Here is a 59,013-nt window from a genome sequence, read left to right on the forward strand (position 1 = left end):
TCAGGTGATCCACCTGCCTCGGCCTCCCAAAGTGCTGGGATTACAGGCATGAGCCACCGCCCCCGCCGAACATTTGTATTTCTTAACAGATACAAACATGGAAACAAGAGAGGACCCCTGAGATGATAGGAATAAAAATATTCCTTCCTAAGTAGCCAGCTACTTGAAACTGTGACTGAAGGGGGAAATCCCAGTATGTGGACTGCTTATACCTTTGAGAGCAGAAACTTAATTTCATCTATTCATTACAGGCAACTCAAACTTGGAAATAACATGACACTTTTGAGATTCATATTTTATTTACAAGTAAATGAACACTGTCCCTGTAAACTCTAATTTGGGATACGAAGAACAATATAAAGAAGTAGTTGCTGGTGCCACAGTGACGTGTGAAGAAGTCTATGCCACTGTTTCTTTAAACAATGATTTTGTTATTAAAAAAAAAACCCACCTACACGATTTCTTCATGTTGCATATGTAAAATAATTAAAAATAAAAGTGACTTTTCAAAACTCTACAGTCTCTGATCAAATGTGTGAGGTGGCCAGGATGTCACTTTCACTCAGTGACAGCCCCTACTCTTCAAGAGCCAACAGCCTCTGGGCAAAAGACTTAGTACTCATCAAGAGTATCTGCTCGAGGAATGGAAAGACCTCGGTCCTTCAGGGCCTGCACTTTCAACTTCTCTGCTTCCAGCTTGGTCTGCTGTTCCACCCTTTGCTCTTCTAGAATTTCTTCAATGGATACTTGCTGGAGGGGTGTGTCACTCTCCTTTTCCAAGTCCTACAAAAGAGACAGGTTTGAAAACTTCACCTGAAGACCAAGAATAGAAAGCATAGATCTCAAGGCAAATGCATTCCTCTATCAGGCTTGGATTATTTTTCGTAACTGTGACAGGACTGAAATATCTTTCTCCTAGGGACCAATAAGTTTTTCAAAGAAATGCCTGACACTACTATAGGATACATACTTACAATGAATGTGGTTAATAGTGATCAGTATTGTTTTTTTTTTTTTTTTTTTCCAAGATGGAGCCTCTCTGTCACCCAGGCTGAAGTGCAGTGGCGCAATCTGGGCTCACTGCAACCTCTGCCTCCTGGGTTCAAGCGATTATCCTGCCTCAGCCTCCTGAGTAGCTGTGATTACAGGCATGTGCCACCACGCCCAGCTAATTTTTGTATTTTAAGTAGAGACAGGGTTTCACCACGTTGGTTAGGCTGGTCTGGAAACCTGACCTCAGGATCTGCCTGCCTTGGCCTCTCAAAGTGCTGGGATTATAGGCAGTGATAAGTATTTGTATAATAGAGCTTTATGTGATCCAAAATCCCACATTAGTCAGGATTAATTTTCTATTAGCCCAGGATTAATTTCCTTTAAAAAAAATTAGAGCTGCTTATAGATAGCTATCTCCCCCACTGTAGGGAATCCAAGAGGGAGGTTATTGAGGCAACGTGGCCTTAGACTTTTTTATTTTTAATTATTTTAAGGATGGGTGGAGTGGCTCACAGTTGTAATCCCAGCACTTTGGGAGGCTGAGGTGGGAGGATCACTTGGGCCTAGGAGTTCGAGACCAGCCTGGGCAACACAGTGAGACCCTAACTCCACCAAAAAAAAAAAAAAAAAAAAAAAGCTGGTGTGGTGGTGTTCATCTACAGTTCCAGCTACTCAGGAGGCTGAGGTGGAAGGACTGCTTGAGCCTGGGAGGTTGAAGGTCAAGGCTGCAGTGAGCCATGAACATGTCACTGTACTCCAGCCTCGGCAACAGAGCAAGACCATCTCAAAAAAAGTAAAAAGACAAAAATAAAAGGGAACCTCTTGCCTTCACCTCCTAAGTAGCTGGGGCTACAGGTGTGCGCCACTGTACCAGCTCTGTAGTCTCTAAACTATATCAAGACTCTTTTTCCCTTTATGGCAACAAGTCTTCTAGGGAGAACCTCGGCAGACCATTTAGGTTACTAAGCCAATTTGGTCCCAATATTTTTCTCCACTATTTAAAAAATTGCTGCTTCGGTTGGGCGTGGTGGCTCATGCTTGTAATCCCAGCACATTGGGAGGCCGAGGTGGGCGGATCACTTGAGGCCAGGAGTTCGAGACCAGCCTGGCAAAACCCTGTCTCTACTAAAAATACAAAAAAAATTAGCCGGGCGTGGTGGCAGGTGCCTGTAATCCCAGCTACTGGGAGGCTGAGGCAGAAGAATCACTTGAACCTGGGAGGCGGAGGTTGCAGTGAGCAGAGATCACGCCATTGCACTCCAGCCTGAGTGACAAGAGCAAAACTCCATCTCAAAAACAAAAACAAAATTGTTGCCTAATAAAAAATTCCTTATTTAAAAAATACATGCTCATTGTAGATAATATGGAAAATAGACAAACAAGGAAAATTTAAAAATTATCCATAATTCCAGTATGGAGGATTAACATTTTGATAATATCCCTACAATTTTTCTACATATATACTGACTTAAAAAAAAAAAACAACCCAGCCAGGCGTGGTGGCTCGCACTTGTAATCCCAGCTACTCGGGAAGCTGAGGCACGAGAATCACTTGAATCCAGGAGGCAGAGGTTGCAGTGAGCCAAGATCACACCACTGCACTCTAGCCTGGGCAACAGAGTGAGACTCTGTCTCAAAAGGAAAAAAAAAATAAAATAAAAAAATAAAAAACTAGCTGGGCGTGGTGACATGTACCTATAGTCCCAGCTACTCAGGAGGCTGAGTGGGGAGGATCACTTGAGCCCAGGAGTTTGAGGCTGCAGTGAGCCGTGATCACACCACTGCAGTCAGCCTAGATAACAAAGTGAGACCCTGCCTCAAAAACAAACCCCTCCCAAAAACCCACAATGCAAATGTTGACTGTAATTCGTTTTCTTTTCACTTAAATGTGGCATAGTATGCTTAATATTTTTATTTTTGAATGCTTTATAAACATTTTTCATTAATTTATTTTTAAAGATATAGAAGACTTCATGAATTTGTGTGTCATCCTTATGCAGGGGCCATGCTAATCTTCTCCGTGTTGTTCCAATTTTAGTATATGTGCTGCCAATGCGAGCACATTTTTCATTTTTTTAGAGACAGGATCTTGCTCTGTTGCCCAGGGTGGAGTGCAGTGGCATGATCATAGCTCACCATGATCTGAAACTCTTGGGCTGAAGTGATCCTCCTGCCTCAGCCTCCTAAGTAGCTGGAACTACAGGCATGTGCCACCACATCTGGCTAAATCTTTTTTCTTTTTGTAGAGATGGGGTCTTGCTATGTTGCCCAGGCTGGTCTCAAACTTCTGGCCTCAAGCATCCTCTTGCCTTGGCCGCCCAAAGTGTGAGCCACTGTGCCTGGCCCTTATAAACATTTGCTAACCAATGTCATAATGCAGAAGAACCTTGCTAAAAAAGTATCTCACTATCCACAGATTCAGTTTATTGTCCTTATAATGAATGTACAGGTATTATCTGGTGTTTTTGTAAGATGGAAAGCCTATAGAAATAGGAATACAAAGTATTCCTGTTTCTTATCCTCCTCTATGACTTTCAGTGATAAAGTTTGGAACGGTATTGACACACAACTTCTCCAGATGCTCTGGCCTGCATACTATTACCACATGCTGCCAAGGTTTCAGAACCCACAGCCAGTGGCATTATCAGACAGAGAGAGGACTCTCACCACAGAAGTTACAATGAAAGCCACACAGATTACATAAGCAAGCCCTGCTCTGGGTCCAAAGTTAACAGCACTCAGCAAAGTATATATTACCACCTGCCCTCCCAACCCATGAGTAGCAGCTAAAGAGAGGCCAGGCCAGGTGTGGTGGCTCACGCCTGTAATCCCAGCACTTTGGGAGGCCGAGGCGGGCGGATCACGAGGTCAGGAGATCGAGACCATCCTGGGTAACATGGTGAAACCCTGTCTCTACTAAAAATACAAAAAATTAGCCAGACGTGGTGGCGGGCACCTGTAGTCCCAGCTACTCAGGAGGCTGCGGCAGGAGAATGGCGTGAACCCGGGAGGCGGAGCTTGCAGTGAGCTGAGATTGTGCCACTGCACTCCAGCCTGGGTGACAGAGCCAGACTCCGTCTCAACAAAAAAAAAAAAAAAAAAAGAGGACAGTGTTCTCAGCCTAATGCACTGCCTCTTTGGCTTTTCAGACTTGCTGAGCAATTCATGCTGCTGTTGCTGCTTCTTCCCAACAGTCTTATTACTTAATGCTGTGTCATCATCATCGTCCTTGAGGCAGAATTCAGGGATTTCTTAACCAATATAGTGTTTATAGAAACTGATTTCTATGTATGAATTCCTCTGGGGTTGGTACATAATTTCTCCTGACTGCTGATTCATATAACCATGCAGGCATTCCTGGAACCATGTTTCTCTAGTGGTACCCCTGTAAAATTTCTGCAGCATCCAAACCATAACATATTTTTTTTAAAAAGGGAAATTTTCCTCACAAAAGGGATCCAAGGAAACAACGGAACTCCAAGAACAAACACGTTCACTTCTTTCTCTGCATAAACACACACATCTACTTAGATGTAACTTTGTGCCAATGTAACCAGTATAAAAAGCATGTCTGCTACATTTACTACTATAAAACAGAAGCATATCTGTGACTATTTTTTGAGACAGGGTCTTGCTCTGTTACCCAGGTTGGAGTGCAGTGGTACAATCATGGCTCACTGTAGCCTCGACCTCCCTGAGCTCAGGTGAATCTCCCACCTCAGCCTCCCAAGTAGCTGGGACTGGTGATGTGCACCATCACCCATGGCTAATTTTTGTATTTTTTTGTAAAGACAGGGTTTGGCCACGTTGCCCAGGCTGGTCTCTTGGGGCTTAAGCGATCTGCCTGCCTTGGTCTCCCAAAGTACTGGGATTACAGATGACAGCCACTGCACCCACCCCAATATTTTAAGTCTTTTCCTCTGATATGTTGCCTCTTCAAAATTAAATTCAGAAAAGTATTTTTAAAAATCATCTATAACCCCCACCATGCAGAGATGGGTCAGCTCCCCTATATACTGGCAGTATCAAGCATAGTGGCATGTACCTATAGTCCCAGCTACCTGGGAGGCTGAGACAGGAGGATTGCCTAAGCTAGGAGTTTGAATCTAGCCTGGACAACATAGTGAGACCCCATCTCTGGAAGAGAAAAAATACTGGCAGACTACTTTACAGTCATTTAGTATCTCCCCATGGGTACCATGGGTACTAGGTGCTTTCAGACTTTTTTTTTTTTTTTGAGACAGAGTCTTGCTCTGTCGCCCAGGCTGGAGTGCAGTGGCACGATCTTGGTTCACTGCAAGCTCCGCCTCCCGGGTTCACACCATTCTCCTACCTCAGCCTCCTGGTAGCTGGGATTACAGGCGCCCGCCACCACTCCTGGCTAACTTTTTTGTATTTTAGTAGGGACAGGGTTTCACTGTGTTAGCCAGGATGGTCTTGATCTCCTGACCTTGTGATCCGCCTGTCTCAGCCTCCCAAAGTGCTGGGATTACAGGCGTGAACCACCGCGCCTGGCCTTGTTTCAGCCTTTATGTGACACAAGAAGATAACAATTTCTGCTGCTTGGCTGGGCGCGGTGGCTCATGCCTGTAACCCCAGCACACTGGGAGGCCGAGGCGGGTAGATCGCCTGAGGTCAGGAGTTCGAGACCAGCCTAGCCAACATAGCGAAACCCTGTCTCTACTAAAAATACAAAAATTAGCTGGGCGTGGTTGCGGGCACCTGTAATCCCAGCTACTTGGGAGGCTGAGGCAGGAGAATCGCTTGAACCTGGGAGGCGGAGGCTGAAGTGAGCTGAGATCATGCCATTGCACTCCAGCCTGGCCAACAGGAGCAAAACTCTGTCTCAAAAAAAAAAACACAAAAACCCGAAAAACAAAAAACAATTTCTGCTGCTTAAACATGCAAGAAATGATACACTGAACTAAAAGTACAAACTACAAAAATATTTTATAAGAAAAAGATATTTCATATATTTCACAGCAGCACTTGGGCAGCATTGATAGTATGGATTAGTCATTTCTAGCTATTTCCAATATGAGGTCTCTGAACCAACCCAACCCTGGCAGAATTATCTCCTTGCTTTCTCAAATGGCTGTTAAAAATGGCTACAAACCAAACCACTCTAAAGATTTCTGCAAATTGATTTAAGACATGGCTAGGTATTTAGAAAACAGTATTAAAAACTTTAAAAATTAAGCAAACACCAAAGTTTTTGGTAAGAAAAAAAGAAGACAGTGCTGGCTCAACCCTTAATTTCAACTACTCTTGAAGAGATTTTTATTTTTATTTTCCTTGCAAGCCCAGTATCAGAAATAGCAAGATGAAATCAAAGGTTTTAAATAAGATACTTAAAAAAATATCTGAGTACTTCTAGTAGGGGGGTGTGTGTGTGTATGTCTGCACACACAAAAACCTACAGCAACAACACCACCTCAGAAAATCTGATTTAACCTTTCACCTGCCAGCTGGTCTTTCTGGCACAGATACCAAAATACCCTCTCCCTGGCTGTGAGCTAAGGATCCAAGTAAGACTGAACTCCATTCTCGGGATAGGTAACGGAAAAGCTTTTCCTATAGCTACTCTTTCCCTTTCCTCCTTTACTAATATGGATATCACATTGTACTGTACATGCAATATGTGCTTCCCTCAGATACTGTGCTTCCCTCAGATACTGTGCATTAGCTTTATGCCATGAAAAACTACTTGTAACCAATTGTTTAAATGGCTGCAAAATATTCCAACGTATATAAGTCATGCCTTCCCCAGCATATATAAATCAAGCCTTGTCAATTTTCTGCTATTAAACAAACATATTAATGAACATATTTGCTATAGAATAGTATTTTTTTATGGTATCAGGTAAAAACATACTTTGCTGCCAGTGGGATCAAAAATCTTTAAAATGCCAAAAGGCACCGAAACAAAGTTAAGTATTCTCTGTAGCTTCCCTAAACTAATTTGGTAGTTGCCTGTGAGAAGCCAGATAAAATGTGGAAAATATTTTTATTCTCTTTTGAAAAGACAAAAAAGGAAGTCTAACTAGCATGAATATGAAGATCTACAGCAGCTTAATAGTTTTCACTTACTATTTCTCCTAGTAGGACCACATTTTCTCCTCTGACCACAAAAATCCCTCGAGGAATATCACCGTATTTTTTGCCCACATGAATACGCTCCACAGTCTGATGTAGCACTAAGTTTGCTATAAGTGTATAGGGAAAAAACAAAGATATTTAGTTTAAACTATTGGGTAAAGGCCCGTAACTCAATAATCAGTTATTTTGAATAGAAAAGATTTAGGTAAACATGATTTCCAAGCTTTCTAATTATTTTATTTATTTTTTGAGACTGAGTCTCGCTCTGTCACCCAGGCCAGACTGCAGTGGCGCGATCTCAGCTCACTGCAACCTCTGCCTCCCGGTTCAAGCAATTCTCCTGCCTCAGACTCCGGAGTAGCTGGGACTACAGGCACCTGCCACCACTCCCAGCTAATTCTTGTATTTTTAGTAGAGACAGGGATCACCATATTGGCCAGGCTGGTCTTGAACTCCTGACCTTGTGATCCGCCTGCCTCAGCCTTCCAAAGTGCTGGGATTACAGGGTGGGCCACAGTGCCGGGCCCCCAAGCTTTCTAATTCTGGGGAAGGCTAAAATTTCAAATAATCTTCTCCTATTTCATTGAGTAAGACATACCAGTTAGGAGACATCTGGGATTATGTTGGGCTAATACCTGAATGATAGCAGAAATAAGAGAAATAAATTCCTTTATCAGTTAATTGCTAATACCGAAAAAAACCACAGGAAAATATAAATGAATAAGTAACTTGGAAAACTTGGGCCTAAACAACCAGAGATCAAAACTTTGTTTTCTGGAAAGAAGCAGCTTTTCTTTTTGTGTGGGTGTGTATGTGATGATCTGCTGAAGATTCAACTTTGTTTTAGTAATTAGGATTCATTTAACCCAATGTAGGTATCCATGGGTTATGATACAGCAAAAACCTATTTTTCACCTTGACAGATAACTATATTTGTGATCTAAAAGTCAACTTAATATTCACTACCTTTCCCTCCAAGTACTCTGATGAATCTGACTTAAGAATCAGGACTCCAATTTGTTAACAATAATTGTTTTTCCTCTTTCAATTAGTACTACTTGTCCTATTTGAAGTAAAGGAGAAATCTATGTTCATATCTTCCATAATCCTTGTGTTTTAATTACGTTTCTTCTTCATGCTCAAATCCAGTGATTTCGCAGATATCCAATAAACATTAGCATGAACATGAAGTTCCTTGAAACAGAAGGAAACATAATCTTTTAACTTAAGAAAAATGCAGGCTGCAAAACAAAGACAAGAGGCCTTTTATTCCAATGTATCCCTACATGTAAAGTACTAAGCTTAACGTTGGGGTCCTTAAAATACAGGAAATGCCTTCTACCCAATTTTCATTGGCTAGGGAGGGATTACCTTCACTTTTGGAACTGCTCTGAAGTCATTATATCCTGCCAGCCTTGAGCCGGGCACAATGGCTCACGCCTGTAATCCCAGCACTATGGGAGCGAACACAGCCTTCCAGCTGTCCCTACCGATGGCACCAGACATGTGAGTGAAGCTCCTTCAAACCAGCCGACTCACCTTCTAGACACCAAGGGACTATCCTAAAGCCATGAGGAGCAGAACAACTGCCCAGCTCAGCTGGGTGGGTGGATCACCTAAGGTCAGGAGTTCGAAACCAGCCTGGCCAACATGGCGAAACCCCATCTCTACTAAAAATACAAAAATTAGCTGGGTGTGGTGGCTGGAGGCTATAATCCCAGCTACTTGGGAGGCTGAGGCACAAGAATCGCTTGAACCCAGGAGGCGGAGGTTGCAGTGAGCTGAGATTGTGCCACTGCACTCCAGCCTGGGCGACTGAGTGTGAGTCCGCCAAAACAAAACAAAACAAAACAAAACAAAACAAAACAACACAAAACAAGCCTCTTCGGCGGACTGAGTTTATTTCTATCATTTGGCTCCCCCTACTGGGGATTCTAGTGAAAGCCAGTTTTAGAAACGAGCTTGGAAATATATATATATAAGCTTTGAACCACCTAATCTGAATGTATAGAAAACAATGATGTACTCACTAAAATCAGTCCTACTATGTCACACATGTGAAAAAGTTGCAGATAAATTTCAATATTAAATAACAAAAAATGCAATGGCAGCTGTTATTATCCAGAGTATAAGAGATGTCCATAAATTAATACATACCAAATTGATCAATGCTTCTTAAAAAGCCTATAAGTGTCCTTCCATCTCGGAGCAGAACCAAGTGCTTTTCTGGGGAGAGAGGAAAAAATCTTTTAAATGAAAACTGACAAGTTCAGCGAGTATTTAGGATAATAATTAACAGTTCAAGCTGTACCACTTCCTCGGCCAATGCATTTAACGTGAAGTTCAAGTTCATTGGAAAACTGAAGAAAGCTGCTGATTTAGATAACATCAGTAGTGAAAAGAATCAGAGCAGTGTGGCAGAGTGGGAAAAGGACAGGGCGTGGCACCAGGAAGCCTGACTAGCTGGCTCTAGACCCTTATGTTGGTTTTTTTTTTTTTTTTTGAGACAGAGTCTCACTCTGTCACCCAGGCTGCAGTGCAGTGCAGTGTAGTGCAGTGGCACAATCTCGGCTTACTACAACTTCTGCCTCCCAGGTTCAAAAGTGATCCTCCTGCCTCAGCCTCCTTAGTAGCTGGGACTACAGGAATTCGCCACAATGCCTGGCTAATTTTCGTATTTTTAGCAGAGATGGGGTATCACCATGTTGGCCAGGCTGGTCTTGAACTCCTGACTTCAGATGATCCATCCACCTCGGCCTCCCAAAGTGCTGGGATTACAGGCATGAGCCATGGTGCCTAGCCAAAGACCCTTATGTTTGACACTTAAACCATCTCAGTGTCACATCAGTTTTTTTATCTGTAAATTGACAAATTTAGTCTAGATGACTCTTATCTTATTTGTAGAATTATTTTGTTCTCAAAAGACGAGATTCTATCTCACATTTTGTTTGTAACCAGGGAATGCTTTAAATAAAAACACAATGCTTCAGGCATTTAAAATGAAGACTAATAATAAGCCAGAGCAGAAATTCAATGTTTACTGAGAGGGCATGTGCTGTTCTGGGGTTTAGATATATAGTAGAGAATGAGACTTAGAAAGTCACCAACCTTATGAATTTATATTCATGTTGGAGGAGGACAAATAAATAAGAAAATAACCTATTGTGATTAGGACAATGGAATAATAAACTAGCAAGGCAGTATGATGAAGGGAGAGAAGTGGTTGCAGAAGGAAGAGTGGCAAGGGAAAGCCTCTCTGAAGAGGTGACTTTGAGCTGACACTGAAGAATGAAAATAAGCCAGTTACTAGCACACCCAGCAAAATTTCTTTCATTCCATGCCTAAAGTACTTTCTAGATGCAGAACAGAGGAAAAAGACAGTGACTCTGCCCTGAAGGAATTAATACTCTTCCTTGTGCTATAAATAAGTACTACAGAAAGCAAATCTTAATTATATGAGAGTACAGAGAGAGAAGCTGTATTTCTGAAGGAGGTATCAGAGTTGGACCTTAAAAGGTAGATAATTTTAGGGCACGGGAAGAGTGATAGGAAGGGGGCGGAGGGAGAAGGAAATCTGTAAATTAAAGAGGAGGAAAAAAGGGCTATACATCCATGTTTAGCTAAAAGCTGAGGGTGTGAAGGGAAAGAACAGTAGATAAAGTCAGAAAAGTACTGGGGGCAGGCTGCATCTGGATTTGACTTCATAGGGAACAAGAAAACTAAGTGATGGAGTCTGTTAACTGAGTTTGTATAAGTGGGTATGTGTGACAGGGTGGTATGCTGAAGATGTGAGGTAAAGATGTAGGAGTTTTATGAGACATCACAAAACTATTTGCCAAGAGTTGGGAATAAAAGCAGCAAGCTCAGGGTGAAGGTTATTAGCTCTTTGTGATTCTAAAGTGCTATCAGGACACTTACATAGAAACATACGCAGATAGTTGGAAACAATAAGACTGGAAAACCAAAGACATCAAGATTAGAGAAAGCAATTTTGGATAAATCTACAAAGAGGTGATATAAAATTACTAAAGTACAGGAGATCTACTAAAGATTAAAAGAAGTAGGCCACATGTAATCCAAGTGACCATCTATTTTGGAGAACAATAAGAGCCAGAGAGGTAAGAAAATCACCAAGTACCAGCTGTTAGAGAAATCAAGAGAAGAGAATTACAGAATCTGGTGGGGAGAGTATCACAGTGCTGCAAAGGGGAGAGAACACAGAAGACCTTAGACGAATAACTTTGAAGAATGCAGCTTGAGTAATGTGTTCAGGATAAAAATTAGATTGCAGGAGTAAGTAGTCTATTGAAGGTGATCAAGAAACAGACAAAATGAAAATGACTCGAGGTTTGGGGATAAAGATATGGAAAAAAGGGATGGGAATATGATGAAGAAAACGGAGAAAATATTTGAGATGGATAGACAGTAACACATATGAGGGGAAGAACGCAGGGGTTGGGGAGACAGAGGATATGAAAAAAGGATTACAACGAAAAAAGGTTCCAGAAGCAGTGAGAGGAGACAGTAATAACAGACAGACAAAAAGGGAGGAATCCTTCCTACGCAAATTAGAGGACGGGTGAAAATACAGAAAGACAGGGAGGAAACTGTGTTCGGGTTGGGGAGCAAATGGTGCATATCAAATGGCTTCAAAGTTTTCATAAACTAGGGGGTCTGGAATCTACAAAGAGGTAGGGGTTAGAGGCCCAAAGAGCAAAACTGATTTTTAGTAAAATGGCAGGATGTGTTAGAGGATATATAAGGAGAGATGAGGGCAAAAGAGCATCCTCAAGCAACTAAACATCCTGTTACACATAACAGGTTCATATAGATGTTAATATATATTTAGTCCAATTACACTACATTTCCCTTACATAGCGCAATAAGTAATTTGGGTTTAAAAAAATGATCTGTCAGCCGGAGGTGGTGGCTCACGCCTGTAATCCCAGCACTCTGGGAGGCCGAGGTGGGTGGATCACCTGAGATCAGGAGTTGGAGACCAGCCTGCCCAGCATGGCGAAACCTCGTCTCTACCAAAAAATGCAAAAATTAGCTGGGCGTGCTGGCAGGCTCCTGTAATCCCAGTTACTCGGGAGGCTGAGGCACAAGAATCGTTTAAACCCGGGAGGTGGAGGTTCCAGTGAGTCGAGATCGCGCTACTGCACTACAGCCTGGGCGACAGAGCAAGACTCCGTCTCAAAAAAAAAAAGAAAAAGAAAAAGAAAAAGAAAAAAGACCTGTCAACCATAAAATGAATTTTTTTTTTTTTTTTTTTTTTTGAGACGGAGTCTTGCTCTGTCGCTCAGGCTGGAGTGCAATGGTGCGATCTCGGCTCACTGCAACCTTCTCCTCCCGGGTTCAAGCGATTCTCCCGCCTCAGCCTCCCGAGTAGCTGGGATTACAGGCACCCGCCATAGTGCCCAGCTAGTTGTAGGGACGGGGTTTCACCATGTTGGCTGGCTGGTCTTGAACTCCCGACCTCACGCGATCTGCCCGCCTCGGCCTCCCAAAGTGCTGGGATTACAGGCGTGAGCCACCGCGCCAGGCCCATAAAATGAAATTTTAACCATAGATTCTAAATTGCATATTCACGGAGTAACTGAGACGATTGCAACTTGTTTAAAACTATGTGTAAATCATCTTGAAACAATAAGTTAATGAGAAAGATCACATGATTAAAACAATAAAAAAATGTTGCTTGAGGAATGATGCACAGACGGAATTTAGAAAAAAGGAAAGCCAGGACAACTGCAGGCGGTTCTTTTCGCTTTTGCATAGGACTGAGCTCCTCTTCCGGACAAAAACTAGGAATAAGGGAGATCTTCTTAGTAAAAGCAAAAGTAAATTGTCTTTAAAAAAAAAAAAAAAAAAAGGTTGCAAGTCATTTGGTCTTTCCAGAAAAGTCAATACCATGTCTAACAGTGGTCTCTACTACAATAACCTGAAGGTGCCAATAACCCTCACAGTAAAATAAGCTAGCAAATGGCCACACCGTAGAGCGCCTACATTTACTGCCAATTAAGTCCAACTGCCGCTGTCTTAATATTTTCGCTTTTTAATGAATCCTCTCTCTAGGTATTCCAATCCATCCACCGGTAACACGCTGATACTTCGAAATACTGCAGGCAGGAGTGGACGGGGGAGAAGCCCCGCCCCCTCCCCGCCGGGCTTCTTTCGTGTTCGCGCCTCTGCTGCCGCGACCCACGGAAGCAAAAATGAGTTCCATCGCTTGTGGCTCACCAGCTAGAGGGCTGGCGGATGCTGCGAGGGGCAGAAGAACTAGCAGGCTACTGGGTGGGCAAGCGGTGTGTACCGCAGCTGTGGAGGACATCGACGCGGAACGCCCGGATTGAGCTCAGAACACACCGGCCCCGCCCGGGACTCATTCTACAAGCTTCTTCGGAAGAGGCGCTCGCCCGGGAGGAAGGGTCTCACCCCAGGGTCCACCGGGAGGAGATGAACAACTCACTGTCAATGTCCTCGATGAGGCTGGCGGTGCCGGGCATATAGTTCATTTTGAACTGAAATAATGCTGCAGTGCACAGCGGCGGGGGGCCAGCGCGTCCAAAACCTCCTGCCTCCTACCGCAGTCGCCGCCTCGGCGGGACCGAGCCCGGAATCCCGACCGAGACCAGCACTTCTGCCCCAGCTTTCAGCCGCCGGGGCCTGCCGGAAGCGCCTCCATATTACCCTCACCCACTTCCTGTAACACGTGCGGGCCCCCAGGAAGAGGCGGGGCAGCCGTACCGTTGGGGAACACCCTTTCCCTGTTCCTGTTAAGTAGGGAAGAGAAATCTCCATTGGATAAATGGCGAGGAAACGTATACTCCCTCTTAAGGAACACGGTGTCTTCCCTCGTCTGCGGGTTCCCGAGACCTCGGAGTCACTGACCTCCGTCCCTCAGCTTTCGGGGCTCGGCAGCAGAAGGGGCGGGCCCGGGCCTGGGATTGGCTGGCGTCGACCGACTCCCTTCGCTGCTCTCCATTCGCAATCGCCCGCGGGCGCCTGCGCGATGCGTCGGCCGTGGCGGGGGGGTGGGGGGCGGGAAGCGCTTCAGGGCAGCGGATCCCATGTCGGCCCTGAGGCGCTCGGGCTACGGCCCCAGTGATGGTCCGTCCTACGGCCGCTACTACGGGCCTGGGGGTGGAGATGTGCCGGTGCACCCACCTCCACCCTTATATCCTCTTCGCCCTGAACCTCCCCAGCCTCCCATTTCCTGGCGGGTGCGCGGGGGCGGCCCGGCGGAGACCACCTGGCTGGGAGAAGGCGGAGGAGGCGATGGCTACTATCCCTCTGGAGGCGCCTGGCCAGAGGCTGGTCGAGCCGGAGGAAGCCACCAGGTAAGCTTTGCAACCTCTGTCCTTGAGGGGAGGTGAGGGCCCTTGGGGTTGGGGTTCGTAAAGGATCGGGTTTCATACTTGTTTTCCTTATGTGGAGGAGGGTGTGTGTGGGGGGGTGTTGGAGAGACCGAGACTGGGATCAGAGGTTGGGGGGATATGCTTGTGTTCCCTTTGCCCCTCCTTTTCTGCTTCGACCCCAAAAAATATGTTTATTACCATTTAAAAAAGAAAGATTCTGGGCGGACTTACTAAGCTTAGCAGCAGGCTGCAGATCTCTCTCCTGGGAGCGGTGCTGGGTAGGGGTGGCACGGATCTGCTGCTCCAGCTCTAGCAATTTATCCTGCGTGGCTGGCAGGCCGGCTCTCCCGGGGAAAGGAAGTGGCTGCAGCCCCTGATGTCGCTCAGGGACCCTCCCGAGGGGAAGGAACCTTTGCGAGGTGGAGGGATCTGGGCATTTAGCTGTTTGCCCCCCTAATGCCTTGCCTGAGATCGAATCATGAATAATCAGTGTTGTAAAGTACCTTTACGCGGATTGACTGATTTAATTTTCACGGCGACTGCAAGGTAAAATGGCATTACAGCGGCCCTTTTTTTTTTTTTTTTCGAATAAGGAATCGGGGCTCTGCTAGGTTAACTCACTTGCCTAATACACTGGACCTGTAACATTTTATTCTCTGTTTTCCTGCCGGACATATACTTCTGCTTCGTTAATGCAGTCTTCTGGGTAGTGGGTTGTCGTTCTACGGTGGCGGCATACCTCTCTATTCGTTCAAGAATTATCCTCATTTGTTGAAAATGTAATAGTGAAATTCTCGTACATTGCTGGTGGGGATGTAAAATGGTGGAAAATAGTTTGGTAGTTCCTCAGAACATTAAGCATTAGAATTAGTATATGACCCAGCAAGCCCACTCCTGGCTATATACCCAAGAAAACTGAAAACATATGTTCATATAAAGCTTGTCCGCCCATGTTCATAGCATCATTATTCATAATCGCCAAAAAGTAGAAATGTCTTTTTTTTTTTTTTTTTTTTTGATATGGAGTCTCGCTCTGTTGCCCAGGCTAGAGTGCAGTGGTGCCATCTCGGCTCACTGCAACCTCCGCCTCCCGTGTTTAAGCGATTCTCCTGCCTCAGCCTCCCGAGTAGCTAGGATTACAGGCGCCGGCCACCACACCCGGCTAATTTTTGTATTTTTAGTAGAGACGGGGTTTCGCCATGTTGGCCAGGATGTTCTTGAACTCCTGACCTCAAGTGATCCCCCTTTTCCCTGCCCCTCGGCCTCCCGAAGTGTTGGGATTACAGGCGTGAGCCACTGCGCTCGGCCCCAAATGTCATTTTATTATTTGAGTTATAAAGTGAGTGAACCTCTCGGAGCCCTGGTTCTTTATTCGAATACAGGAATGTTGTAAGGACGTAACGACTGATGCATTGATAAACAAAATACGGTGTTAATATATTCATACAATGGAATATTATTTGGCCATAGGAATGAACTACTGACGCGTGCTACAATATGAATGAACCTTGAAAACATCACACTACGTGAGCTAAGTCAGTCAGAAAGACTGCATATTGTGTGATTCCATTTATATGAAATGGCCAGAGTAGGTAAATCTAGAGACAGAAAGCTTAATGGTTGCCAGAGGTTGGGGGACTGGCGGTGTAGGTGAGAATATTCTTTTTGGGATGATGAAATGTTCTAAAATCAGGGCCTGGTGAGATGGCTCACACTTGTAATCTCAGCACTTTGAGTTGCCGAGGCTGGAGGATTGCTTGAGTCCAGGAGTTTGAGACCAGCCTGGGCAACATAGTGAGACCTTGTCTCTAAAAAAAAAAAATAAATAAAAATAAAAAACAAAAAATAAGAAATGTTCTAAAATCAGTGGTGATGGTTGTACAACTCTGAATATACTAAAAACTGCTGAATTGTACATTTTAAAAGGGTAGAGTTTATAGTATGTTGATTATATCAGTGTAAACAGTTGTATGAGAAAAACATGTAGCAGTGATAAATTATTTTTTATTTTTGTTTTTTATTTTTGGGACGCAGTCTTGCTCTGTTGCCCAGGCTGGAGTGCAGTGGCACAATCTCAGCTCACTGCAACCTCCACCTCCCGGGGTCAAAGTCTCCTGCTTCAGCCTTCCTAGTAGCTGGAATTACAGGCGCCTGCCACCACGCCCGGCTAAATTTTGTATTTTAAGTAGAGATGGGGTTTTGGCATGTGGGCCAGGTTGGTCTTGAACTCCTGATCTCAGGGTATCCTCCTGCCTCGGCCTCCAAAAGTGCTGGGATTACAGATGTGAGCCACAGTGCCCGGCCAAGATTAATTATAAATTAAAGAAAGATCCAGCTGGGCGTGGTGACACGCCTGTAATCCCAGCACTTTGGGAGGCCAAGGAAGGCAGATCACCTGAGGTCAGGAGTTTGAGACCAGCTTGGCCCACATGGCAAAACCCCGTCTCTACTAAAAATACAAAAATTAGCCGGGCATGGTGGTGGGCGCCTGTAATCCCAGCTATTCGAGAGGCTGAGGCAGGAGAATCGCTTGAACCCAGGAGGCGGAGGTTGCAGTGAGCCAAGATCACACCATTCCACTCTAGCCTGGGAGACAAGAGCGAAACTCCACACAGGAAGGGGAACATCACACTCCGGGGACTGTTGTGGGGTGGGGGGAGGGGGGAGGGACAGCATTAGGAGATACACCTAATGCTAAATGACGAGTTAATGGGTGCAGGAAATCAACATGGCACATGGATACATATGTAACAAACCTGCACATTGTGCACATGTACCCTAAAACCCTAAAGTATAAAAATAAAAAAAATATTAAACACTACCATATACAGAAAAAAAAAAAAAAAAAAGAAAGATCCAGATTTTCTCATACGTAGGTCATGGGACTATAGAATGGTGAAATGCTTGGCCAAATTAGACCAAAAATCAGTTGAAGTGCGGAAAGGGGAGAGGACCTCTAAACTGATGACTGACTTTTGCTGGGCCTGCTGTATTATCAAAACCAAAGTCTGTTTTCTGGGATACAGTTAGGGAGGGTTGGGTAGACTAAAGAAGTTAAGATTTCAGCAGTGTGTAAGGAGTTGTCAGGTGTGGTTTGAGTGCCCATAGGGTGGGTGATGGTGCTGAAGTAGTTGGAGATAAAGGTGGAAATGTGTAATGGGTATTTGTAAACCATTGTAAGAGTTTGTACTATCTTTCAGATTGATGATTCTGAAACTTTAAAAGTATAGGATGGTAATTTTTCTGTAGCAATAGAAAACTCATACCAAAGATATGTATGTTGGCCGGGCGTGGTGGCTCACGCCTGTAAACCCAGCACTTTGGGAGGCTGAGGCAGGTGGATCACCTGAGGTCAGGAGTTCGAGACCAGCCTGGTCAACATGGCGAAACCCCGCCCCCACTAAAAACACAAAAATTAGCCAGGCATGGTGGCGCATGCTTGTAATCCCAGCTACTAGGGGGGCTGAGGCAGGAGGATCATTTGAACCCGGAAGGCAGAGCTTGCAGTGAGCCAAGATCATGCCACTGCACCCCAGCCTGGGCAGCAAAGCAAGACTCCGTCTCAAAAAAAAAAAAAAAGGATATGCATGTTGTCACAGATGTTGCAGTGTTTTTTCCAGATTTGTTCTTTTGACTTTTTTTATGTTTTGCATTTTTATAGTATTAAATCTGTCAAATTAAAAAAACAAACAGTATAGGAACCTTTTATAACCTTGCTACTCAGAAAGTGTGTTCCATGGACTAGAAGCCTTGGTGTCACTTGTGAGGTTGATAGAAATGCGAAATCTCTCCTCTTCCAGACTTACTGCTGCAATTTATTAAGATCCCCAGGTGATTCATATGCACATTAATATTTGAGAAGCATTGCTCTATAGAACTGATTATATTTAGATGATGTACTGAACTACAACACAGACTTGACTATATTAACACATTTAAGTATGGCAGGGAAAAAATTAGAAATCTATCACTCTCTATTTTTTTTTTTTTTTTTTTGAGATGGAGTCTCGCTCTGTTGCCCAGGCTGGAGCGCAGTGGCCTGATCTTGGCTCACTGCAAGCTCTGCCTCCTGGGTTCACGCCATTCTCCTGCCTCAGCCTCCCGAGTAGCTGGGATTACAGGCGCCCGCCACCACGCCCGGCCAATTTTTTTGTATTTTTAGTAGAGACAGGGTTTCACCGTGTTAGTCAGGATGGTATTGATCTCCTGACCTTGTGATCCTCCCGCCTCAGCCTCCCAAAGTGCTGGGATTACAGGCGTGAGCCACGGCGCCCGGCCTTTTTTTAAAAAAATTTCCTTTTTTTGAGATGGAGTTTTGCTCTTTTTGCCCAGGCTGGAGTGCAGTGGCGTCAACTTGGCTCACTGCAACCTCCATCTCCCAGGTTGAAGCGATTCTCCTGCCTCAGGCTCCCAAGTAGCTGGGATTACAGGCACCCCTCGCCATGCCTGGCTACGTTTGTATTTTTGGTACCTGGCCACTCCCTCTGTTTCTTTAGAGTAAAACTTTAGGCTGGGCACGGTGTCTCACGCCTGTAATCCCAGCACTTTGGGAGGCTGAGGCGGGCGGATCACCTGAGGTCAGGAGTTTGAGACCAGCCTGGCCAACGTGGTGAAACCCCGTCTCTACTAAAAATACAAAAACTAGCCGAGTGTGGTGGCTCACACCTGTAATCCCAGCTACTTGGGAGGCTGAGGCAGGAGAACCACTTGAACCTGGGGAGATGGAGGTTGTAGTGAGCCGAGATCACAGCACTGCACTCCAGCCTGGGCAACAGAGCAAGACCTTGTCCCAGAAAACAGAAAACAAAAAACAAAAATTAGCCGGGCGTGGTGGTGGGTGCCTGTAATTGCAGCTACTCTGGGAATTGCTCAAACCAGGGAGGCGGCGGTCGCAGTGAGCCGAGATCATGCCACCGCACTCCAGCCTGGGCTACCTAGCGAGACTGTCTCAAAAAAAAAAAAAAAAGGAAGTAAGGGAAAAGAGAGTTGAGAAACCTCTTTTGAACTAAAGGGAGAAAAGTAACAAGTTTGGAGTTGGAGCAGAGGGGCATTGACAGCTATTGGTCTCCTTTCGTGGTGGAGTAGGAGGCTAGGTCATCTGACAGTAAGGGAAGTAGAATGGGATGCTCTGTGAAATTTATGTGGTAAATGTTTGAACCAGATGCTAGGGCAAGAGGGACAACACAGAGAAGCATTTGGAAGAGATCCAAATGAGTTTGAAAAGTTAAGTTATGATGGTCAGTATAGCAGCATAAGGTGATTTATTAGTGATTATGAACTATATAGCTATACAAATAATTTATCATGTACTTTACAAATAATTTTTGTCTAATTATGAAAAATATAAGCAAATCTGTAAATGGAATTTATGTAGCACGAGTGCTACTGATTCCTCTGCTGTTAGATTTGCTTGGGCTGGGGTTTCAGTTTGGGGGAAATGTTGGTAAGTCATTTTGGAAAATGTAATCACATATCCACTTTAAAGGAATTGACTCCAGTCTTCAGCTGGGATTATTTATTTCTCAAAAGAGAAGAAATAAATTAGTTATCTTGCATAATTTTGATCAAATTTTCTTTGGCATAGAACTTTAATTCACATTATTGTGGCTTGTGAAAACATTTTATTGCCTTTGTTTTAGTTTGTATTTCATTCAACAAATAAAAAGTTTGGAAAGAGTTAGTCACATGATAAAATTGGTAACTTAGTTTATAGAATAGAGTTCAGCTTCAGCCAGTTTCCTGTGAAACCAAATGCTATTTCATAGAATTAGTGTCATGTTGGGAGGGCCATGAGCTACAGACTTTCACTGTTACTAGGGATATTTTTAGATTTGTCCCATTTTGTCCAAAAGGAGGAAAAAAAAGACAAAGACATTTTTTTCATTAAGACAATAAAATTATACTTTTTAGTGCTTCATTGAGGACATTCTTTTTTTCATTAAAAATTATGGCATAATTTACATAAAGTAAATTTCACTGTCTTTAGGGCATAGTTCTGTGAGTTTTGATAAATGCATACAATTATGTAACCACCACCACCACAACTGAGCTATACGTACCGACCCATCTTTTTTTTTTTTTTTGAGACGGAGTCTTGCTCTGTCGCCCAGGCTGGAGTGCAGTGGCGCAATCTCGGCTCACTGCAAGCTCCGCCTCCCGGGTTCATGCCATTCTCCCACTTCAGCCTCCCGAGTAGCTGGGACCACAGGCGTCTGCCAGCACGCCTGGCTAATTTTTTTTTTTGTATTTTTAGTAGAGATGGGGTTTCCCCATGTTAGCCAGGATGGTCGATTTCCTGACCTTGTGATCCGCCTGCCTCGGCCTCCCACAGTTCTGGGATTACAGGCGTGAGCCACTGTGCCTGGCCACCTTTAAGCTTTTGCAAGTGTAATCAACCAGGTAAGGGTGGTAAGGGCTATTTCCCAAAACTTCTCCTGCCGACTCAAAAGTTAGGTTCCTCGGAGTAAAACAGGCTCTTCACTGTTTTCAAGGTTATTCCAGTTTCCCTGTATTCTTCTATTTAATCTCAGCTGCCACAGTCAGACAGATGGAAAGCATAAGGACACTTTTTTCCTTGTATCTGTACTGGAAACCTTAGCAGCAGATAGCAGTCATTCTTTTTGATGCTTAAATGATACCGTATTATGTCAATGGGAGTCCCTTTTTCTTGGCTTCTGATTCCTTTGGACATAACCCATTGATTTTTTCTTTTTCTTTTTCTTTTTTCTTTTTGTGGAGAACAGGGTCTCACTATATTCCCCAGGGAGGTCTCAAACTCCTGGGCTCAAGCTATCCTCCCGCCTCTGCCTCCCTAAGTGCTGGGATTACAGGCGTGAGCTACCGTGTCTGGCATGACCCATTGATTTTTGATAGCTTCCTTGATGTCTCAGGCTTTGTATATATTTTGTCCCGAGACACATAATCAGCCATTCCTTAAGAACTTGGTTGTATTTTTCTCCCAATTGGAGAATTACATTTAGAAACCGTTAAGTCAGGATCTGAGCAGGAAAACAGGAACCACACTAGTTAGAATTTGATTTAGGAAATTAGCTAAACAGGTTATTGGAGTTCTGAAAAGGGAAAAAGAGAACACAGAAGTAACAGAAAATAGTAAGTGGAGGAAGCAGCTACAATTCCTAGGGCTGGGGAATAAAGGGAAGAGGTTGGGGTGATTAGAGCCAGAAAACTTGGAAGAATGGCTGGGCGCAGTGGCTCACGCTTGTAATCCTAGCACTTTGGGAGGCTGAGGCAGGTGGATTGCTTGAGCCCAGAGTTCAAGACCAGCCTGGGCAACATGGCAAAATCCTGTCTCTACAAAAAATACAAAAATTAGCCAGGCATGGTGGTGGGCCCCTGTATTCCTAGCTACTCAGGAGGCTGAGGTGGGAGGATCACCTGAGCCCAGGAGGCCGAGGGTGTGGTCAGCTGTGATTGTGCCACTGCACTGCAGCCTGGGTGGTGGAGTGAGACCCTGTCTCAAATAAATTAAATTAAATTAAATTAAAATAAAATAAAAATATAAAAAGAACCTGGAAACTTGGAAGAGTGGCCAGGAGGTGGCGCCTCCTACCTGGTGCAGGTACCTCTGAGGACGTTTGGGTTGGAGAGTGTTGTTAACTGACTGCTGCATACAGGTTGAATGGCATTGCGGGGTTGACACTGACAGAAACAGCAGACAGGAAGAAGCAAGTCCACTGTCTCCTCCTCTAGCCTAGCATAGTGTGTTGGCAGAACCAGAAAGCAAGCAAGCTGGGAGGGAGAAATGTTTGTAGACTTCCAGCCTTGCATCACAGAGCCAAGTATAGAATGCTGTGCTTGCGGCCGGGCGCAGTGGCTCACGCCTGTAATCCCAGCACTTTGGGAGGCTGAGGTGGGCGGATCATGAGGTCAGGAGATCGAGACCATCCTAGCCAACATGGTGAAACCCTGTCTCTACTAAAAATACAAAAATTAGCTGGGCATTGTGGCGCATGCCTGTAATCCCAGCTACTCGGGAGGCTGAGGCAAGAGAATGGTTTGAACCTGGGAGGCAGAGATTGCACTGAGCCGAGATCGCACCACTGCACTCCAGCCTGGGCAACAAGAGTGAGACTCTGTCTCAAAAAAAAAACAAAAAAAGAATGCTGTGTTTGGACCTGAGGGGCAAGGGGCAATACCTTAATACTTGGTACAGAAATTACAGTTGGGTGCCTGGCATATATACCAATTGTTATTATGTTGTCATTGTGTCTAGACCTTTCCAAAGGGCAGAATTATAAAATAAGTATTTTAAAATAGAAAAGTAAATGAGTTCATACTTATATTAATTCAAATTTAACATTATAGGAATTTTAACTTCTTTGTATATTTTATATGAAAAAATCTTGATTCCTAACTTAATTACAAGTATTTGCACAATCTAACAATAATGTATAAAATAAGTTCCAAATAATGCCAGGTTCCAGTTCTGGCATGACAGCATCAAGAATTCTGTGGACCTAGTCCCCAGTGAAACTGGTGAACATTAATTTTAAAAAACAACAAATTACAGTTTCTGGAAATGGTCCTAGGGAGTATAGCAAATGAAGAAATACCTTTTTTTTTTTTTTTTAGACAGTCTCGCTCTGTCACCCAGGCTGGAGTGCAATGGCGCCATCTTGGCGATCTCGGCTTACTGCAACCTCCACCTCCTGGGTTCAAGCGATTCTCTTGCCTCAGCCTCCTGAGTGGCTGGGGTTACAGGTGTGTGTCACCACACCCAGCTAATTTTTGTATTTTTAGTAGAGACAAGGTTTCACCATGTTGGTCAGGTTGGTCTTGAACTCCTGACCTCGTGATCCACCTGCCTTGGCCTCCCAGAGTTCTGGGATTATAGGCATGAGCCACTGCGCCTGGCCATGAAGAAACATTTGTTCAAGAAAATCTACAAAACTCAGTAAGAACATTGGGTCTGTGATATTTGAACTAAAACCTCCTCCATCCCTCCTTTTTTGCAGCTAGTGAGATAGAAACTTCACTCTAGAGGGTGTAGCCAAGAACACAGGGCTCCAGCTCCATGTATTCCACCTCATTGCCTCAGTCAGAAGGTTTTCATCCTAGGAGGAGGAGTAGTGTACCAACATTTCTCATTTTGCCCCAGATGCCTGTCACTGAAGCAAAATTCTAGGTAATTGTGGCTGAGTGGTGGTGGTTCCTTTCTTTCACCCAGTCCCTACTCCTGGGATGGAGACTTGACCTTGGGCAAGGCACTGCTGAAAATACTGGGGCTCTGATCACCTTTCCCCTTGCTTTTCAAGCCGAGAAGACCTAAGTCTATAGCCTCCCTTCCCCCTGGGTACTCCACTTCGTAAAGCAGGGATGCCATTCAGATAAACACACCATTGTCCCCACTCTAGCTGTAGAGAGTAGCTCAGATGTTTTATCTGGAAGCAGAAGTAGGCTGTAAAACAGGTAGCTCCTAATCTTTTCCTAAAGGAACAAAGTATGGAGAAGCTCAGGAGTGTGGAGAAACTCAAAAAAACTGCGGAGGTTGTTGTGCAAAGCAATAGGGAAGAGACTGGTTAAATTCACTGGAGATGTAGGATAAACTATAGGCCAGCTAGTTTGCTGGAGAGAACCAGGAAAAGAAGAAGCTAGGAGGAGCCCTTTGGTATCAGAACAACTCTCAAACACTGACCTTGGGAACTAACTGTCCCTTTAGAGGGACCCAAATTTGATCTACTCAGTCTGTGGAGCAGTTTATGCCCCAGGGTGTTATTAAAACCAGTAGAGCAATCAGCTGGAAATTAGTGACGCTTTAACAACTAGATGTGGTCAAGGAAAGGTACACTCAAAGAAAGTCTTACAAAAATCTTTGTCATCCAGGATGACTGTGGGCATACCCAAGGCTGTGCCTTCTAATGAGCAATATCACATACTTCATACTTGAAGTTTGAGGGCAAACAGACTTTACAAAAATAATCCAGCTAGTTACTAAACAAACGAGCAAATGACAATAACAAGCTGAAGGTGGAAAAGGTGGGACCAGTAGTACTGAGAGTTGCTAAAATGTCTAGTTTCCAACAAAAAATTATGAGCTATGCAAAGACACAGAAAAGTATGACCCATACACTGGAAAAAAAGCAGATAACAGAAACTGATTGTGAAAGTGACCAGATGTCACATTTAATAGACAAAGACTTCGAAGTAGCCATTATATATGTTCAAATAACTAAAAAACTATTATTAAAGAAGCAAAGAAAGGTGTATGATAATGTCATGTCAAATAGGGAATATCAATAAAGAGATAGCAATTATATATTAAAAAAGAACCAAATAGAAATCCTGGAGTTGAAAAGTACAGTAACCAAAATGAAAAATTAACTAGAGGAGTTCAATAGGCTAGAACTGACAGAAGAAAGAATTCATGAATTTGAAGATAGATCAATACATATTATGCAATATGAAGGAGAGAAAAAAGGCTGACGTGTGGGAGAAATGTCAGAAACCATTGAACACACCAGCATATCAGAAATGATTAATAACAAGGTTAATATAACAAAAGATACAAATATGCTCTTTTCTTCTCTCAGATTCTTTAAAAGACATTATAGAAAGTAATAAGTATAACAATATAATGTTGAGTTTGTAACATTTGTAGACATAATGTGGATAACAATAAAATCACGAAAACGGGGAAAAGGAACAGACTTATATAGGAATAACATTCCTGTATCTCACTGGAATTAAGTTGGTATAAATCAGAAGCTGATTCTGATGAGAAGCATATTGTTAGCCCGGCTGGGTGCTGTGGCTCACGCCTGTAATCCCAGCACTTTGGGAGGCCGAGGTGGGCGGATCACAAGGTCAGGAGATCGAGACCATCCTGGCTAACATGGTGAAACCTCGTCTGTACTAAAAATACAAAAAACAAAAAAAAATTAGCCGGGCATGGTGGCAGGCACCTGTAGTCCCAGCTACTTGGGAGGCTGAGGCAGAAGAATGGCATGAACCTGGGAGGCGGAGCTTGCAGTGAGCCCAGATCATGCCACTGCACTCCAGCCTGGGTGACAGAGTGAGACTCCGTCTCAAAAAAAAAAAAAAAAGAAGTAAAAGAAGTATATTGTTAGCCCAAGAGTAACCTCTAAAGAAAAAAAAAATGTATGATCATTAAGTTATAATGCTGCATTTGAAAATATTCACTTAATGCAAAAGAAAGCGGTAAAGGTGGAATAAAGGACAGAAACACATGAGACATATAAAAAACAAAAAGTAAAAGTAGATGACAAAAAGTAAAAATGAAACATGTAAATCCAGCTATATCAATAACATTAAATGTGCATGGATTAAACAATCTAGTCAGAAGACAGACTGGATTTAAAAAAAAACAAGATCCAATTATATGGTGTCTAAAGGTGGCACACTTAAGGTTTAAAGATACAAATAATTTGAGAGTAAATGGATGGAAAAAGAAATATAATGCAATAAAAGATAAATGTTTGAGGTGTCAGATATGCCAGTTACCCTGTTTTGATCATTACACTTTATATACATTTATCAGAATATCACATGTATCCCAAAAATATGTACTACTTTTATTAATTAAAAATTACATATGTACACATATAAATACATATATATATATACATGTGTACTATATATATATATAAAAGAAATAAGCAAACGGCAACTATGAGAAAGCTGGAGTGGCTAACATTAATAGCAGACCAATTAGACTTTATTTACTTTTTATTTATTTATTTATTTTTGAGATGGAGCCTTGCTCTGTCAGCCAGGCTGGAGTGCAGTGGCACAATCTTGGCTCACTACAACCTCTGCCTCCCAGGTTCAAGCAATTTTCCTGCCTCAGCCTCCCAAGTAGCTAGGATTACCGGCATGTGCCACCATGCCCGGCTAATTTTTTTTTGTTGTTGCCCAGGCTGGAGTGCAGTGGTGCAATCTCAGTTCACTACAACCTCTGCCTCCTGGGTTCAAGCAATTCTCATGTCTCAGCCTCCTGAGTAGCTGGGATTACAGGTGCCCACCACCACACCCAGCTAATTTTTGTATTTTACTAGAGATGAGGTTTCGCCATGTGGGCCAGGTCGGTCTTGAACTCCTGACCTCAAGTGACCCACCCACCTCGGCCTCCCAAAGTGCTGGGATTACAGGCATGAGCCACCATGCCAGGCCTGAATTGTGTACTTTAAATAGGTGAATTGGATGGTAGTGAGTAAAACTCGAAAATAAGAATACCAGTTTTATGAGTAACAACTAATGGATGCAGTTTAGGTTTCTTTGCAGTTTAGCTTGTCCTTAGAGAATAAATTCCACTGAGGACGTACAGTCAAAATAATGTGAGCTAAAAGTCATTTGAAGTAATTCTTTTTTCTGTATGGTTATGTTACCAACTTGATTGTTAGTTATTGCATTAATTGACTTTTCCTATACTGAAACAACAATTCCAGAATTTTAGTAGCTTATAATGATAAACATTTATTTCTTGCTCAGGTTCTGTGAGTCCACTCTAGTGGTTCTTCTCTAGGCCCCAGGTTTAATTCAGGTCTACCTGTGTGTCTTCTCATCCTGAGACTTCAGTTGAAAACACAGCTCCCATGTAAGATAATATAGGTCTTGTGGAGGGCATGGGAACACAAGAGGGTTGCTAGAATTTGCAGTGACTCCTAAATCCTTTGTGTGGACTGGCACACTGTCACTTTTAGCCGTATTTGTTTGTTTTGCATAAAAGGTTAAATTACATTTTTTTGTTGTTTGTTTTTTTTTGAGACGGAGTCTCCCTCTGTTGCCCAGGCTAGAGTGCAGTGACGCGATCTAGGCTCACTGCAAGCTCCACCTCCCAGGTTCACGTCATTCTCCTGCCTCAGCCTCCCAAGTAGCTGGGACTACAGGCGCCCACCGCCACACTCGGCTAATTTTTTGTATTTTTAGTAGAGATGGGGTTTCACTGTGTTAGTTAGGATGGTCTCGATCTCCTGACCTCGTGATCCACCTGCCTTGGCCTCCCAAAGTGCTGGGATTACAGGTGTGAGCCGCTGCACCCAGCCAAATTATGTTTTTTACTTATGTGAGTTTGTGTTCACACCACCACATTCACTATCCCCCAGTTCTTCCTCATCTTGCCCCATTCCATATTTTATCTTTCCTTGTCCTCGTGACAATATCGGTTCCCAGTCACACTACTGTATGTATTTATTCTATTCTACAATACATACAAAATAGTTTAAAAATTAAGATAGTAATATCAGTACTAATAACATTATATGAAGAGTTTAAGATATTTTAAAATTTCTTTTGCTTTTAGAAAGGTACCACTAAGGATGTCCATGCAGAAAACTGTTCAAGAATTATTTGAATTATATTCTGTGTGTGGTTATCAAGTTGGTAGGTTTTTTCTTTTTAAAGATGGGGTCTTACTCTGTTGCCCAGGCTGGAGTGCAGTAGCACAGTCAAAGATCATAACTCACCATAACCTTGAATTCCTGGACTTCACCTCTGCCTCTCACCTCTCAGCCTCCTGAGTAGCTGGGACTATAGGCACCCATCATTATGCCCACCTGACATTTTTTGTGTGTGTGTAGAGACTGAGTCTCATTATTTTCCAGGCTGGTCTTGAACTCCTGGTCTCTGGCCTCAAGCAATCCCTTGCCTCAGCTACCCAAAGTGCTGGATTACAGATTGAGCCACTGCGCCCAGCCCAAGTTGGTGGGTTTTTTTTTTTTTTTTTGAGACAGAGTCTCTGCTCTGCGGCCTAGGCTGGAGTGCAGTGGCGTGATCTCAGCTCACTGCAACTTCCGCCTCCTGGGTTCAAGCTATTCTCATGCCTCAGCTTCCTGAGTAGCTGAGATTACAGGCACCCACCACCACACCCAGCTAATTTTTGTATTTTTAGTAGAGACGGGGTTTCATCATGTTGGCCAGGCTGGTCTCGAACTCCTGACCTCAGGTGATCCACCCACATCAGGCCTCCCAAAATGGTGGGATTATAGGCGTGAGCCACTGTGCCTGGCCAAGTTGGTGGTTTTCTTAATAAGATAAAATACAGTTTGAATTCATACTGATATTTACAATTCAAATTAAGGATTATAAGGTTTTAAGTTTCATTAGTCTTAAATCTGTGTCTCCTATCTCCCATTGTGAAAATACTGATTCCCAACAATACCAATGTAAGTATTCATTTGCAACTATAATACCCGCATAACAGTACCAACAGTGCTGATAATTATGATTACTGAAAAAAATTCAAAGTATTACTGAAAACAAAGTATTATGAAATGGACAAGTAGTGCAGTGAAGCTAATAGTGATAATCTCTGTTATTTCAGCTGCCAATGAATTTCTTTGTGAAATCATATTCAAAGTTTTAGAAAAAATGTCAAAGGTCCTGTTCAAGCTTAAAACTATACTTGGGCCGGGCACAGTGGCTCATGCCTGTAATTCCAGCACTTTGGGAGGCCAAGGCAGGTGGATCTCCTGAGGTCAGGAGTTCAAGACCAGCCTGGCCAACATAGTGAAACCCCATCTCTACTAAAAGTACAAAAAATTAGCTGGGCGTGGTGGCAGGTGCCTGTAATCCCAGCTACTTGGGAGGCTGAGGCAGAATTGCTTGAACCTGGGAGGCAGAGGTTGCAGTGAGCCGAGATCGTGCCATTGCACTCCAGCCTGGGCAACAAGAGCAAAACTCTGTCTCAAAAAAAAAAAAACAAAACCCTAAATCTATATAGTTGAAAGCAAAATAACTCATAGGATAATAAATGTATATAATAAACCAGATAATAGGTGCTCTGAGAAGTTTTGAGTCTATTTAGTCTTTTATCAAAGTTTATTGGCTTATTGCAAATCATTGCATTAACTTTCTGAGTTGGAGAGAAAGGCTGATGAAATTATTGTCGTAGCTAGATTTTTCTCTTTGGATTGGTAAACGTTCTGCATCGATGCCTGACACTGAGGCTGCCAGCGGAAAGCTTAGCCATAGCACAGAGTAGAATGTGAAAAACTAGGGTGTGTCAAGGCAAAGAAGTTGGAGATTGAAGTTGTATGTGCTTGAGCTAAACTCTAGTAGTAATGTCTTTGTGTTCCAAAGTTATTGGAAATATAACAGTAGTAAAGAACCATTTTGTTGCACTAATTAAATTAGTAGTCATGAGGATTAGTTATTGGAGAAGGATAGAGGTGATCTAATGTCTCTGATTTTGCTAATCATCTTGATGTAGTAGAATTCCTTTATATAGCATTTGGTGTGGTGGCATTGGCGAAACGGATAAGAACAGCTTTTTACTAGCTAATAATTGTTTTGTCCTAGAGCATTTGATTTACCATGTACTGAATAATTAGTAGTTTTATAGTGGGGTCCTATTGCCTTTTTTCTTTTATTTTTTGTTTTTAAGAGACGGGGTCTCTGTTGACCATACTAGACTCAATCACCTGAGCTCAAGCGATCCACCCACCTCAGCCTCTGCAGTAGCGGGACAAGAAGCGTGTGCCACTGTGCCCAGCTTATTGCTTTTTGTCTGTTGCTTTTTTTTTTTTTAATCCTTATAACCTGCCTCTATCAATCTATCTTAAAATGATGTATGAATGTTATTAAGAGTGAATTTATTTTTCTTTTTTTCTTAGGAGCAGCCACCATATCCTAGCTACAATTCTAACTATTGGAATTCTACTGTGAGATCTAGGGCTCCTTACCCAAGTACATATCCTGTAAGACCAGAATTGCAAAGCCAGGTATGGTTTAAAAACAGAGACTTTCTGAACTTTTTCTTAATGAATAGATTTATTTTCAAAACCTGTGCAGATTTCAGAGCAGTGATGAGTGTGTGTTTTTTTTCTTTGCTTTAATGGGTTCCATCATCTTAATGTTTTTAGCTCAGAGATAAGGAAATATCTAGGCAAATATACCTATAGCTTGAGGCATAATTATTTTTCAGGATCCAGAAACAACAAACATAAAATATACTTATTTTTGAAAATTTGACTTATTACAGACATTTAAAATATTTTAAACTTAAAAAAGTACAGAAAATATATACATTTTAAATCTAGCATACAGGGCCAGGTGCAGTGGCTCACAGCTGTAATCCCAGCACTTTGGGAGACCAAGATGGCAGATCACCTGAGGTCAGGAGTTCAAGACCAGCCTGGCCAACATGGTGAAACTCCATCTCTACTGAAAATACAAAAATTAGCTGGGTGTGGTGGTGGGCGCCTGTACTCCCAGCTACTCGGGAAGCTGAGGCAGGAGAATCGCCTGAATCCCGGAGACGGAGGTTGCAGTGAGCTGAGATCACACCATTACACTCCAGCCTGGGCGACGAGTGAGACTCCATCTCAAAACAAAAAACAAAAAAACCCCACAAAAATCTAGCATGCAGATTTGTCAATTTCTGTTTGCCACATTTGTTTCAGATTTTTAAGAAAGAAGTAAACCAAATATAATTGAAGCCCAATGACACTTCATTTACTGAAATTTTATTTATTTATTTATTTGAAACAGGGTCATTTTCTGTTGCCCAGGCTGGAGTGCAGTGGTGTGATCTCAGCTCACTGCACCCTCCTCCTCACAGGTTCAAGTGATTCTCCTGCCTCAGCCTCCAGAGTAGCTGGGACTACAGGCACGCGCCACCATACCCAGCTAATTTTTTGTTTTTTTTTTTTTGAGATGGAGTCTTGCTCTGTCGCCAGGCTGGAGTGCACTGGCGTGATCTTTGTTCACTGCAACCTCCGCCTCCTGGGTTCAAGTGATTCTCCTGCCTCAGCCTCCCAAGTAGCTGGGACTACAGGCATGTGCCACCACGCCTAACTAATTTTTGTATTTTTAGTAGAGATGGGGTTTCACCATGTTGGCCAGTGTGGTCTTGTTCGCTTGACCTCGTGATCTGCCTGCCTTGGCCTTTCAAAGTGCTGGGATTATAGGCAGGAGCCACCACACCCGGCCAGTTTTTGGATTTTTAGTAGAGATAGGGTTTCACCGTGTTGCCCAGGCTGGTTTCAAACTCCTGACCTCAAGTGATCCACCCACCTTGGCCTCCCAAAGTGCTGGGTTTACAAGCATGAGCCATCGTGCCCGGCCTGAAGTTATATTTATTATCCCATTTGTGTTTTTATGCCTTTACCACTTGCCTATGTATCCATAAACTTTATATACTTTTATTTTACATGTTTTTAAACTTGAGATGTGTGATTTCATACTAACAAACACACTCCTGCAGCTTGCTTCTTTTGCTCATCGTTGGTTTTCATCTTTCTGTTATATAAATATGAGATAAGAATTTCCCTAGGGTATGGAATTGTTGGGTTTAGGTGTGTACATTTTTTTTTTTTTGAGATAGAGTCTCACCCTGTCACCCAGGCTGGAGTGCAATAGTGCGATCTTGGCTCACTGCAACCTCCACTGCTCGGGTTCAAATGATTTTCCTGCCTCAGCCTCCCGAGTAGCTGGGATTACAGGTGCCTGCCACCATGCCTGGCTAATTTTTGTATTTTTAGTAGAGATGGGGTTTCACTGTTTTGGCCAGGCTGGTCTCGAACTCCTGACCTCGTGGTCTGCCTGCCTTGGCCTCCCAAAGTGCTGGGATTACAGGCATGAGCCACCATGCCCGGCCAGGTGTGTACATTTTTATTAGATACCGCCAAATTACTTTTCAAAATGGTTGTACTAACAAAGGAGTAATTGTCATATTTGCATATTTCCATTATATTTTTTTATCTAGCCATATTTCTGGGGTTTTTTTTTTTTTTTTTTTGGCCGAGTCTCGCTCTGTCACCCAGGCTGGAGTGCAGTGGCGCGACCTCGGCTCACTGCAAGCTCTGCCTCCCGGGTTCACGCCATTCTCCTGCCTCAGCCTCCCGAGTAGCTGGGACTACAGGCGCCCGCCACCACGCCCAGCTAATTTTTTGTATTTTTAGTAGAGACGGGGTTTCACTGTGTTAGCCAGGATGGTCTCGATCTCCTGACCTCGTGATCCGCCCGTCTTGGCCTCCCAAAGTGCTGGGATTACAGGCATGAGCCACTGCCCCTGGCTTTTGTTTGTTTTTTTGACACAGGGTGTTGCTCTATAGCCCAGGCTGGAGTACGGTGGCATGATGACAGCTCACTGCATCCTCGACCTCCTGGCCTCAAGTGATCTTCCCACTTCAGCCTCCTGAGTAGCTGGGACTACAGGTGCACATTACTATGCCCAGCTAATTTTTAAAATTTTTTCTGTAGAGTTAGGGTTTCGCCATGTTACCCAGGCTGGTCTCCCAATCTTGGGCTCAAGAGATCCTTCCACTTCAGCCTCCTGAGTAGCTAGGACTATAGGTGCACATCACCATGCCTTGCTAATTCTTTTGTTTTTTTGTAGAGACAGAGTCTTGCTGTGTTGCCTAGGCTGGTTTCAAACCCCTAGCCTCAAGCTATCCTCCCAAATTGGCCTCTCAAAGCACTGGGATTACAGATGTGAGCCCCTGCGCCTAGCCTATAATAATCATGTATACATGAACTTCAGGATGAGGTTGATCAGAGATAATGGAATGTAAAATAAAGATCATGTTAGTACTTACCACAAACTTTCATCATTTTACTTGTGTCAGCCTCATCCCTGTGATTGAAATTGAGAAGTAGACATTGTTATTGCTAAATGTTACATAGTTGTGGTTTGGCCATGTGCTATAAAATCCACCCTTCAAAGTGTACAATTCAGTTGGTTTTTAGTATATTCACAAAGTTTACCCATTATCACTGTCTAATTCTGGAACACTGTCATCACCCCGAATAGAAACCTTGAAATTAAAATGTCATTACTCCCTCCCCTCAGCCCTTGGCAACCTGTAATCTACTTTTTTATCTCTCAGGATTTTTCTAACCAGACATTTTGTATGGAATCATACAGTATGTGGCCTTTTGCTTCTGGCTTCTATCACTATGTAATGTTTTCAACCCTCTCCATGTTCTCAGGATATACCAAATTTCATCAACTGATAGATATTTGGTTTGTCTTTCATTTTTGTCTATTATAAATGATGCTGCTACAACCTTCGTGTACAAGTTTTTATGTGGAAATATGTTTTTAGTTATCTTGGGTCTATACCTAGAAATGGAATTGCTTGGTCATAGAGTAACCCTATATGTATCAATTTGAGGAACTGGCAAATGGTTTTCCAAAGGGATTGCACCATTTTATATTCCCATCAGCAATGTATGAGGGCTCTGATTTCTCCACATCATTACCAATACTTATTTTCCTTTAAAAAAATTATTATAGGCCAGGCGCGGTGGCTCACGCCTGTAATCCCAGCACTTTGGGAGGCCGAGGCAGGCAGATCACAAGGTCAGGAGATAGAGACCATCCTGGCTAACATGGTGAAACCCCGTCTCTACTAAAAATGCAAAAAATTAGCCGTGTGTGGTGGCGGGCGCCTGTAGTCTCAGCTACTTGGGATGCTGAGGTAGGAGAATGGCATGAACCCAGGAGGCGGCTTGCAGTGAGCTGAGATTGCGCCACTGCACTGCAGCCTGGGCAACAGAGCGAGACTCCGTCTCAAAAAAAAAAAAAAAATTATAGCCATCTTAGTGGGTGCAAAGTGGTTTTGATTTGCAGTTCTCTGATGACTAATGATTTGAGCATCTTTTCGTGTGCTTGTTAGCCATTTGTATATCTTGTTTGGAGAAATGTCTATTCAGATTCTTCGGGCCTGGTGCGGTGGCTCACACTTGTAATCTCAGCACTTTGGGAGGCCAAGGTGGGCGGATCACTTGAGGTATGGAGTTCGAGACCAGCCTGGCCAACATGGTGAAACCCCTTCACTACTAAAAATACAAAAATTAGCTGGGTGTGGTGGCAGGCGCTTGTAATCCCAGCTACTTGGGAGTCTGAGGCAGGAGAATTGCTTGAACCCAGGAGGCAGAGGTTACAGAGAGCCGAGATGAGATCACGCCATTGCACTGCAGTCTGTGTGACAGAGCGAGACTCTGTCTCAAAAAAGAAAAGATTATTTGACCATTTTAAAATTGGGTTGTCTTTTTATTGTTGAGTTTTAAGCATTCTTTATACATTCTAGATACAAGTTTCTTATCAAATATAGTCATGCATTGCTTAATAATGGGGATATTTTCTGAGAAATGCATCAAGAGGCAATTTTGTCATTGTGCAAACATCATATAGTGTACTTTCACAAGTCTGGATGGTACAGCTTACTATACACCTAGGCTATATGGTATAGCCTATGGCTTCTAGGCTATAAACCTGTACAGCATGTTACTGTACTGAATACTATAAGCAATTGTAACACCGTGGTTAGTATTGCTGTATCTAAACACATCTAAACATAGAAAAGATACAGTAAAAATACAGATAAAAGATAACAAAATATTATATCACACCTGTACAGGGCACTTGCCATGAATGGAACTTGCAGGACTGGAAGTTGCTCTGGGTGAGTCAGTGAGTGAGTGGTGAGTGAATGTGAAGGTCTAGGATATTACTGTGCACTGTTGTAGGCTTTATAAACATTGTATACTTAGTTTATCATAAATTTGTATAACAATACTTTTCTTTCTTCAATAAATACTGTAACTTTTTTACTTTATAAACTTTATTTTATTTTATTATTTTAAGTTATTTTTTTGAGACAGGGTCTCACTCTGTCCCCCAGACTGGAGTGCAGTGGTGTGATCTCAGCTCACTGCAACCTCCACCTCCCGGGTTCAAGCAATCTTGCCACCTCAGCCTCCCTAGTAGCTGGGACTACAGGCGTGTGCCACCACACCTGGCTAATTTTTGTATTTTTAGTAGAGGCAGGATTTCATCATGTTGGCCAGGCTGGTCTTGAACTCCTGACCTCAAGTGATCTGTCCACCTCAGCCTCCCAAAGTGCCGGGATTATAGGCCTGAGTGAGCCATTGCACCTGGCCTTATAAACTTTTAAATTTTAAAAAGCTTTGATTCTTTTATAGTAATACTTAGCTTAAAATACAAACATACTGTACAGCTGTACAAAAATGTTTTCTTGGGGCCGGGCACGGTGGCTCACTCCTGTAATCCCAGCTCTTTGGGAGGCCGAGGCGGGCAGATCACGAGGTCAGGAGATCGAGACCATCCTGGCCAATACGGTGAAACCCCGTCTCTGCTAAAAATACAAAAAATTAGCTGGGCGAGATGGCAGGCGCCTGTAGTTCCAGCTACTCGGGAGGCTGAGGCAGGAGAATGGTGTGAATCCAGGAGGCGGAGCTTGCAATGAGCTGAGATCACGCCGCTGCACTCCAGCCTGGGCGACAGAGCGAGACTCCATCGCAAAAAAAAAAAAAAAAAAAAAAAAAAGTTTTCTTTTTCTTATTATTTTAAGTTATTTTTTTGAGACAGGGTCTCACTCTGTCCCCCAGACTGGAGTGCAGTGGCGTGATCTCAGCTCACTGCAACCTCCACCTCCCGGGTTCAAGCGATCCTGCCACCTCAGCCTCCCTAGTAGCTGGGACTACAGGTGTGTGCCACCACACCTGGCTAATTTTTGTATTTTTAGTAGAGGCAGGATTTCATCATGTTAGCCAGGCTGGTCTCGAACTCCTGACCTCAAGTGATCTGTCCACCTCAGCCAGGGTCTCACTCTGTCCCCCAGGCTGCAGTGCAGTGGCGCAATCTCAGCTCACTGCAACCTCCACCTCCCGGGTTCAAGTGATCCTGCCACCTCAGCCTCCTGAGTAGCTGGGACTATAGGCACATGCCACCACGCCCAGCTAATTTTTTGTATTTTTAGTGGAAATGGGGTTTCACCGTGTTAGCCAGGATGGTCTTGATCTCCCAACCTCGTGATCTGCCCTCCTTGGCCTCCCAAAGTGCTGGGATTAAAGGCGTGAGCCACCACGTGTGGCTGTTTTTGTATTTTTAAAACTGTTTTTGTTAAAAAGGAAGATGCAAACATACATTAGCATAGGCCAACCTAGGGTCAGGATAATCAGTATCACTGTCTTTCACCTCCTCATCTTGGGGCAATAAGACGCATGGGAACTGTCATCTCCTATGATAATGCCTGGTTCTGGAATACCTCCCGAAGGACCTCCTTGTGTCTGTTTTCCGGTTAACCTTTAAAAAATGTACAAGTAGAAGGAGTACATGCTAAGATAATGATAACAAGTGTAGTATGTAGTAAATACATAAACCAGTAACATAATCAATTATCATTGTCAAGTATTATGTATTACATATAATTGTATGTGTTATACTTATATACAACTGGCACACAGCAAGTTTGTTTACACCAGCATCACCATAAACAGGTGAGTAATGCATTATGCTATCACATATGACAGCTACACTGTTGCAAGGCAATACAATTATTCGGCTCCATTATAATCCTATGGGACCACTGTTATGTATGCAGTCCACTGCTGACTGAAACATAGTTATGCAGTGCATGACTGTATATGATTTGCAAATAGTTTCTTCCATTCTGTGGGTTGGCTTTTCACACTCTTGATGGTGTCCTTTGAAACACAAAAGCTTTTAATTTTGATGAAGTGCAATTTTTTTGTTTTTTATTTTGTTGCTCCTGCTTTTGATGTCTTATCCAAGAAGACTTTGACTAACCAAAGATCACAAAGATTTACTTCTGTGATTTCTTTTTTTTTTTTTTTTTGAAGTGGAGTCTCGCTCTGTCGCCCAGGCTGGAGTGCAGTGGTGCAATCTCAGCTCACTACAAGCTCCACCTCCCAGGTTAAAGTGATTCTCCTGCCCCAGCCTCCCAAGTAGCTGGGACTAAAGGCGCTCACCACCACGCCTGGCTAATATTTTGTGTAGTTAGTAGAGACAGGGTTTCACCATGTTAGCCAGGATGGTCTTGATCTCCTGACCTCGTGGTCCACCTGCCTCAGCTTCCCAAAGTGCTGGGATTACAGGCGTGAGCCACCGCGCCCGGCCTGATTTCTTCTTAGAATTTTTTTATAGTTTTAGCTCTCACATTTAGGTCTATGATTCATTTTGAGTTGATTTTTGCAATATGGTGCAAAGTAAGGCCCAAGTTCACTGCTTGACATGTGGATAGTTATGTCTCAGTATCATCTGTTGAAAGACTATGCTTTCTCCACTGAATTATCTTGGTACCCTTTTTTTTTTTGAGACCGAGTCTTGCACTGTTGCCCAGGATGGAGTGGTGCAATCTCCACTCACTGAAACCTCTGCCTCCCAGGTTCAAGTGATTCTTGCCTCAGCCTCCCGAGTAGGTAGGATTACAGGTGCCTGCCACCATGCTGGGCTAATTTTTTTTGTAGTTAGTAGAGACAGGGTATTACCATGTTGCACAGGCTGATCTAGATCACCTGACCTCTAGTGATCCACCTGCCTCGGCCTCTCAAAGTGCTGGAATTAAAGACATGAGCCACCGTGCCCAGCCTTGGTACCCTTCTTAAAAATCATAAATGTAAGGGTTTATTTCCAGACTCTCAATTCTGTTCCATTAATCTATATGTCTTCCTTAAGCCAATACCAAACCGTTTTGATTACTGTGGCTCTGAAGTAAAATTTGAAATCAGTAAGTGTGAGTCTCTCCAAAGAGATGGACTCTCTCTCTTTTTTCTTTTTCTTCTTCCATATGGTTTTGGCTATTATGGGTTGCTTACATTTTCATATGAATTTTAGGATCAGCTTTTCAACTTATGTAAAAAAGGGAGCTGAGATTTTCTTTTTTTCTTTTTTTTTTTTTTTTTTTGAGCTGGAGTTTTGCTCTTGTTGCCCAGGCTGGAGTGCAATGGCATGATCTCGGCTCACAGCAACCTCCGCCTCCCGAGTTCAAGCCATTCTCCTGCCTCAGCCTCTGGAGTAGCTGGGATTACAGGCATGCGCCACCACGCCCGGCTAATTTTGTGTTTTTAGTACAGACGGGGTTTCTCCATGTTGGTCAAGCTAGTCTCAAACTCCGGAACTCAGGTGATCTTCCTGCCTTGGCCTCCCAAAGTGCTGGGATTACAGGTGTGAGCCACCACGCCTGGCCAGGCAGCTGAGATTTTCACTGAGATTGCATCATAGATCAGTTTGGAGAGTAGCATGTGTACTTTTATAGTTAATGTAAGAGGGAGACAAAACTCAAAGTCATGAATTATAAGTTAATGTTAATTTTTCTGATTTCACTGATTGATCTTACTGATAAAGATTGCTTTTTCTCATAACATTTTCCCCCTTAGGTAAAAGTATTTATTACATTCATATGTAGGTTCAAAAAAGATTAACTTATAATTTAGTAGTAACTTTTTAAAATCAACAGTAATAATGTGCAAATGTTTTTAGATACAACATACAAGTTGTTGGATTTAAAATAACCCAAAGGTGTCTAGATATACATCTTTTTGAGGTGAGCACATGTGTATTTTCTGGCGAAACATCACATGGGGATTAATACATTTATCATCATCTTTTTTTTGTTTGTTTCTTGAGATAGATAGTCTTGCTGTATCACCCAGTTCATTGTAGTGGCATAATCATAGCTCACTGTAACCTTGAACTCCTGGACTTAAGTGATCCTCCTGTCTCAGTGTCCTAGGTACAGGTGCGTGCAACCACACCTGGTTAATTTTTAAATAGTTTGTAGAGATGGGGTCTCACTATGTTGCCTAGGCTGGTCTTGAACTCCTGGGCTCAGGTGATCCTTCTACCTCAGTGTCCCAAAGTGTTGGGATTACAGGCCTGAGCCATTGCACTTGGTCTAGCTTCTATCCAAAATAGACTCCTATAGTGGTATATAGATATGACTGGTTTCCTTTTTAAAAAATTAAGCAGTATTATGCCTTTACCTTCTGGCTTGCCACATGGTCATTCTTCTGTTTGGTTGGTTTTATAAATCTTAAAAATTCTCATTCAAAAGTAGCTATAATAAGCCAAGAATATGTAATTTCATATATTTATTCTGAGTATGGAATTTTTATCTTTTTTTTTTTTTTAAGAAGCTGTTAATGTTGCTAAGGTGTCTGACCAGTCTACCAAGTTGATTAGCCTGCCATGTGCCAGGTGCAGCTTTATGTGCTATGCAAGTATTAGGGCAGCATTTGAACTAAAGCTTTCCTCATTTTTCAGAACTTCATTCTTGAACTAATAGTGTGGACTCTTGAGAGGAGCATGGAGGGTGATTCATGAAGTAGGGTGTGAACAGCACGGAAATTCACAATCTCAGGCTATATCTCTGGAAGCAGAAGATATTGTCTCACCCAACTGTTAATAAAGTTCGTGAGGTTTTCTCAGTGTTATTCAAACTCAGTTGAGTTGCTTCTACTTTGTTCTTAAGTCCTTCTTTTTCTTTTTCTTTTCTTTCTTGGTATGATATCGGCTCACTGCAACCTCCACCTCCTGGGCTCAAGCGATCCTCCCACTGCAGCCTCCTGAGTAGCTGGGACTACAGGCACATGCCACCATTCCCAGCTAATTTTTGTATTTTTTGTAGAGAGGAGGTTGCCCCCACTTATCTTAAACTCTTTGAGTTTAAGCAGTCCACCTGCCTTGGCCTCCCAAAGTGCTGGGATTACAGGCATGAGCCACTGTGCTCGGCCCCCCCCCCCCTTTTTTTTTTTTTTTCTATTTCTCAGGCTGGAGTGCAATGGCATGATCACAGCTCACTGCAGCCTCAATCTCCTCTGGCTCAGGTGATCCTCCCACCTTAACTGCTCGAGTGGCTGGGACCATAGGCATATGCCACTACACCTGGCTACTTTTTGTATTTTTTGTAGAGATAGGGTCTCACTTTGTTGCCCAGGCTGGTCTGGAACTCCTGACCTCAAGCGATCCGCCCGCCTTGGTCTCCCAAAGTGCTAGGATTACAGGAGTCAGCTACCACTCCTGGCCAAGTCCTTCATTTTTATCACATACTTCAATAGGTAACAGAAATCTGTTCTGAAGCCCTAGAAGCATTTTCTTCCTTTTTGGACTCTGTATTATGACTCTAAATGGGGCAAGGAACTCCTGTATTTTCTTTGCTGTGCTCCAAGTGTCAACCTAAAATAACAACTGAGAGAAGGACTCTTCAAAGAAATGAATCTGTTTGGAAATAAACAGGGGATTACAATTTCAGATGCGCATACCATAGATAATCATCCCCTACATATCTGGAGACATTGTAGTAAGGGGAAACTTTTAAAGGGAAAGAGGAGAAGTCCATATAAGCTGTTTTGAGACAAACATCATTGGTCACAGGGGCCTGTTGTAAGAGCTGGTGTTAACTGGAAACTCATTGCTAAGCGAGTGTTCTTATGAAGATGGCTTATGTGAAACTGCAGTCTTGAGGATTTTTTTTTTTTGAGACAGAGTTTCACTCTGTCGCCCAGGCTGGAGTGCCGTGGTGCAGTCTCGGCTCACTGCAAGCTCCGCCTCCTGAGTTCACACCATTCTCCTGCCTCAGCCTCCCGAGTAGCTGGGACTACAGCCGCCTGCCACCACGCCCGGCTAATTTTTTTGTATTTTTAGTAGAGACGGGGTTTCACCATGTTAGCCAGGTTGGTCTCGATCTCCTGACCTCGTGATCCGCCCGCCTTGGCCTCCCAAAGTGCTCGGATTACAGGTGTGAGCCACTGCGCCTGTTTGGGGAGTTTTTTATGATAAGTCCTGTTACAGACATATGTAGGACCAGCAAGATGAGTAGAGCCTACAGGGATTTCTTGTGAGTTTTTAGAAAGCCCTATGATAGCCTGGGTGCAGTGGCTCATGCCTATAGTCCAAGCTACTCGGGAGGCTGAGGCAGGAGGATAACTTGAGCCTGGGAGATCTAGGCTGCAGTGAGCTATGATGGTGCCACTGTACTCTAGCCTGGGTGACAGAGTGAGACCCTGTCTCAAAAAAAAAAAAAGTCCTCGTGATAATACGTGTCTCAGACATGTGTGCATGAGATTCCTTCATGACCTCCCCCCTCCATTTTGGGTCTGATGTAAGTGACTCCATCTTGGCATTGGCAGCTTTCACACAAGCTGCTTTTCAGACGAAGACTTAAAAACTTTGCCACGTTTCTGAAATAGGATCTTTAGCTCATCCTTAACAAACATCTTTAGCAACTGCAAGGCTGTTATATAATCTGATTCTGTGTTCTTTTGTAAACATGCATGTGACAGCTTTGTGATCTGTCAGGACAGTGGTTATTTGGGAAAAGAAGCAATGAACTCATGAAGACATCTCAAAACCAGGAAGTAATTCCAGGAATCAAGGAAATTTTCAAGCATCAAAAGTAATGGCTGGCCAGGTGTGGTGGCTCACACCTGTAATCCCAGCACTTTGGGAAGCTGAGGCAAGTGGATTGCTTGAGCCCAGGAGTTCGAGATCAGCCTGGGCAACGTGGCCAAACCCTGTCTCTACAAAAAAATACAAAAATTTGCTAGGCATGGTGGTGCATGCCTGTGGTCCCAGCTACTTAGGATGCTAAGGTGGGAGGATTGCTTGAGCCCAGGAGTTGGAGGCTGCAGTGAGCCGTGATTGTGCCACTGCATTCTACCCTGGGTGTCTTGGGGAGAAAAAAAAGTAATGGCCAGGCGTGTTATAATCCCAGCACTTCAGGAGGCTGAGGTGCCAGGATCACTTCAGCCCAAAAGTTTGAGACTAGCCTGGCAACATAGCGTGACCTCATTTCTATTTAAAGAAAAACAACAACAACAACCAAAAAAAACAAAAACAACACCTGTGAGAAGGGAAAAAGAAAAAAAACAACAAAAGCCACATAAAAGCAATGAGAATAGCACACTAAACTAACATGAACCCATCTATTGGTTTCAGTGGGTATCAGTACATCTTGTATTTTATTCTTGGAGTATTTCCTTGGAGTATTTTGAAGCAATTTCAGATATCATTTTATCCTTATAAATACCTAAGTATATTTCTTTAAAATATAAGGAAGTTTTAAAAACATAACCACAATGTCATTATTAAAACTTAAAAGGAAAAAAAAATCTTAAAAATAATTATTTAATATCATTAAATATCTGGTCAGTTCTAACAGTAAGATATTTATTTCGTTAGTTAGCTAGTTGAAGACAGGGTCTTACTGTCACCCAGGCTAGAGAACAGTGGCTTGATTATAGCTCACTGTAACATTGAACTCCCAGGCTCAAACAGTCCTCCTGCCTCAGCCTCCCGTGTAGCTAAGGACTATAGCTGTGCTATACCATGCCCAGCTAATTAAATTTTGTTTTTTTTTTTGTAGAGATGAGGTCTTGCTGTTTGCCCAGGCTGGTCTCAGACTCCTGGGCTCAAACAATCCTCCTGCCTTGGTTTCCCAAAACGCTGGGATTTTTACAGGCATGAGTCCCCGCGCCTGGCCATAACAGTAAAATTTGAAGACTGAATACAATTTTTTCAATGAATAGTCTTTAATCTACTTAAAGATTCCATTATTATAGGACACTTAGGTAGTTTACAATTTTGTGTGATTGTAAATAATGCTGCGATGAAGAACTTCATGTCTATAATTTTTTCTCTAGTTGAATCATTTCCTTAGGATTTCTAGAAGTTGAATAGCAGTACAAAAAGTCACATAATGTTTTATTAAGTCTCCAATTGTGTGTATGATGTATTACAGAGTTCTTTGTTTATGCCCGAAGACCTTAACAGCCTCTTAGTAGTTTTAACAAAGTGGTGGTTCATGGTCTTCTGCTCAGGGAATGCATTGCTGACTGTTTATTACACCTCATCCTACATGGAATTCTTTGGTCATGGTATGTATCCTCATACCTGAAGTGGGAAAGATTATATAGTCTTAGATAGAGATGAGTATAAGAAAACTTGATTCTGTGTTTTCACTGTTTTTAAAGGGTAAAGTAGAAATTAGTAGAACACATTGAGGTGATCATTTAAATTTAGCATTAAGCTTGAATCTTTTTTTTTAAATTACTTTTTTTTTTAATAGATGGGGTTTGACTATATTCCCAAGGCTGGTCTGTAACTCCTGAGCTCAAGTGATCCTCCCTTCTAGGCTGGGCGCGGTGGCTCATGCCTGTAATCCCAGCACTTTGGGAGGCTGAGGCAGGTGGATATGAGGTCAGGAGTTCAAGACCAGTCTGGCCAAGATGGTGAAACCCCATCTCTACTAAAAGTACAAAAATTACAGCGCGCCTGTAATCCCAGCTACTCGGGAGGCTGAGGCAGGAGAATCCCTTGAATCTGGGGGGTGGAGGTTGCAGTGAGCTGAGATCTCAGCCTCCCAAAGTGCTGGGATTACAGGCATGAGCCAGTGCGCCTGCCTAGCTTGACTCTTGTTTGGATTATTAAACTGAGGATTCTGGGTGTGGATAAGAGTCTGAGTAGGTTATTTAAAACTACAGTGAGCAATATATGAGGAGTTTGTTGTTGGTATCATTTGGGATGCAGAGTGATGGTATAATGCAAAGAACTGGACTTCAGAGTCAGATCTGGGTTCATGTCATGACCCAGCCATGATAATACTAACAACAGTGATAATACAAATAATTACCATTTATTGAGCATACTATATGCCAGACACTATGCTAAACCTTTTATATATGTCATTTTATTTAATTTTGACAGTAATCCTCAAAGATACGTTTATGATCTTCATTTTCCGGATGGAGAAACTGAAGTTAGGGGAGGTTAAATACAAAGCCTATGGCAGAGCTAGGTCTGTCTCTATAGTCTTTTTAAATAATTTTTTTGTTTTCATATACTTTTTGAGACAGTCTCACTCTGTTGCCCAGGCTGGAGTGCAGTGGTACAACCATGACTCACTGCAGCCTTGACCTCCTGGGCTCAAGCAATCCTCTCACCTCAGCCTCCTGAGTAGCTGAGACTATAGATGTGTGCCATGATGCCTGGCTAATTTTTATTTTTATTATTTATTTATTTATTTTTTGAGACGAAGTCTTACTCTTGTCCCCCAGGCTGGAGTGCGATGGCGTGATCTCGGCTCACTGCAACCTCCGCCTCCTGGGTTCAAGCGATTCTCCTGCCTCGCCCCACCCCCCCGCCACCACCACCGAGTAGCTGGGATTACAGGCGTCTGCCACCATGCCTGGCTAATTTTTATATTTTTAGTAGAGATGGGGTTTCACCATTTTGGCCAGGCTAGTCTAGAACTCCTGACCTCAGGTGATCCACCCACCTCTGCCTCCCAAAGTGCTAGGATTACAGGCTTGAGCCACTGTGCCCGGCAATGCCTGGCTAATTATTTTATTTTATTTTTGTAGAAACAGAGTCTCACTATGTTGTCCAGGCTGGTCTAAAACTCCTGACCTCAAATGATTCTCCCACCTTGGGATCCCAAAGTGCTGGGATTACAGGCATGAGCCGCTGGGATTACAGGCATGAGCCACTGTGCCTGGCCTGCATTAGTGATTAACATCTTCTCAAAGTTTTCAAGTTTAGGCATTAAGTCAGGGCATTTCAGCTCTTCTAGTAATTCATCTTTTTTTCTCTCAACTTGCTTTTTTTCAGAGTTTGAATTCTTACACAAATGGAGCATATGGTCCAACATACCCCCCAGGCCCTGGGGCAAATACTGCCTCATACTCAGGGGCTTATTATGCACCTGGTTATACTCAGACCAGTTACTCCACAGAAGTTCCAAGTACTTACCGTTCATCTGGCAACAGCCCAACTCCAGTCTCTCGTTGGATCTATCCCCAGCAGGACTGTCAGACTGAAGCACCCCCTCTTAGGGGGCAGGTTCCAGGATATCCGCCTTCACAGGTGAGTTGTTTTCTGTTGGGAAAAAAGTGAATTCAAAGTCTCTGCCTCTTGTAAACAGTGGAAGAGCATCTGTTCATACTAGTGCTGATTTAATAAGACACTTCTAGATTGGGAAGGCTTTTATATTGATGCCTTTCTTATTTGTAGCAGCTATTGCAGTAAATGGACTTTGGCTGAAGGTACCTTAGATGTCATAATCATAAATTTTTATACTGAAAGTAATCTCTAGAGAGTTGCTGCTTGAAAGTTTCCCTGTCTTAGCATTTTTTTTTTTTTTTGTGGCATGACCTCGGCTCACTGCAACCTCTACCTCCTGGGTTCAAGCGATTCTTCTGCCTCAGCCTCCCAAGTAGCTGGGATTACAAGCACCTGCCACCACGCCCAGCTCATTTTTGTATTTTTAGTAGAGATGGGGTTTCACCATGTTGGCCAGGATGGTCTTGATCTCCTGACCTCGTGATCTGCCCGCCTTGGCCTCCCAAAGTGCTGGGATTACAGGCATGAGCCACTGCGCCAGGCAAATCTTAGCCTTTTTTAGCGCCCTGTTAGGTTCATTTTTTTTTTTTTTTTTTTTTTGAGACGGAGTCCCGCTCTGTCGCCCAGGCTGGAGTGCAGTGGTGCAGTCTAGGCTCACTGCAAGCTCCACCTCCCGGGTTCATGCCATTCTCCGGCCTCAGCCTCCGGAGTAGCTGGGACTACAGGCGCCCGCCATTGCACCCAACTAATTTTTTTGTGTGTTTTTAGTAGAGACGGGGTTTCACCTTGTTTGCCAGGATGGGCTTGATCTCCTGACCTCGTGATCTGCCCGCCTCAGCTCCCAAAGTGCTGGGATTACAGGCGTGAGCCACTGCGCCCGGCCAGGTTCACATTTTTTAATATTCTGCGAATAACTATGTTTATTTCTCTGTTCACTTCAAGAGGAGTTCTAACATGTCTTTATTTGTGCTTCCTTATAGCATATGGGTCCGTTTGTTTATAGTATCTATGGGACAGACTTGGGCTTCATCCATTGAATTTTTAGGTCTTATTCCTTCTGAGTTTTATTGTTATTAAATCTACCCCTGGTATCTTTGGAACCAACTTTTTGAGGCTTGGAGAAATTACTGCAGCTGATTAATTAGATTTACTATAGTTTAGTCCAGTAGCAGCTAATGTATACTCTGTTAAGAAGAGAGGAAGCATCTCAGAATCTGCCTGTAGCAGAATATTTTTATTATAAGTTTTTCACAATGACTGGTATATTTCTTCCTCTCAATCTAGAACCCTGGAATGACCCTGCCCCATTATCCCTATGGAGATGGTAATCGTAGTGTTCCACAATCAGGACCAACTGTACGACCACAAGAAGATGCATGGGCTTCTCCTGGTGCTTATGGAATGGGTGGCCGTTATCCCTGGCCTTCGTCAGCACCCTCAGCACCACCCGGCAATCTCTACATGACCGAAAGTACTTCACCGTGGCCTAGCGGTGGCTCTCCCCAGTCACTCCCTTCACCCCCACTCCAGCAGCCCAAGGTAGGAGACCTAAACGTTGTTCCTTTAATGTGTGTGTAATTAAGAGAACATAACATGGTTTATATAGTTTCTGTACTGGTTTGTGTTAAATGGGGACTAATTGCAAAAAGTTGGTGACTAATCTATAGCTTTACCTCAGCTTGGTTTCCTTTTTTTTTTAATAGACTTTATATTTAGAGAAGATTTAGATTCACATCGTTTTTGTTAAAAGACAGAAAGATACACATTTTCTGTTTGTTGTAATTCTTCTAAACATCAAATGCAAAGACTGCGTTTTACTACTTCAAATCATCTATGAACAGAAGACAAAACCAATGTGAAATATCTGCAGCATGAGCTTGTGTTTCAACCACAGACTTGAACATTATCACTTGTGGCTGTGTTCCTTTTCAAGACCTTGCTTGAGGTTTTTAACCTTTTAGGGGAAAAACTGATTCTTATTAATTAGGTCACAGGATGGATTATGAGGTGCTCATGGTGATGGACCTGCCACAGGGCAGGTTCCAGCCATTATAACTCAAAAATTCTGTGCCTTTTGTCTGACAGGCCACTCCTTTTATCTTTTTAGGACTGTGTTTTTTTGCAAATGATTAAGGAGAGGGGTCCAATTTTATTGTTAGGGAATCTTTTCATGTACCTTTCTGGTCAAGTGAAAGATGTGGGCTAGCAAATTTGATGTTGATGGATTCCCATTAAAACAGCTCTTTTCCTCTTTTTGCTCTCCCACTCCAAGGATTCTTCATACCCCTATAGCCAATCAGATCAAAGCATGAACCGGCACAGCTTTCCTTGCAGTGTCCATCAGTACGAATCCTCGGGGACAGTGAACAATGATTCAGATCTTTTGGATTCCCAAGTCCAGTATAGTGCTGAGCCTCAGCTGTATGGTAATGCCACCAGTGACCATCCCAACAATCAAGATCAAAGTAGCAGTCTTCCTGAAGAATGTGTACCTTCAGATGAAAGTACTCCTCCGAGTATTAAAAAAATCATACATGTGCTGGAGAAGGTCCAGTATCTTGAACAAGAAGTAGAAGAATTTGTAGGAAAAAAGACAGACAAAGCATACTGGCTTCTGGAAGAAATGCTAACCAAGGAACTTTTGGAATTGGATTCAGTAGAAACTGGGGGCCAGGACTCTGTACGGCAGGCCAGAAAAGAGGCTGTTTGTAAGATTCAGGCCATACTGGAAAAATTAGAAAAAAAAGGATTATGAAAGGATTTAGAACAAAGTGGAAGCCTGTTACTAACTTGACCAAAGAACACTTGATTTGGTTAATTACCCTCTTTTTGAAATGCCTGTTGATGACAAGAGGCAATACATTCCAACTTTCCTTTGATTTTATACTTGAAAAACTGGCAAAGGAATGGAAGAATATTTTAGTCATGAGTTTTCAGTTTTCAGACGAATGAATGTAATAGGAAACTATGGAGTTACCAATATGGCCAAGTAGACTCACTCCTTCTTAAAAAGTTTATGGATATCTACAAGCTGCTTCTTATCAGCAGGAGGGAAACACACTTCACGTAACAGGCTTATCAGAAACCTACCAGATGAAACTGGATATAATTGAGACAAACAGGATGTGTTTTTTTAAACATCTGGATATCTTGTCACATTTTTGTACATTGTGACTGCTTTCAACATATACTTCATGTGTAATTATAGCTTAGACTTTAGCCTTCTTGGACTTCTGTTTTGTTTTGTTATTTACAGTTTACAAATATAGTATTATTCTCTACTTCTTGGTACATTTTGTAGTAATATGTTTAATATAATTATTCAAGAGACTATATTGACAGCCAGATAGTATGGCAGTTCTGAAAAAATTTATATCTTTTCACCACTTGAATATACTGCAACATGTAGTGAGTAAATTGTTTCCCTTTTTGTATAGATCGTTAGATTAGAGTTTTTTTCTTTTTTTTTTTTTTTTTTTTTTTAACCACTTCTGCTGTTCATGGTAGTAGTGGAAGGTGAATTTGGAAATGGCATTGACATAAAATGAAAATGTTTACGGACACTTTTTTGCTTTTTTATTGTATTTGGATAAAGATCCACTTAAAAATTACCTGTTTTTTTTTTTTTCCCCAAAGTGTAATTATGTTTTCACTATTGCTGCTTCTATAGAGGGCATTGTGATAGAGAGATACAGATGAAACATTAAATGCCACAGTGAGTAGAAATAATGACTACAAAAAGTAATAAATATGATTACTTGGTAATATCATTCTCCATCTAAAATATTAGTTTCACCTGTGAGCAGATTTCAGCTCAGTTTATAGTTAGAAACAATGAGGGTAAAAGGGGATTCATGCTCAGGGAATGAATCAGCCATAGTTAGAGTGGGAAATTATTATTTTCTTCATTTAAAGTAGATTTTATTTTTATTTCCCTAAATTGCATAAGATAAAATTGTCTGTTTAATAAAAAGACATTTATTACCATTATTAACAGTCATTTTAGAGCCAAATTTAAGAAAAGGATATTGAAAGGGTCTTTGTTGGCCTTGTTTGGGTAGCTCTATGGTGTTAGATAGAAGAGACGTAGGTAAATAAATTTTTGTCTGAGGTGAGTATACAATATTGGTTCTTGGAAAAACAGCTGTTTCTTCATAAGATACCCAAGTGATAATTTTTTTCCCCTAGACTGTCAGGCTTATGAGTAAATACTAAATCTATTAGCTGTCTCCACTCATAAACCAAACCAAACCAATACAAACATATTAGATGAGGAGAGGAAATGTAGTAAAAATACTAGCTGGGTCTTATGGTTGGGATGAATGATTTTATAAGATAATATGGTGATAATTTTATTCTAGGATTTTATTTTTGGCCTAATATAGGAATGTTTAAAAAAGGCTTTTCTATGAAAATTAGAAATTTATACTTGAAATTAAAAGTCTAGAAGGGGGAGGACCTTAAAGCTAAGCTACCAGTAAGACAATGAATAATTCAGAAGAGAACACTACTCTTTTACTGACTGAGTGCCCAAGATGCCAATTTCCATGAAGTGTTGATTTATATATATGTACACATGTTATGCACATATATGTGTTTGTTTTCTAACAGTTATTTTTTAAGCTTTTGAGATAATTTTAGACTTACAGAAGAGTTGTAAAAATAGTAGAGTTCTTGTATACTCTGCACCCACCTTGCCCTTATGTTAACATCTTACGTAACAATAGAACATTTGTCAAAATTAAGAAATTAACCTTGATATAATACTAACTAAAGTAGAAAGTTTAAAAAGTAGAGATTTTAATCTTTTCACTAATGTCCTTTTACTGTTCCAAGACCCAGCCTTGCATTTAGCTATCATGTCTATGTCCTGTCTTCCAGTCTGTGACAGTGTATCACAACAGGGGATACCTGATGTTGTAATGTATTTCCGGTGTTGTTAACCTCGATCACTATGCTAAGGTGGTGTCTGCTAGGATTCGCTACTGTAAACTTACTGTGTTTTCCTTGTAATTATTGAATATTTGCTGGAGATACCCGGAGACTATGCAAATGTCCTGTTTCTGCTTAAACTTTTGCTTATTTTACTATCCATTGGCAGATCTTGCTTGTGGCAGTTACTACTGTGGTGTTCTAATGGTGATTTTCTATTTCTCTCAATCCTTCTACATTTATTATTGGAATTCTTCTGTAAGGAAGAGTTGTCACTTCTGGATTTATATTTTTAACTATAATAAGATATTCAGGATAAGTATAGATTTAGAACTTAAAGATGTTAAATCATGTTAAAATTATTCCAAATACCAATATCAAAGAAAACTAAGTTGGTAATCTATCTCAGAAAATAAATGAACTTAAGAAGGAAAATAGTATTTATGATTTGTAGAATTGGTTCAACTTAATACTGACTTTGGACTGAATTCAAAGTTTTCTTGAAATTTCACATCTGGACTTTTTAAAGTGTCTACGTTTATATTACTTTGGGGATCATTTTGTCAAAGTCTTGAATAAAGTTACCCAGTCCTGGCATGATAAACACAACTATGTTTTTTTTTTTTTTTTATAATAACCCTCTGTTGTTCCAAGTATGAATGCCAATGTAATTGTTTAAACAAATAAGCCCTAATGAAGTATACAGGGGTTGGATTATATGTGTCTCCACATGTTGGTGCAGAATTCTTTTAAATGCTTTTAAAAATGGAGTTTTAAAACAGTTTTTCAGTTGGTTAATGTAAATAATACCATTAAAGCTAGGCAGGTTAAAAAAAATTTGAGGAATGTAGATTAAATAGGCATAAAAAAAGTTTTTGGGGGATGGATAGTTGATGGAGCTTTTCTTTTACAACTTTACTTTTTTTTACTTCTTTTTTTTAAAAAGTAAGGAGTTTACCTCAATTCGTAGAAGGTACGAGTTTAAAAAGTCAGTTCTATGAAAGGCAGCATTCTCCTGATCCCACCCCCATTTTTCCTTCTCTAAAGGCAACCACTTTCAACTGAGTTTTTCTTTTGTTAATCAAAAAATTTTGTTTTTAGAGACAAGAGTCTTGCTATGCTGGTCTTAAACTTATGGGCTCAAGTGATCCTCCTGCCTCAGCCTCCTAGGTAGCTGGGACTACAGGCATGGACCACCTCAACCAGCTTCAGTTGAGTTTTTAAGTTTTTTTTGAGATGGAGTCTTGCTCTGTCACCCAGGTGGGAGTGCAGTGGCACAATCTCAGCTCACTGCAACCCCCACCTCCCAGGTTCAAGCCATTCTCCTGCCTCAGCCTCCTGAGTAGCTGGGATTGCAGACACGTACCACCACGTCCAGCTAATTTTTGTATTTTGAGTAGAGGCAGGGTTTCTCACCATGTTGGCCAAGCTGGTCTCGAACTCCTGACCTCAGGTGATCTGCCCACCTTGGCCTCCCAAAGTGCTGGAATCACAGGTGTGAGCCACCATGCCTGGCCAGGTTTCTCTATCTGTCTATATGTTTTCTTTTTCTTTCTTTCTTTTTTTTTTTTTTTTTTTTGAGACAAGAGTCTTGCTCTGTCACCCAGAATGGAGTGCAATGGCACAATCTCGGCTCACTGCTGCCTGAAATTCCTGGGTCCAAGGGATCCTTCCACCTCAGCCTCCCCAGTAGCTGGGAGGCATGCATTACGGCACCTGGCTAATTTTGTAATTTTTTGTAGAGATGGAATCTTGCCATGTTACCCATGCTGGTCTCAAATGCCTGGTTGGGCTCAAGTGATCCTCCCTCCTTGGCTTCCCAAGTGCTGGGATTACAGATGTGAGCTACCACAGCTGTCCTCAATATACTTATTTGGTAGTTTCATTGTACGTTATCCTATGTAAATGCTAAGCAGAGTTTAGCTATATAGTAACCTGATTACTTTTCCTTTCCTAACAACTTGTTTTCCCTGGAATTAATCATCTGTCATATTTGTTTTGTTTGCTTATCTACCTAAGACTGATTTGACCTTCTCTCAGTTGTCTGAGTCTCTCAAGATGCTCAGACAAGGCCGGGCATGGTGGCTCATGCCTGTATGCCCAGCACTTTGGAAGGCCAAGGTGGGAGGATCGCTTGAGCCCAAGAGTTCAAGACCAGCCTGGGCAACATAGTGAGACCTCGTCTCTATTTAAAAAAAAAAATAAAAAATTAAGATAAATACAAAATGATTAAAAATTATTAATATTGGCCGGGTGTGGTGGCTCACACCTGTCATCCTAGCACTTTGAGAGGCTGAGGTGGGTAGATGACTTGAGGTCAGGAGATCACCCTGGCCAGTATGGCGAAACCCCGTCTGTACTAAAAATACAAAAATTAGCTGGGTGTGGTGGCGCATGCCTGTAATTCCAGCCACTTGGGAGACTGAGGCAGGAGAATCGCTTGAACTCAGGAGGTGGAGGTTACAGTGAGCTGAGATCGTGCCACTGCACTCCAGCCTGGGTAACAGCGAGATTCTGTCTCAAAAAAAAAAAAAATATATATATAAATATATATATATTTAAAATATATATAATATAAATATATATATATTTAAAATATATATAATATAAATATATATATATTTAAAATATATATAATATAAATATATATTAAAATATATAATTTAAATATATATATATTTTAAATATATATTAAAATATATAATTTAAATATAAATATATATTTAAATATATATTAAAATATTAAAAATATTAAATATGTAATATATTTAAAATATATATATATATTTAAAATATATATATATATATTTTATCAATTGCAAACTTCTGAAGAGTCTATCCTGAACCCTTCTGACTGGAAAACTAGTATGTTCCTGGCATAGTACATAGGGTCATCCTGGGGATTCTTTTTGTCTCTTCTTTTGGTTTTCTGTTTTTTGTATCCTATGTCTTTCTCTTTTTGTTTATTCCCTCATTTGGTGGAGCATATTCTCCAGGTGCTTCCTGGAAAAGGGTGCATGGGAAATAATTTATTTTGATCTTGCATATTTGAAAATGTCTGTTCCACCTAGCCAATGGATTGATAGTTTGGCTGGGTATACAATTCTAGGAAATGATTATCTTAAGGATTTTGAAGGCATTGTTATATTGTCTTGTAGATTCCAGAATTGCTGTTGAGAAGCATATGCCATTCTGATTCAAGATTCTTTGTATAAAACCTGATATTTTTCTCTAGAAGCTTATAGAATTTTGGGGGGGCCCATCTGTTCTGAAATTTCCTAAAAGTAGCTTTGGTGTAGGTCCATTTTTATTATTTTGCTAGGGCCATTTCATTCTGGCAACTCATACCATTAAGTCCTGTGAAATATTTTTGATTTTTTGTTTGTTTGTGAATTTCCCTCTTTCCTCCATCCCAGTCTTCTCTGTTAATACTTTCTAGAATTACTACTGTTTTGACTGTAGGCCTCATAGACTGGTTCTTTAATTTTCTTATGTTTGCTGTTTTTTTTTTTTTTTTTTTAATGTTTTGCCTTTTTGTGGTACTTTGTAGGAGATTTATACAACTTTATCTCTTTTTATTTTTATTTTTTGTGTGACAGGGTCTCATTCTGTCATCCAGGCTGGAGTTCGGGGGCACAATCTCTGCTCACTGCAACCTCTGCCTTCCTGGTTCAATTGATCATCCTACCTCAGCCTCCTGAGTAGCTGGGATACAGGTACACACTGTCACAACTGGCTAATTTTTTTTGTATTTTTTTGTAGAGACAGAGTTTTGCTAAGTTGCCCACGCTGGTTTTGAACTCCTGAGCTCAAGCAATATACCCACCTTGGCTTCCCAAAGTGCTAAGATTACAGTCATGAGCTACCATGCCTGGCGAACTTTTTCTTCTGACTTCTAAAACATTGTGTCTTACATTTCTTCCATCTTTTTTTTTTTTTTTTTTTTTTTTAGAAAGACTGTCACTCGGTCACCCAGGCTGGAGTGCAGTGGTGTGATCTCAGCTCACTGCAACCTCCGCCTCCCAGGTTCAAGCAGTTCTTCTGCCTTGGACTCCTGAGTAGCTGGGACTATGGGGACCCACCACTACGCTGGCTAATTATTTATATTTTTAGTAGAGATGTGGTTTCACCCTGTTCTCCAGGCTGATCTTGAACTCCTGACCTCAAGTGATCCACCCACCTCCGCCTCCCAAAGTGCTGGGATTATAGGCATGAGCCACCATGCCCAGCCTCTTCTATCATTAAAAAAAAAAAAAACTTGGCTGGGCCCGATGGCTCACGCCTGTAATCCCAGCACTTTGGGAGGCCGAGGCGGGCGGATCATGAGGTCAGGAGATCGAGACCATCCTGGCTAACACGGTGAAACCCCACCTCTACTAAAAATACAAAAAATTAGCCCAGGTGTGATGGCAGACACCTGTAGTCCCAGCTACTTGGGAGGCTGAGGCAGGAGAATGATGTGAACCCGGGAGGGGGGCTTGCAGTGAGCTGAAATGGCACCACTGCACTCCAGCCTGGGCGACAGAGCGAGACACCGTCTCAAAACAAACAAACAAAAAAACAAACTTTTGGCCAGTTGCAGCGGCTCACGCCTGTAATCCCAGCACTTTAGGAGGCTGAGGTGGGTGGATTATGAGGTCAGGGGTTCCAGACCAGCCTGGCCAACATGGTGAAACCCCGTCTCTACTAAAAATATAAAAATTAGCTGGGTGTGGTGGCACATGCCTGTAATCCCAGCTACTCAGGCTGAGGCGCGAGAATCGCTTGAACCCAGGAGGCAGAGGTTGCAGTGAGCTGAGATCGCGTCACTGCACTCCAGCCTGGCGACAAAGCGAGAGTCCGTCTCAAAACACACACACACACACACACACACACACACACACACACACACACACCCCATTTTTTTAGAGACAGGATCTGACTGTTTTTGCCCAGGCTGGTCCTGGTCCTGAATTCCTAGCCTCAAGTGATCCTCCTGCCTCAGTCTCCAAAAGTGTTAGGATTACAGACATGAGCCACTGCACCTGGCCCTATCATATTTTTAACTTCTAAGGATATTTTTGTTTGCTGCGTTCCTTTATGAGTTTCTGCTTTTGTTTATACATTTGGAGCATCTTGTATCTCTGAGGATATTAATGATGATTTCTTGGTGTTTTCTTCTTGTGAATAATGGATTTCCTCAAAATTGCTTTTTTCTTTTAGTCTTCATCATCATGTTAGAGGTATTTCTCAGATATCCGTTCTTTTTTTTTTTTTTTCGAGATGGAGTTTCACTCTTGATGCCCAGGCTGGAGTGCAATGGCATGATCTCTGCTCACTGCAACCTCCGCCTTCCGGGTTCAAGAGATTCTCCTGTCTCAGCCTCCTCAGTAGCTGGGATTACAGGCATGTGCCACCACACCCGGCTAATTTTGTATTTTTAGTAGAGACATGGTTTCTCCATGTTGGTCAGCTGGTCTCAAATTCCTGACCTCAGGTGATCCCCCTGCCTCGGCCTCCCAAAGTGCTGGGATTACAGGCATGAGCCACCACGCCTGGCCATTATCTGTTCTTCCTTGTGTGTTCGTGTGTGTGTGTGTGTGTGTGTGTGTATTTATTTTATTTTATTTTGGAGACAGGGTTTTTGTGTGTGTGTGTGTGTATTTATTTTATTTTATTTTGGAGACAGGGTTTTATACCATAGCCCAGGCTAGAGTGCAATGGTGTAATCCTAGCTCACTGCAGCCTCAACCTCCCAGGCTCAATTGATTGCATCCTAGCCTGCCAAGTACCTGGGACTACAGCCATGCGTCACCACACTCGGCTAATTTTTGTATTTTTTATAGAGATAAGGTTTTGCCATGTGGCCCAGGCTGGTCTTGAACTCCTGGGCTTAAGCAATCTACCCATCTCAGCCTCCTAAAATGCTGGGATTCCAGGCATAAACCACCATGCCTGGCCTTCTATTCTTTGGAGTATGGTTTTATTACTCTGGAGACCCAAAATTATTTTTATTATTATTTTTTTGAGACGCAGTCCTGCTGTGTCACCCGGGCTGGAATGTAGTAGTGAAATCTTGGCTCACTGCAACCTCTGCCTCCTGGGTTCAAGTGATTCTTGTGCCTCAGCCTCCCTTGTAGCTGGGATTACAGGTGTGTGACATTGTGCCCAGCGAATTTTTGTATTTTTAGTAGAGATGGGGTTTTGCCATATTGGTCGGGCTGGTCTCGAACTCCTGGCTTCAAATGATTCTCCCACCTCGGCCTCCCAAAGTTGTGGGATTACAGGTGCCAAAATTACCTTTAGAAAATGTTTCTTGACTATTCTGCTTAATTACTTTTTTATAATCTTTCTTGGAGCGGATAGCTATTTTAAGTCTGAAATTGGGAAGAGGAAGCTAGCTGCATGATTTTCACCCTTGTGTGAAAACAGGAAGGTTTTACATTCTGGCTTTTCTCATGGGGAGTAATGACCACATTTGTCATGATAAGTGGAAGGCAGAGTATGGACCAGCTGCGAGTGAGGATTTAGGTGCTTCTGGGGTCATGACACATTTTCTCTCAGCCAACCCCTAAATGTCCTTTTATTTTGAAATATATGTTTGCAAAATTGGCTAAGACCAAGAGTAGAATTGACAGATGAAATACAGAATTCCCAGTTAAATTTGAATTTCAGACAAACAATGAATCATTTTTAATATCAATATGACCCATGCAATGTTTGGGAAATACTTACACTAAAAGATGATTTGTTATCTGAAATTCAAATTTAACTAGGAGTACTGTTTTTGGTTTGGTTGGTTGGTTGGTTGAGACAGAATCTCACTCTATTACCCAGGCTGTAGTGCAGTGGCATGATCTCAGCTCACTGCAAGCTCTGCCTCTCAGGCTCGGGCAATCCTCCCACCTCAGCCTCTCAAATGGCTGGGACTACGAGTGCATGCCACCACGTCTGGCTAATTTTTGTATTGTTTTTTAGAGATGGGGGTTTTGCCATGTTGCCCAGGCTGGTCTCGAATTCCTGAGCTCAAGCAATTCGCTCACCTCAGCCTCCCAAAGTGCTGGGATTACAGGTGTGAGCCACTGCACTTCGCTGTATTTTTTAAATTATAGTTTCTATTTTGAGGTACTTGTAGATTTACATGCAGTTTAAGAAATAATACAGAGGCTAGGCACAGTGGCTTACATGTGTGAGCAGCATAGTGAGACCCCGTCTGTACAAAAAAATTTAAAAATTAGCCAGGCGTTATGTGGCATGTGCCTGTAGTTCCAGCTACTCAGGAGACTGAGGCAGGAGGATCACTTAAGCCCAGGACTGCAAGGTTACAGTGAGTCATGATGGTGCCACTGCCCTCCAGCCTGGGCAACTGTCTCTAAAAAAAAAAAAAAAAAGAAAGAAAAAGTACTACAGAGATTTCATGTACCCTTTACCCAGTTTCCCTTGGTGAGTAAAATGTAAAACTTTACTGCAAAGTTACAACTGGGATACTGAAATTGATATAAAGATACAAAACAGTTGCATCACTGCTGTTTATCCCTCCTGTTGACCTTTTTATAACTACATGATTCCCCTCTCCCCCTACACTAAAACCCTGGCAACTACTAGTCTGTTCTTCATTTCTAAATTTTGTCATTTCAGGAATGTTATGTAAGTAAAATCATACAGAATGTAAGCCTTTAGAGACTGGCTTTTTTTTTTTATTCGATCAGAATAATTATCTTGAGATTCATCTCAATTGTTTTCTGTATAAATCATTATTTGTTTATTTATTTTTGAGACAGAGTCTTGCTCTGTCACCCTGGCTGGAGTGCCATGGTGTGATTTCAGCTCACCACAGACTCAACCGCCTGGGGTCAAGCGGTCCTCCCACCCCAGCCTCCTGAGTAGGTAGGACTACAGGCATGCACCACCACTCCTGGCTAATTTTTAACATTTTTTTGTGGATTTGAGATCTCACCACGTTGCCCAGGGTGGTCTTAAACTCCTGGGCTCAAGTGATCCTCCCACCTCCCACCTCAGCCTCCTGAGTAGCTGGGACTACAGGTGTGCACCACTACTCCTGGATAATTTTTTTTTTTTTTTGAGATGGAGTTTCACTCTTGTTGCCCAGGCCGGAGTGCAATGGCACGATCTCGGCTCACCACAACCTCTGCCTCCCGAGTTCAAGCGATTCTTCTGCCTCAGCCTCCTAAGTAGCTGGAGTTAGAGGCATGCACCACCATGCCCAGCTAATTTTTTGTATTTTTAGTAGAGACGGGGTTTCTCCATGTCGGTCAGGCTGATCTCAAACCCCCACCTCAGGTGATCTGCCCACCTCAGCCTCCCAAAGTACTGGGATTACAGGCATGAGCCACCACACCCAGCCAACTCCTGGCTAATTTTTTATAGATTTGGGGTCTCACTATGTTGCCCAGGCTGGTCTCGAACTCCTGGGCTCAAGGGATCCTCCCATCCTGGCCTCCCAATATACTGGGATTACAGACATGTGCAACTGTGCCCAGCCAATTGTTCTTTTTTTATTCCTAAGTAGTTATCTGTAGTATGGATATGCTGTAGTTTAAGCATCCACCTATTGAAGGACATCTGGGTTGTTTCCAGGTTTTGGCTGTTGAATGAAGCTTCTGTGTACATTCTTGTACAGGTTTTTGTGTAGATACAAGTTTTTATTTATTGGCCAGGTGCGGTGGCTCACGCCTGTAATCCCAGCACTTTAGGAGGCTGAGGTGGGCAGATCACGAGGTCAGGAGATCAAGACCATCCTGGCCAACATGTTGAAACCCCGTCTCTACTAAAAATACAAAAATTAGCTGGGTGTGGTGGCGCGTGCGTGTAATTCCAGCTACTTGGAAGAATTGCTTGAACCAGGGAGTCAGAGATTGGAGTGAGCTGAGATTGCACCACTGCACTCCAGCCTGACAACACAGGGAGACTCCATCTAAAAAAAAGAGTTTTTATTTCTTATGAGATGAAATAATGCCTAGGAGTGCAATTCTGGGTCATATTTTAGTTGTTCATATAATCTTTAAAGAAACTGGAGTCCCAGCTACTCCAGAGGCTGAGGCAGGAGAA

General features: G+C 42.5%; 2 protein-coding genes and 1 non-coding gene across 5 annotated transcripts; 1 reads left to right on the top strand and 2 right to left on the bottom strand.

Moving 5' to 3' along the window:
* Positions 1-278: 278 nt before the first annotated feature.
* LSM1 (LSM1 homolog, mRNA degradation associated) lies at positions 279-14,008 on the bottom strand. 2 transcript variants are annotated; one of them, XM_003269583.4, is made up of 4 exons: positions 13,562-14,008; positions 9,250-9,318; positions 7,084-7,199; positions 279-783 (listed from the first exon to the last, which is right to left on the bottom strand). In XM_003269583.4, the coding sequence occupies exons 1-4, from the start codon at positions 13,605-13,607 to the stop codon at positions 613-615; spliced, it is 402 nt and encodes a 133-aa protein (XP_003269631.1). In that variant the 5' UTR covers positions 13,608-14,008; the 3' UTR covers positions 279-612. The 2 variants fall into 2 exon arrangements, with proteins under 2 accessions (XP_003269631.1, XP_030672973.1); XM_030817113.1 differs by lacking the exon at positions 13,562-14,008 and adding an exon at positions 13,333-13,535 and having other exon boundaries at positions 281-783.
* LOC115836566 lies at positions 2,949-3,055 on the bottom strand. The gene has a single exon (XR_004031615.1). It is a non-coding gene; the product is annotated as a U6 spliceosomal RNA (small nuclear RNA).
* Positions 13,875-50,574, top strand: BAG4 (BCL2 associated athanogene 4). 2 transcript variants are annotated; one of them, XM_003269579.2, is made up of 5 exons: positions 14,082-14,432; positions 30,041-30,148; positions 44,803-45,057; positions 46,318-46,572; positions 47,306-50,574. In XM_003269579.2, exons 1-5 carry the CDS (start codon positions 14,163-14,165, stop codon positions 47,786-47,788), a joined length of 1,371 nt encoding a protein of 456 aa, XP_003269627.1. In that variant the 5' UTR covers positions 14,082-14,162; the 3' UTR covers positions 47,789-50,574. The 2 variants fall into 2 exon arrangements, with proteins under 2 accessions (XP_003269628.1, XP_003269627.1); XM_003269580.2 differs by lacking the exon at positions 30,041-30,148 and having other exon boundaries at positions 13,875-14,432.
* Positions 50,575-59,013: the final 8,439 nt, after the last annotated feature.

Source organism: Nomascus leucogenys, chromosome 8 (assembly GCF_006542625.1).
Source record: "Nomascus leucogenys isolate Asia chromosome 8, Asia_NLE_v1, whole genome shotgun sequence".
Lineage (NCBI taxonomy): Eukaryota > Metazoa > Chordata > Mammalia > Primates > Hylobatidae > Nomascus > Nomascus leucogenys.

Coding starts and splice junctions, on each gene's coding strand:
- LSM1 (XM_030817113.1), bottom strand. CDS start 13,423: ATGTCCTCCACAGCTGCGGTACACACCGCTTGCCCACCCAGTAGCCTG. Junction 9,319..13,332: donor ATCCGCCAGCCCTCTAGCTG/GTGAGCCACAAG, acceptor CTCTCTCCCCAG/AAAAGCACTTGGTTCTGCTC. Junction 7,200..9,249: donor AAGAAGCATTGATCAATTTG/GTATGTATTAAT, acceptor ATACACTTATAG/CAAACTTAGTGCTACATCAG.
- BAG4 (XM_003269579.2), top strand. CDS start 14,163: ATGTCGGCCCTGAGGCGCTCGGGCTACGGCCCCAGTGATGGTCCGTCC. Junction 14,433..30,040: donor GAGCCGGAGGAAGCCACCAG/GTAAGCTTTGCA, acceptor TTTTTTTCTTAG/GAGCAGCCACCATATCCTAG. Junction 45,058..46,317: donor CAGGATATCCGCCTTCACAG/GTGAGTTGTTTT, acceptor CTCTCAATCTAG/AACCCTGGAATGACCCTGCC.